Source organism: Amblyomma americanum, chromosome 9 (assembly GCF_052857255.1).
Source record: "Amblyomma americanum isolate KBUSLIRL-KWMA chromosome 9, ASM5285725v1, whole genome shotgun sequence".
NCBI classification, from domain to species: domain Eukaryota; kingdom Metazoa; phylum Arthropoda; class Arachnida; order Ixodida; family Ixodidae; genus Amblyomma; species Amblyomma americanum.
In genome coordinates, this window is record NC_135505.1 from 24866638 (window position 1) to 24938726 (window position 72089).

At 47.0% G+C, this 72089-nt stretch overlaps 1 protein-coding gene across 1 annotated transcript; it reads left to right on the top strand.

Moving 5' to 3' along the window:
• Positions 1-11838: 11838 nt before the first annotated feature.
• Positions 11839-45938, top strand: LOC144103247 (uncharacterized). The gene is made up of 4 exons (XM_077636021.1): positions 11839-11935; positions 16052-16197; positions 42813-42965; positions 45714-45938. Exons 2-4 carry the CDS (start codon positions 16054-16056, stop codon positions 45936-45938), a joined length of 522 nt encoding a protein of 173 aa, XP_077492147.1. The 5' UTR covers positions 11839-11935; positions 16052-16053.
• Positions 45939-72089: the final 26151 nt, after the last annotated feature.

Genomic DNA, 72089 nt, shown 5'->3' on the forward strand with positions numbered 1-72089 from the left:
CACCTGTTCAAGTTTTTCGCTGGCAAGACCTGGAGAATGTCGCCTAGTGCCATGTTACATCTGTACAGGGTGCTTTTTCTAGGATTTCTGCGATACAGTTTGCCAGCAATAAACAACACAGGCAAAACGAATCTACGCATAATACAGTCTTCAGGGTCAAGTGCTCCGGATCTGTCTAGGCCTGCCTCAGAGTGCTTCAACAGTGGCTACGCTAGCAATCGCTAGAGACCACCTTGTCAAGACCCACATTGAAATTGAAGTACTCAGGACCCATATAAGGCATCTAGCCAGGAATCTTCGTCACCATTTATCCTCTCTGCCAGCGGACAGGCCACACACATCTTTCAGCCAAACGATAACTGCATATGATGAATCATTGCCAGCTTGTTTCACTCCGGCTGCGAGACCTTCGATCCCTCCATGGTGCCTCGCTCAGCCAAAAATCAACCTCGCAATACCTGGTATCTCGAAAAAAGCTGATCTGTCATCACCAGCCCTTAGACAGCTCACGCTACTACATTTATACGAGAACTACCGTGACTCAACGCATATTTACACTGATGGATCTGTCCTTCCAAGCAGCTCCGCGGCGGCAATCGTCATTCCAGCGAAAGCTACAACAATCAAATTTAAGACGACCCACGCGACAACATCGACGGCAGCAGAGCTCGCAGCGCTCTTAATTGCCCTTCATCACATTGGTGATGAACCGCCACACAAATGGACAATATTCTGTGATTCGAAGGCGGCACTGCAGTCTCTACTGTCACCTCTGCGACGCGGACCGCACGAACAACTAATCTTCCATATTACAGAGACGTTACACCATATAAGTGATGTCGGCCATGAAATAACGTTCCAGTGGCTTCCAAGTCACTGCGGGATTATCGGCAATGAACGGGCGGATCACGCTGCCCGCTCAGCCCATACTGAGGAGCGCCACGTCCCAATTCCTCTTTCTAGAACTGACGCGGCACGGAAGCTCCGCCTACTTGCTCGGCAGTGCACCGAGTCGCAATGGAATGAGCCACATTTAAGAAATACGCGACTGTACTCACTTGATCCAACATTAAGTCTTCGAGCGCCATCACAGCTTCGCCGTAGAGACGCCACGCTTTTATATCGACTTTGGTTGGGTGTTGCATTTACTAAAGCCTATGCCTTCCGCATAGGGATGTCCGACACCCCAGCCTGTGACCACTGCGGCCATGAAGAATCAATTGGCCATATATTGTGCTCCTGCCCGCAGTACAGTCCACAGAGGGCATGCCTTAGCCACGAACTTCACCAACTGCTCGACCAACCGCTATCCGAAAAAAGAATTCTACAACATTGAAAGGACCTACCGTCGCAGAAGGCCGTGCAAGCGCTTTTTCGCTTCTTACAATCTACCGGCCTGTGTGAAAGACTAACTGGAACGACTTGTGTGTGTGTGTGTGTGTGTGTGTGTGTGTGTGTGTGTGTGTGTGTGTGTGTGTGTGTGTGTGTGTGTGTGTGTGTGTGTGTGTGTGTGTGTGTGTGTGTGTGTGTGTGTGTGTGTGTGTGTGTGTGTGTGTGTGTGTGTGTGTGTGTGTGTGTGTGTGTGTGTGTGTCTCCATGTGTGCACGTTCCTTTTTTTTGCGTTTTCCTCTCTGTCATCTTTCTAACCCAATCAATCAATCAATCAATCCATCATGTCTATTTAACATCATGACCCCCAATCCCCAGTGTAGGGTAGCAAACCGGAGACTCACATCTGGTTAACCTCCCTGCTTTTCCTTTTCATGCTCTCTCTCTCTCTCTCTAGTTACTGCCCACACAATGGTCAGGCATTTTTTTTCGGTGGTGGAATAGTGCACCTCAGATCATGACAAGGTGCGGCTCGCGTAGGCGATTACGCATTCGAGACCATCCTGCCTCTGCACAAGGACCTCACCAGGGCCGATGTTGCTGGCGTCTGTGTGCAGTTCAGTGTCGGCAGACTCGTCGAAGTGTCCAAAGATGGGCGTACTTTGGAGACGAGTGCGGAGGTCGTCAAAGGCCTGCTGTTTCTCCAGGCCCCAGAAGAACGGTTCGGAATCTTTCGTGAGTCGGGTGAGGGGCTCAGCGATCTGGGAGAAGTTCTGCACAAAACGCCGCTAATAGGCGCACAAACCCAGGAAGCAGCGCACACTGTGCTTATTGGTGGACACAGAAAAAGCAGCCACGGCAGCATTCTTATCGGAGTCTTCGCTAACCTCTTTAGCGCTCATGATGTGGCCCAGAAACTTCAACTCTTCAAAAGTAAAGTGACACTTTTTGGGCTTCAGGGAAAGACAGCCCGACCGAATTGCTTTGAACACAGCGCGCAGGCGTCTCTGGTGCTCTTCGAACGTGTCAGAGAAGATGACAACGTCATCCAAGTACACGAAACAAGACTGCCATTTGATATCGGCATCATCATCTGGAAGGTTGCAGGAGCCGAGCACAGGCCGAAAGAGAGCACCCGGAATTCATACAGACCATCCGGTGTAATAAAGGTGGTCTTTTCCCGGTCACGTTCGTCCACCTCGACTTGCTAATAGTCACTCCGTAAATTTAGCGATGAAAAGTACTTGGCGTGGTGCAGCCGGTCCAGGGAGCCATCAATACGCGGCATAGGATAAACATCCTTTTTTGTGACTTTGTTTAAACGTCTGTAATAAACGCAGAACCGCAGGGATTCATCTTTGCTACTAGAACAACAGGCGACGCCCCACGGGCTCGTAGACGGCTGCATCACGTCGTCCTGGAGAATTTCTTGAACTTGGCGGCGAATGGCATCACGCTCCTTTGAAGAGATCCGGTAAGGCGGCTGACATAAAGGCCTCCGGTTGGCGTCAACTATAATTCGTTCCTTTGTGAGCGGTGTCTGCCTAACCTTGGAGGTCGAAGCAAAGCAGTCACAGAAAGACTGGATAACGCTTTCAGGCAGCGTTTCTGATTAGATGGGATGTTCGGGTTCAAGTCATTTTTTATGGGAGTGGTCGGTGCCTCCACTGATGCCGAGGCTCCGGACAAAGCGTGCTGTCCCGCGAATTCGCTTAGTTCTTCGAAATACGCAATTGCTGTTTTGCCTGGCAAATACTGAGGTTCACAGCTAAAATTGGTTACCAAGAGCTCGGTTTCGCCATTGTTCAGTTCAACAATTCTTCGAGCAATATAGACTTGCGGACCAAGGAGCAGCGACATGTTGATTTCAGTGATGCCACGAATTCGGTGCTGTTATCGCAATATACGGTAACAAACATGCTGGCTCTTGACGGGACCAATACATGGTCGTCATAGATGCGTAACTTAGCACTGCGTGGCTCGGCATCGCCGTCAACAGGGGGCTGAGTGGAAAATGACACGACCAGCTCCTGAATGTTGATGACGGCACCGTACTACCGAAGGAAATCCAAACCGAGGAACAGGTCTTTGGAGCACTCCGGTAGCACAGCAAAGCAACCAGGGAAAGTAGCACCACGGATCTGGATTCGTAAAGTGCAGACGCCAATTGGCATAACCACATGGCCGCCGGCGGTGCGGATCTGCGGTCCAGACCAAGGAGTCAGAACATTTCTGAGGGCCGTTGCTACCAGACTACTCATTACAGAAAAATCAGCGCCGGTATCCACAAGTGTGGTCACATCGCGATTATCAGCGGTTACTGGGATTTCGGCAGACACCGGTCGGTCACAGCAGGTCGTTGTCGTTGAGGTCGACGGGTGAGGTCGTCGGACGGATCGTAGCAGGGAATCGTCGATTTCGGCAGAAACCCGTCGGTCACAGCGTGTCGTCGCTGAGGTCGTGAGGTCAAGTAGTCGTCGGCCGGATCGTAGCTGTGGGTCGTCGGGTGGAGGCTCTTGACTTGGTCCAATAGCGGCGGCCCTACCCCCGGAGGACGCCATCTTCAGTTTTCCCGATGTCTGGACGTGCCTCTGAACTGGCCAGAAGACGACGGGCGGCTTGGCGAAGATAACCGCCTTTGGGATGGCGACCGGGACTGGCGTCGCCGCGAGGTCTATGGCTGTACGTTATCAGACAGATATTGCTCGATATCCCGCGGCCGTCCTCCGTAGCGTGGTCAGGGGAAAACCATCGCAAGGCTGTTCTGCGGTACGGGCAGTGAAGGAGGATGTGGCTGGGTTCCCCGCAGTGGTAGCAGAGTGGCCTATTGTTGGTAGTACGCCAAACGTGCGCTTTTCTGATGGTGGACCGGGACTCCTGCGGTTCGGCGGGTATAGCTGCAATTGGATACCGCACTGAAGGCACAGGAGTGACGGGGGAAAGAGCCTGCATCACTGGCCCAGGACGGCTTTGTAGTGCTTCACTGTATGTCATCACGTGGGGCGCCGGCTGCGGAGCTTACGCTGGCTGAACAACTCGCCGGACTTCATCTCGGACCACGTCCGGAATGGCTGCGACGCAGGCCTGTGGAGCTTCGAAGCGAAGTTTCTCGAGTTCTTCGCACCAGGCTTCTCACTAGCTTTCGAAGTTCTTCAGTGGGTAGCGACGTAAGCGTACAGTGGTGAGTGGCTACTACACTAGCCTGACGACCGTAGTGCGCGCTCCGTTCCTGCAGAGAACGCTCCATGCTTGCTTCCTCCTTGGTCCTTGGCAAAGTCGGCCACTGTTCTTGGCAGGTCACGTGCCAGTCCGGCAAACAATTTCTCTTTTACGCCGCGCATAAAGTGGCGTACCTTCTTGGCCTCAGGCATACCAGGGTCGGCGCGAATGAAAAGTTGCGTCATGTCCTCAATGAACATGGCGACGCTCTCGATCGGCTGCTGCGACCTTGATTGCAAGGCGAGTTCAGCCTTCTCATTTCTTTCACTGGTGTTGAAAGTGGCTAAGAGCCCTCGGCGAAAAACCTCCTAGTTATTGAAGGAAGCTTCGTGGTTCCCATACCACGTCTTGGCCGATTCCTGTAGTGCAAAGTAGCCATTCCGTTATATGCGCATGCCGTCCCACTCGTTGAAACCCGCCACACGGTCAAAGCTGGCCAACCAGTCTTCGACGTCCTCAAAGCTCTCACCGTGGAACGATGGGGGCGACCGATATGGGTGGAGGACGAATGTCGGGGCCGTCATGGTCCTTGTCAATGTTATGAGTTGGCCGAACTCGGGTTGTAGGCCTTGCAGGCGGCGGCTCGTCTTCTGGACTGGTGTTGAACCCACGCGTTGAGAACTGACGTCAAGGATGTCCTCGAGGTCAGCGTATATGGGCTGTTACCCAGCTGCTCCACCAAATATGTCACCGAGAAACGGTTGACATACGCAAAGCTGGTTTACTTGCGTTACTTATACGCGCAAGACGTTGTTGGGACGCGCAAGGCAGCAGGCAGCTCGGGAGATGAAGACGGCAAAGCATCTAGCCCCGAGATGGCTCACGGTACGGCGCCGTTAAAAGAGTTAGTAGTGTGGCAATATATACCTCAGGCTCAAAATCATCTAATTTGCCAATGCCCGGAATCACCGGGAGCAAAACAGACTGATCCCCTTGATCAAGTTTCCTGGGAGTCCTACATCCGCAGCCCAATTGCGGATGTACAGCAGATCGTCCTACGCATGGCGAGGAGGCTTACTCCAAGACCTTCTCTGCGGTCACGGCGCAGGAGGGCCGGCAAGGGGGAGACCCTCCCTCTGGCTGAGTTCCTGCCCCGAGTTCCATGTCGGTGTAAATAAAGTCTTCTCTCTCTCTCTCTTGGATTATATTGTAATTCCGGAAAACAGTCCGCGTCATAGAGAGGTAAGGAAGATTAGCAATATAGCGAACATTTTCTTAGAAAAAATTAAAATAGGTTTTTGTGGAAAGGAACTGACGCAGTAATCGAACACATATCTCGGTGGACATCCGAACTGCACCGTAAAGGAAAGATACAGGAGGAAGTGAAAGAAAAAAGCAAAAAAGAGGTGCCATAGTGGAGGTCTCCGGATAATAATTTCAACGACCTGGGGATATTTATCGAGCACGGATATTGCACAGGACTCGGGCGCCTTTTTGCGTTTTGCCTCCTTAGCAACGCGGCCACGGCGGTCGGGTTCGAACCGGGTTACTCCGACTCAGTAGACGAACACTTTAACCGCTGTGCCAGCGCACCGGGTACAATTTTTTCCACAGGATATATATTTTTGTTATGTTTTTCTTTGGTGGTCGCCCAAACAAAGCTACAGGAATTGAAAAAAGAACCGAAGAGAGCATCGATTTGAATTTCACCCCCGTAGGGAGAAGCCACAGGAATCGTAGTAGCACTCCTGCTATTGAAGAAAGCTGCATACATACATACATACATACATACATACATACATACATACATACATACATACATACATACATACATACATACATACATACATACATACATACATACATACATACATACATACATACATACATACATAAATACATACATACATACATACATACATACATACATACATACATACATACATACATACATACATACATACATACATACATACTTACATACATACATACATAAATTTAATTGGCAATTCCAAATTATGAGGGCTGAGAAGGTAACGCTAAAGATTTTTGCTTGTCTAATATTTGAGCTTTCTGACCTGTGTATTTAAGAAAGTGTGGTATTTGAGCTGGCTTGTTTCTTGGATGGGAAATTATTACCTTAGTCTATATCGCATTTATTCGGAGGCAATTAGAATAGGGCCTGTTTTGCAATCTGGTAAGTATTACTTTTCACTTCTATGTAAATTGTTTACATCAGAGACAGATAAAAGTATACCGCTATCGTCCGCGCATATAATAATTTTTTGAAGTATCATCAGAATGGACAATGTCTTCATGTAGGCGTATGTAGGGCCCAGTCCCTCAGGTACACCATTTTCTATTGGTAGAAAATAGGACTGATGGCTTCCTGTGTAGACCGGTTGTAACCGATTATTTCAGTATGACTTCATGAGGTTTAGAGATGTTCCACGAGCTTCATTCTGATGAAGTTTGTGAAATCAAATTTGATGGCTAAGGGAATCGAAAGCTTTACTGAAATTAATGAAGAGTCCTAGAGTAATAATACCTCTTACGATGTTTCACAGCATACATCCCTTAAGTCTTAACAAAGGTGCTTCGTCGTCATGTAGTAGAGCACAACGCAACCGGGAACACGAGACGGGAAGGCGACACAACGAGCACTGCGGCCGCTGTGTCGCCTTCTCGTCTCATGCTCCCTTCTGCGTTCTAAGCTGCCCTTTCGAAAACCAAATTGAGCACCAGAGAAGATTTGTGTTGCATTAAAAAACTTCGATACGCGAAGAAAAAATTGGTGGTGGTTTAGCTCTAGTTAAACCTGGAGTGACGCGATAGCTACAGCTGGCTGAGTGGAACTCGGTCACGTGACCAACCATGTGACGAACCACGTGATCAGCCACGACGCCGCGCTGCTGGCTGCACCACGTGACAGCGTGGCGGCGCAGCCTCAGAATAGCGCGCAGCCACAGGGAGGAGGCGGCGCCACAGGGTTACGCGCCGCCACGCTGAAGGCTCAAAATGCTACCGTAAAGTAGCTCTCGCTACAAAAACCGGAATTACACATATTTGACATGACATCTTTATCATCGTAATTAAGCATAACAGTCATCCTTGCATTCTTTAATTCTTCCTGGAAAACTCACGTTTTGATTGTGGGGATCTGCCCTGCAGTCCCTTGTGTAGACTTTCCCGCGATGCGCCGTGCAACAGCAGCCTCGCCTCGAGGAGGAGCACATTCCCTTGTTAGTTACCTTAACTAACGAGAGGGGGCGCCAGCGTCGCAGCGCGAGAGCCTGCTCGCACGCGGGAGAGGGCAGAAGGCTTTCGGCGGGGATCGTCGGCACGAACGGACGTAGCTCGCGGCTCCGCTCTTCGCCAGCGGGGCGAGGAAGCGGCGGGGAGACCCGCGCCCGTATCTCGTCGCGTCCGGCCTGGCAGTATATTCCTTGCTCTAGCGCGGGCAAACATTCGCTCGGAACATTGCTGGTGAGTCGGACGACCTCGATTCATTAGCGTACCTTGTTGCTAGCTGGCGTTATTGTTGCCGTATGAATAAATGCCTGTTTGTGTCAGCCAATGTGTCGTTCCTTTGTTCTCTCAGAGTAAAGCCCGCCGTGGTTGGCATGCGCTCGGTAGCGTACGCTATCAAGGGGTGGTGTCTGGCGGTTTTGAACTTTGTGTGTCAGCCGCGGTTAAATGGGAGCGAACGTATTTATCTCCCCAATCCAACCTCGCACGATCGCCAAATTAAGCGATCACCAAGTACGTGCTTCACTGGTTTTATGTGGATATTGTGAAAGACTGATGTGTTGCTATTATTTAAATTCATAAAGATTGTTTACACCTCTGTCTAATTGGTTATTGGTGGGCGCAGGGAAAAGACTTTAGAAGGGGGTACTAGATGAGGGAAATTCAGGCAGGAAATTCAGGAAAATAAATACAGTCGATAGTCCAGCGTTGTCCTGTGTTCTTTGTTCCTGTGTCTTCGTCTTTTGAAATCAAGGCGGAAAGCTGGGCTAGTTGGTGTTTCATCATGAATTAAAAGACTAGCGCATATAACAAAGACACAAAGAAGTAGACAGGGCGAGCGCTAAACATCAACTGAGTTGTTTACTGAACATAAAGGAACATATAAGCAATTCGGTGGTGCATGCGCACACTGGGTTAACAATACATAGACAATCTAATCAAGGTGTGGCAAACTGTTCTTTAGGTACATTTTTCTTTTTTGGTCAAGGTAAGTGAACTAGTGCTTACACAGTTATCACCTTCTCTGTCAATGTGATAGGCCTCACAAATCTCACGACCTAACTTTGTGCCTCCCCTACCAAGCACACACGTGGCACCAAACGCTGGCACGCACCCGCACCGCTTACAATGCATGGCCAAATGACCGCCCCCCGCCAATGAATCTACCAGCGTGCTGTGCTCTCGTAGCCGCTCGTTCAGGCACCGTTCAGGCACAGTAAAAACAGCGAAGATGCTGGGTCTGAACGTATTCTTTTCCACCAAAACCCACAAAGAAGGCATGCCTCTCAGAGAAATTGTATCCGAGAATGAAGCCTGGCAAGGCCTGGTATCAAAATACCTTCAAAAGCACCTTAGCCAACTAGATGTAGAAGACCCTTTTCGTGTGAGCAACTCAAAGGATGTGATTGATTGTTTGGGTGAGCAAGGTGGTGCTTCAGGAGCTAATTTCGCCTTTTCAGTAGATATTGAGGAGCTCTTTTATTCCATTCCCCAAATAGAGTTATTAGACGCAGTAAAAGAGCGAATTGAAAGCTGGGGGGCTGTGAAGTTCCAAAATAGCAGCGGGGTTTCTGTAAATGACTTTGTAGCGTTAGTTAAGTGTTACCTCTCATCCACCTTTATTTGTTTTAACGACAAGTTGTTCGTGCAGAAAGACGGTATTTGCATAGGCTCATGCATAGCTCCAATACTTAGCGAAATATTTTTAGGTCAATTTGACAAACGCGTTGCAGCGTGCATGAAAAGGGAAAAAGGTGTAGTGAAGTGTTTTAGATATGTGGATGATTTTATTGTGTTTGTGAATGTTGAGAATGAGAGTGACAAACCACAGGTTGTAAAAAGTGTTTTAGATATTTTCGGTGAATGTTCTGCCAAGCTGAGATTCACGCATGAAGTTCCGATCAACGGGTGTCTCCAATTCCTCGAGATTTGTTTGTTCTTTGGCGCGGGGCACATCTGCTGGTCGTACCAGCCACGCACAAAAAAGGAAATTTTAGTGTACAATTCGGCTCATTCGAAATTGGTAAAACGGGGCGTTGCAAAAAATTGCCTGCGTGGTTCTCTCGAGAAGTCTTGCCAGCATAAAATTGAGATCAGTTTGCAGACGCGAGTGCACCGGTTGCAGAACGCCGGTTTTCCTATGGATACCGTGACGGCTGTAGCGCAGTGCCTCCTGAAAGAAATCAGGGCAGGTGGCCGCCCTGGCGTGGCAGCGGAAACTAGCTGCAGGAGGCTGAGGCGTACCGCTATACCGTACGTGCACCAGATATCGCACCGGCTGAAGAAAGTTGGAGAGAGGTGCGGTGTGGACGTGATGTTCACTGCCCCCGAAAAGCTGGTGCGCATGTGCAAAGCGGTCAACGAAGAAAGGAAACCGGTCTGCACCACAAAACACGTATGCAAGTTTGTGCCTTGCACTACTGGCATCGTTTACCGCATACCCCTCTCCTGCGGTAGTTGCTACGTGGGGCAGTCTGGACGGTGCCTGAACGAGCGGCTACGAGAGCACAGCACGCTGGTAGATTCATTGGCGGGGGGCGGTCATTTGGCCAAGCATTGTAAGCGGTGCGGGTGCGTGCCGGCGTTTGGTGCCACGTGTGTGCTTGGTAGGGGAGGCACAAAGTTAGGTCGTGAGATTTGTGAGGCCTATCACATTGACAGAGAAGGTGATAACTGTGTAAGCACTAGTTCACTTACCTTGAACAAAAAAGAAAAAATGTACCTAAAGCACAGTCTGCCACACCTTGATTAGATTGTCTATGTATTGTTAACCCAGTGTGCGCATAACAACTCAGTTGATGTTTAGCGCTCGTCCTGTCTACTTCTTTGTCTGTGTCTTTGTTATATGCGCTAGTCTTTTAATTCGTCTTTTGCGCTGGTTTCCTTCTTCAAACATAGCGCATGAAGACAGGACAATGTTGTCTCTGCACTGTCCTGTCTTCATGCGCCGTATTTTTCAAAAGGCAGTTGTATCTTTCGTTAATATGTAGTTAAAAAATTGTTAAAATGCTCAACAAGTGTTTGGCCAGATAGTAGGCGGCTTATGTGCAGTAAGCGTTCGGGTGACGCATTTCTTTCTATTTACACGGCCTCTACATGTGTTAGCGCTCTCCGCACCTGCCACTTAGTAATGCTCTTTTCGCGGGCACTCAGCGTCTACTTGCCGCACACTAATGGCCTGCATTAATGCTTCATTCTTCATAAATAGCCTTGCTTCCTTCTCATTAATGGTTTTAACGACTTCGACACACTCACCTAATGACAGCTGGTGAAAGTTCGTGTTGGCACCGTCGCAGCGGCGGGCCGACTCACTCCGTGGTTTTTGAGATTATTGCACAAGAAGTCGATTTAATGCCTTAAATACGGTCTAAATCGCACCAAAGTGCTCTAAACACGAAAACTAAACCATCTTAAAGGCACCGTGCAGTGGAAGCTCGACGACCGCGATACCACTTGGAGCGTCACGAGGGTGCTCCCTTTAACAAATTCCTTTAAACAGTCCAGAGACTTCTGTCCATAAAGTCTATAGACTCTCTTTAGACAAAAACTAGAGAACTGTCTACAGGCAACACAAATCCTATTGACCATCTGTAGACAATCTATAAATTTATGGCCATACACTTTTAGTAGACTTTTCTCTATAGACAGTATATGGACTAAGAATAGACATAAGTATAGGAAGGCAATAAAGTCTATAAGAAGTCTACACTGTATGCAGACGACTTTTGTAAGGGCTGCTTGCGTCCAATTTGAGAGAAAGGGCCGGTCGAAATAATTTCATTGCTGATCAGCCCCACCATGTGTCGCGATGTGCGCCGAGACGGCGCCTTGCTCAGAGCAAACCCTATAAATTATTTACTGTAGGCGGGCAAAGGAAGTCCATCAGCTTTTTTTTTTTGCTTTTTGATGGTCGTAAGTTCCTAAACTTAGTGTTTTTCTGAACCCCTCAAAAGTTTGAAAGCAATGAACATTACTTGAGCAGTTAAGTAATTATGAACTTAGAGTACTCTTTGTTTCATTAAGTAACTTCGAATTCTACTTGTTCGTAGTGACTACTAGCGGCAGAAAAACAAGTGCAGCGCTCCCGGCTTTTGGAAAGAAGAAAAGCTGCAATCCGCAAATTTCCCGAAAAGGAAGCAGAAGAAGAGCAGTCTCCACCGCGTAGATTTATCCCACGACGTCATTGCTTGGCTAACCGGTGAGTTTATCAATTATTTGAACTTTTACGGTGACGGCAGCATCCAGCGGTCACGGCAGTATCCAGGGCAGCGTTTGAAATACGGGATATTCGCAGCTTTTGCGTTACATTCGCGACATCTGAGTCGCAAACAGTTGTATTCTGGTTTAAATTGATCCTGGCATTGTCCGTTTCGATCAGTATTGTGAGCTGTGCGCCTCTGTTTACGATTACCTGCTCAGAACATGCAGTGAAAACTTCTGGGAGATTTGGACCGGAATGGTTGATGTACTTCTACTGCTTCTGGTAGCGCAAAGGTGCTTTTCAAACCGAAGTTCTATTCGAGTGCAATATACAGTTCGCAAAAGGGGTCAAGGGGAGAGAGGTGTCGCGTTTCTTCATTCGTCCTTAAGGTCTTCTTTTGCTACGCGGTGTGATGAAAGCTACGGATATGTGCGAAAATTGAGCCAGGTGATTAAGTTTGTCCACTGAGAGGCAAAATAATAAGTATTTCATCACTCACCTCCACTGGAGCATCGGGGATATTCGTGACGTGTTTTTCAGCAATACAAGCAGGTCAGCACTTTGTGTTTCGTCTCCACCTTCATTAATGCCATAGCATTGGAATCGGCGTCAGACTGAAACATCGCCGATTTCCGAGACGAAATTCACTGATTGGTAGAGAGGTCAAATGAATTTATCGCGTCATTATAGCCTGCCCACCGTGCCAGCTGGAAATCTTATCACATGATTGCGAGCTACCTGATGAACGTAGCAGGTAAAATTAATGAGTGTATCTAGAAGGTTACTTGATCTCCTGCCATCATCACAGCCTGCTCACCGAGTCGTGAGCAACCTAGTGTCTAAACAGCAACCTAGATAGAGAATCGACGTCAAAAACGAGAAAAAAGAAATGTACGCAGATGTCGACACCTTCGCAGCATGGCGGATACTTGCTACTGCAGCTAGCAGCCTGAATGTGGCGGTTGATGAACAGACAATTGCAAAGAAACTGACGCAAACAGACAGGAAGGTTGCAACCGAAACTGCGACAAATCTGCATTCTAAGATTATCGCATTCCACTCTTTAGGTGATTGAAGCGTCCCTCCAATATTTCGCCCCGTTTTTTAGTTACTTTTCAAACCGAGGCTCTAGTCGAGTGCAACATAAAGCTCGCAGATGATCGCCTTATTTTTTAATATTCGTATGCATCGTCAGGCAAGAACTGCAGATTTATTTCTTACCGTCGTGGCATCCCGTTCAGCAGATATAAAACGCCAAGCTGAAGTAGAACAGAGTAAAATATAACCATATTTAAATTTTTTATGTGATACATATTGTCACACCCCTCTGTGCGAAATTCACGGTCCCCCCCTAGGTAAATTAAGACGCCCTTCCAAGATCGAGATATTGCGCAGTCTCGAAGTGAATCGACATCAAGGTGGCCCTAAGAGCCCCAACACAATATTTATCCCGGCCTAACCGTACGACAAACGTTGGATACGGGCAGAGTTCTACACTGCTTTGTTCTATGACCCGCTACAGACTAGAAAGTTGTAGACCCAGGCTTTACGGGAACCTGGCTATGCGAGTATTCGATTTCACGCGTTCTTCACAATTTTTTCCTTTGTGCGTCACAGTTCGTGATGAATTTAATGGCGCAAAGAGAGTTATGACCAAAGAGCGCTTTACCACAGCACATCTTCATCTACTGAGTGTGGGGTCAATGACCCATTCAAAAGTATTTCACCCCCGGTAAACCGAGCACAATTCGAGGAGGCAGCTTGTACCCACTGCATCAACAGTTACTCTTTCGCGACCATTGGGCATGCGATTTGGTTCAATTCGCAGTACCTGGACACGAACTTTTGGACGTGATGGTTGGTCGCACCGAAAAGGCTTCGTTTCATCGTCATTGTGTTATGCAAGTAGCCGTTCTTGCTCGACGGATAGAGTTAGCTGCCTAGCGTGTAAAGAAAATGCATAAATTTTCTTCCCTTCGTATACTTTAATGGCCCAATGTTTTAGAAGAATCCCCCAAGCTGGATTATATTTGTAATAAGGAAGTAATTTCTCATTGACATCAAGCACAGTGCAGCTATAGGAGTACAAAATAAAGCTGTACAGCATTCCTTTGTAGCCATTTGGCGGAGATTGCTTGGATGCCAATGGTAATTACTCCCTTATTACAAATCTGTTTCACCTTGAGGGATTGCTCTAAAACTTTGAACCAATAGTGCTCCCACCTCGAGTTATAAAAAATGAAGTCTTTGTGCAAGCTGTATACCTTTCCTACTCCACTACGTGGGATTCCCTAAAACATTTCCCTAAATCATGTTCCCGCTTCGAGTTAATGGTCAATTCGCTACCACCCTACCAAACGCTAGCCGCCCCCGTTATGTCAGTTGGTATAGCGACAGCTTTGTTGTTGCAGTGGTCTCGGTTTAGGAGCATGGACAACGGCAAATTTTTTTTAACGATGGAGTTTCTGTGGAAGCCGTGTAGCTTTCCTCTGTCGCCGTATGGCTGCATTTGGGTGGATGTCAATGAGCAATTATTTCCTTATTTCATGTACCCTAACTTTCTTTACTGTTCTGGGGTATTCGGTGGCATTGGGCTTGTCTGATGCTCTCCAGTGAATTTCTCCATGCCTTCTTCGCCCCACTTGACAATGAACGTTTTCGTTTTATAGATTCAGGCCATCCTAGCTAGCGACAAAGCAAAGCTTTGCAACAAATGATAAAACGATTAGATTTTGTTTAGGCCTAACGAACTCCAAAATTTTCCGTTTTGCCCCATGTGCAGCTTGCTGCTAAAATATTGCCGTCTTAATTTTTGGTCGGTGCGACTCACTAGTATCAAACATTCTTAAACTTTCCACTATCTAGCACCCTAATCTAATTGGGACAGCACATACGTTTCTCATGGCCGTGTGGGCTGTTTGAGCTGCATGGTTTAAAAAATGTGGCTGCGAAATTTTGCGTCTTTTTCCACCACTTTCTCTTTCACCAAGGCTCACTTCGAAACGTTTTTCTCTGGTTAGAAGAGGCCAATCTTTTCAGCCTTACAAATAGTTTCAGTGAAGATATGGCGGGTTATGCCACCAAAATCACAAGTGAACACGTTGATATATTTAAAAGCTAGCAGGGGGGGGGGGGGGGGGGCAGGGGTTGAAAAACAAAATGTGGCGTGTTGGCCAGTGTCACGTGTTGCCCCACTCTCCTCTCCCTATGCAAATTTAGGAAAGCAGGGCAAGCGGAAGCTTCCCAGAAACACTTGTCTAGTCAGCGATACACACCCTCCATCAGGTTAATTAATGACTGATGGGTGCATTTGTAAAAATTGCGCTTTGACGTTGCCGGTAAGGCCCCGACATCTATATCAGCTAACTCATTTTGGTGCCCGTAAGAACTGCTTTGAATACTAATTTCTTTCACGAACTCTTCCCGATTTGAATAACGTCAAAAACAATGAAGTGTTGCAGCCGTCTCTAATAACATTCGAACGAACAACGTATTTTCTAGTTTGTGTTGCCGCTTTTGCTGCTTTAATATTTGTTGTATATTTTTATTTTTATTGTTTCTAGCTTGCTGTTAAAATGATTGTATTTCTGATGCTGCCAGCAGAACTTCAACTTGTACTGTTATTTTATTCTTTACGCTTGCGCGCTCTGTTAAACAGTTTTGTTTTTTCCACGCCGCTAAAATTCCGACAGCAAAAGGTTGCAGTATCAATAAATAAAGACATTCATCGCGCTGTTTTGTGTTTCCTGCACACTAGCAATGGAGTGCCTCGGACGCAATGAAACACAAGTGCATATCATTAGTCAGTAGTAGACTAGATACACCCAACTTTCGGTGGTGTGCTTTTCCTATTGAATGATATGTAGAGTGTGTCTGCTTGCATCACGCAAACTTGGGCGCCCCTTAACATTTAATGTAGACAGCTGGACTAATTGGTTGCTTGCAATGCGTGGTACACATCTGTATCGCCTCATTCATGCTCTTACACCAGGATACTGGCACGGGCAGGTTGGTTCAACATACTAGAAATCAATCGCGCGACGATGGGACAATAAAGACCGACATCGACATGAAGGCAGACACAAGAGCTACTCCGTTCAATCTCTTCGACAGACATGAGCGAGCAGTCTGCTGACGGGTCCCGGGCATCACCCACGCACCGCGCCTCCAAGATATCTCCAAGCCGAAGAAGCAGAGAGCGGCGACCACGTGGACCAACCGCGACAGCCGGAGAGGAGTGCCCGCCCGCCAGTACTGAGGTGAATCATCTCGTAGCTTAAAATGAAAGGTCAGCATACGTGCGACTAGGCCCCTCAGGGTTACGAGAGACAGCCTGTCCAAAAGCCGCAGTAAGTGAAATTAAAGCCAGAAACTGGCTGACGTTATTGTGGGACACCAAAAAGTTATGGTAAATATTGTTGCAGTCCAGAAAGTCCTTTAAAAAGGTTAAGTATTATGTGCTACTTCCCAGACATTCACTGTCAAAACACCTCTGGTGTTCGCTCTTTTACCGAAGGACATAACGAACGCCATAATTCTAAAGGGAAACTGCACCACGTTTTGAGAATTCAGTGATAGTCAAGGATTTAAATCGTTAAATGATGTAGGTAAACTCTGTCATGTGTTTTTTTTTTCTCAATAGCGTTTGGAATGGTGAAATAATCAGAAATTAAATTTCATGCTTCTCCTCACAGCAATACAGGGGTGCGGAGAAGCTTGGTGTGGTGTCACGGACAGTAAAAATTGATTTTGAGGAACGGAAGTGACCCAGTAACTCTCTCACATATCTCGGCGGAAACCAGAACTGCGCCTTAAGGGAAGGAATAAAGGAAGGAGTGAAAGAAGAAAGGAAAACAGAGGTGCCTTAGTCGAGGACTCCGTAATAATTTCGACCACCTGGGGATCTTTAACGGGCACTGACGTCGCACAGCACGCGGGCGTCTTTTACGGTAAGGTTTCAAATTACGGCTGCCATCAACCACACCCTTCCCTTCGTCATGAGATGCTACCATACAACGTTCGGCAGGCTTATTCTTTGATGGCTTAAGTCTTCTTTTCTCGAAGTAAGCATTTATCCTTAAATGTACCGCTACCGCTCGTAACGTCATCATGCGCCCCTTACTTGCCGCTGTGCGCGGCGAAGACACTTTAAAGGCACCCTTACTTTAATCGGCTATTTCACCATTTGAAATGCTACGTCAAAAGGACTTCCCATGCGTTACCTGCAAGTTTGACGCTTTCGACCTCTTTAAGCTTGCCGAATTTTAAAGCCTCTCAACAAAGAATGTACTTGCCCAAAGAACACAGGACACAGCAAAGTAACACATACGACAAGAACAGAGCGCAACTTCCAACTAGTTTATTAAGAGCAGGCAACTTGAATATATACCGGTTTTGGCCAACAGAAAGATTGCAAAACCAACAGAAAGATAAGCCACGTGCGCAGTTCATACCAGCATGCCGCCACCAAGGGTACAACCAGATATCATTCTGTCCAACTGATATGATACTCCAAACATAACAAGCAAAACATAAAACCAAAAAAAAAGAAACTGAAGATTCTTGAGGTGAAAAATGAATGCGGGCAATATGACATAACTTAGCAAAGCAGTGTCAAAAATGCCATAACAAAAGCAGTCAAACATGAAAGTGATATCTGTCAACAGGTAAACTATCCTCGTTGCAAAAGCAGTGTCAATAAAGCGAGTGTGAAACGCCAAAAACATTAAGCCACAGAGATAACAGCACCGAGTTTCACCGACGTAAAGCAAACTAGAGGACATCGAATTTACACTTGTCCATCTAAGAATGTTATCTCTTTGTCGAGCAGAACAACTTAAGCAGTACTAACGCATTCGTCACTGGTGTTAGCAATATGAAAAGCCTCAATTATTTCTCTCCGAAGTTTAGTCTTAGCATGAGCCAGAATCGTGGTATTGGTAAAGATGGGCTTGCATCCATGATCCACAGTATGCTCTGGTAGGCGGCGTCTTTCATTGTTTTTTATTGTCCTTTCATGCTCCCGCAGTCTCTCGTTGACGCACTTTCCCGTTTGTCCGATATATACGCAACCACAGGTTAACAGAATTCGATACACGACATTGGTGGCGCATTAGACGTAATGATAATCGTGCTTCGTTTCACATGACTCTCGCTTCTTAGACAGGACAGTACAAATACTAGAAAGCTTACTGGGGGCGGAAAAAAGAACCTTTGCGTCACATATATGGCCTATCTTCTTCAAGTTGTGGGAAATTCTATGGATATATGGTATCACCTTCATGCTGTGTCTAGGGATTGGGGCGCTCGAAGACTTCTTGTTGCCTTCTTTTACCTTCTGTAGAAGACTGACTGTGACACTGCTGATGACGTCAGTGGGTACCCTGCTTTCTCGAGACGGGCAGTTTGGTTTCCAAAACTGCCTTCCATAAAGTGCGGGCAGCTTTTGTTGAGCGCTGCTTGAAGAAGTGTTCCTACAATCCCACGTTTTATCAATTTAGAATGGGCGCTTTCATAAGGAAGCAGACGTTTTCTCGTACGTGGGTTGTACTTGTAACACAGATCGCAGTCAGGTTGACCAAAGTTGATCTGCAGATCTAAAAACTGGATACAGTTGCCTTGAGGGAATTCCCAGGTGAACTTCAAGCCTCAAGACTCAGTGGTGAACAGCTTAACAATCTCTGGCACCAAACCTTCAAAACTTCCTTCTGACGGAGCGTTCAGTATGACCAGGTAATCGTCCACATACATCATAATTTTGAGTACGGCCGTCCCTGTCAGGTTTTTCTGGACACGGTTGTCCATGGCAGATAGGTATATGTCACAGAGCACCGGTGCGACTGCAGAGCCTATGCAAATGTCATCTTTCTGCTCATAAAATTTATCTTCGAAGGATATGGCTGTCGATTGCAGGTAGAATTCCAGCAAGGTGATGAAGTTGTCCGTACTGATTCCAGTGGAATTTTGAAAACTTATCTCATCTGTGCTGGAAATATTCTCCCGAACCGTTTCTAGAAGGTTTTCATGTGGAACAGAGTAATATATATCCTCGACGTCTATGGAAAACGCCGAGGTGGCAGAGTGAAGGCCTTTGTTGTGTCCTGTGTTCTTTGCGCAAGTACATTCTTTGTTAGAAATGAACCAACACGCCCAGACAAGAGTGTTAATTTTAAAGCTTGTGCAGTTAATTTTAACGGTACTCGTTTTTCTCAGGGATGTGATTTACCAAGATTAGAAGACTATATGTATTCTTGCGAAAATTCGTCATATTTATTCTTATATTTATTTCTTCACTGCAGCAAGAAATGCGCTGCATCTCCGGCTTGATAGCGTGCTCATATGTTCAGAGTTTCTGCTGGTTGGCGCAACCAACCTGGACTTTCATGAACTTAGCAGCGAACGGTTCACTCAGGGCATAGGAGTCTTGTCCTGTGTTCACCGTCTGTTGGCAGCAGAGTCCAAGTGAAGTTTTTTTTTTTGCTTTGCTCGTTCGAGTCGAGGTCGTCTTGGTTTCATCGGGCACGTTACTTCGTGGCAACTCGCCAGGCGCCTGTCCCCTGCAGTCGAGCTTCCGTGCACAGCACTCCGGCAGTACCACAGTCCTTGTTTGCTGAGCTACGCCAGCTAGCAATGGAGGATTGCTGTGCCTGCGTAGCGGATGCAGCTTACGGTGCAAGCACCACGCTGGCATAGGAGAAAGCTTATCTGGAGCCTTTGGCTCGGTTATCTCGACGCGTGCGGACTTCCACGCGCGGCATCAGATATTGTAGACGGAATGCAGCCCAGCGGAAACGAATCTCGTGAGCTCCCCCCGTCCTGTATCGGCGTCACCCAGCCCTGGCCGGTGTGAACATTCGCACGTAATTACACTGGTGAGACGGATATTCTTAAATCTATACTGTAGCCTTCCGAGGAACATCTTTGTCGGTAGCCGCTGTTGATGCTGTAGCATTAAAGGCCGCCTGTGTCAGCGCATTGTTGTATTCGTTTGTTTTCAAGAGCAGCGCCCGCCGTGGCCGGTAGTGCGCTGCGGCGCTAGCGATTATAAGGGGGAGGGTAGAGGGGGAGCTGACTGTCAGGCCAACACAAGCAGAGGATATACATATTGTACCAGAGTTTTTTTATACAGGGGTCGATGACAGGGGATGAAAGATGGGCACCCAGTGCGCTGTGCCCCGACCCAAGACATGCACTCTCATCTTTTTCTTCATTGCCGTGCCTACAAAGCTGCCGCAGCGTCATATTCGTCACTACACGATATATTCCTCCCAGCAATTTTAGAGCTCCACATCTGGTGCCCAACGTGGGCCCGCTCTTAGAACAATGTACGAGTCTCTTCGGTCTAAGAAGCAATCATTTCTTTGTCTGGGCATCGCAAGTGGTAGGCCTAGCGTGAACATTGGTCACAAGGCTCGGCGGCACACTTTTTTGAGTGCGAGGCGAATTTGGCTGTAGCGTGTTCAGACTCTTCGACGAGCGCAGTGCATTTTAAAGCATTTTGTGGCGGGATCATTCCGCACGACAGAAGCGTGGTCCAAATCGAGGAAGCGTAAGAACCAGCACCGCCGGAGTGGTCCAGCCCAAATAGAGTGAAAATGGAAGCCTTCTGGGTGGTCTGAGTTTTTCTGCGCATATTAGTTTTTGTCCACAACCCTTGGAGGCATGGCTCTGAGAGCTGGTGGGCCGCGGGTCACGGATCCTGTAATGAACTAGCTGGTATTGTAGTTGGGCACCAGACGCTCCAACACCATCCGTTACGGTGGGCGCCGACCGTTCGGAAGCTAATCAGTGCAGCGAGTGGAGTAGGACGATACCGGACAGCTGAAGACTCCTCGTGGCTGGATGTATATGCCCCTTCAGGGATTTTCGTCCGTCCTTGGCAACGTGGCTGTCAGGTCTAAGACTTTATGGAGCTTCCCGGTCTACATTAATTAACACACCACCAGGAGGACCACCAGGATCCATGGAAAGTGAGAGTAGCGCAAAACGGGACAAAGGGACAGAGAAAGACAGACACAACACAGGCGCTGTGTTGTGTCTGTCTTTCTCTGTCCCTTTGTCCCGTTTTGCGCTACTCTCACTTTCCATGGATCACCGTTACCGACTCGCCCAAGTTTCTACCCTTGTGGACCACCAGGAGTCTCGCTTGACACGTGGAAAGACTTTTTAAGCGACCTTGACGTTTGCACAGCCGCCCGGCACTTTACTAGCGGATTTGGCAGCCTTCCGCCTCATTCGTTGCCTATATAAAAGAGCATGGGAAGCTTTTTCCCCACTAATGCCGATTCAGTGGAGTCAACCAGGTCTCCTGATCTATGTACTTCATCTTTCTGCTGCCTGCTCTGAAGGAACTGCCTGTCAGGCGCATCCATTCGAGGCGGCAATGGTCAGAAACGCAAGCAGTCACCTCCGGCTGCCCCTATCTTGGCGTCAATGTGCAACCGTCGCGCCCTGCTCTTTCAACCAGACCTCACAACATAGGGCCTGCTGACACGCAGTTCGCGGTGATGCCAGTGAGGCCTATGGTGACTTTCACGCAAGCTTTTGGGTGTCTTGGACGTCGGCGTGAATCCGTCGCTGGCCGTCAAGGCAGTCGCAGTGGGCCTGAGTGCATGGGCACATCATAGACGTGGCTTCCACCGCAAGATCTGTCTCAAGTTCACGAAGAATACCTCCAGAGCCTCTTTAGCTTGTTCTCACAGCTGCCCGGAAGATTACAAGTGAGGGGATGTGGGGACTCATCAGGCTACGTCCCCTGTAGTCGAGCTTCCCCGTGCAACACCCCCGCTATGCCCCGTGCTTCTTTGCTTAGCTGCGCTGGCTAGCACTGTAGGCCGCCTGTACCTGAGCAGATAGAGCCGCTTACGGTGCAAACATCATGCTGGCACTGGATAAAGCTGATCTAGAGTCCCCCCGCAGGGGGGCGCCTGCAGCTTGCAGGCGTCGCGACGGTGAGTGGCGACACCGCGGGTTCCCGAGCATCCGCAGGGACATCCCCGCAAGGGGATGATGGTGAACTGTGCATCACCACGGACCCGAGCACCCGCGCCTCGCCGTGCGTGGCATCGCCGTGTCCGGGGAAAAGGGGATCCTGGTGGTTGAGCCGATGCCGAGCGTTTGGACCCTTAAGGCCCCTTGGAGGAGGCAACACACCACTTTGGCCCCAGCTTCCTGCAGACGGCACCTCCGGCCTGACCCGACCGGGGGGAATCGGCAGTCGCCTTTTCCTATCCTCATCTCCATCTTTCACTTTCCTATCTCTGTCTCACAACTCTTCTATATCCTACTCACTTCTTGGTTTTTCCTGTTTTCCTGGCGGCGAGGGTTAACCTTGTGTGACCAACTACCCTGAGTTGAGTCATATTTGGTTATAGTTAAGGTGTACAGCTGGCGTGGGCAGGACTTGCTTTCAAGTTCCTGTCCCGTCCCCTTGTTGGACTCCATGGTGGGTGGCTGGCACCATGACTGAAAAACTTCATTTTTTATGGCTCCCCCCCTTTCAAAACCCGATCGCTCTCTCAAGAGAGGGCGGAACGAAGCAGCTGATTTTTTCTCAAAAAAGAGACAAACATTTTCAAAGTTCCACGTAATCCACAGTGAAAGTGACAGAATACAGGCAAGAATAATATCCCCATTCCTTGTGTCAAAATGCTTAACCGATACCTTGGGCCCTGGCTACAAGGTCTCAAAAATGTCCAGCGGTGACTTACTTCTTGAGCTGCGCGACAGCATCCAGTGTTCAAAACTCTCCAACATTGCGTCTATAGGGGACATCTCTGTCTCTGTAACCCCCCACCGATCTCTAAACACAGTCCGAGGTGTAATCTCGGAATCAGACTTTATCCATATCACAGAAGCTGAAATGCTTGAAGGGCTTACCGACCAGAATGTAATCGATGTTCACCGAATCAAGATCCGCAGGGATAACAAAGAAATAGATACCAAACTCATGGTCCTCACATTTAATACCAGTACCTTGCCCGAAACGATCGAAGTTGGATACTTGAAAGTCAACGTCAGACATTATATACCCAATCCCCGCCGATGTTTCAACTGTCAAAAGTTTGGCCACGGCTCACAAAGTTGCCGCGGCCGCAAAACCTGCGCGAAATGCGCTTCGAAAGACCAGCATTCTGAAGAATGTGACGCAGCACTGCGCTGCGCAAACTGCGAAGGAGACCATGCAGCGTACTCCAGGGCATGTCCGTCCTGGAAAAAAGAAAAGGAAATAATTACCATAAAGACAAAAGAAAACATTTCATTCAAAGAAGCAAGGAAGCGTTTTGCGCTTATGAACACCTTCTCTTTCACAGCAAAACCCAACTTCGCTGATGTGGTGCGCGGGGGCGTAGCACCACACAGCTCTACGGCACCTGCCGAGGCTGCTTTCACAGAGCCAGTGGCAGGGCCATCCACGCCCCAGGCAGGGACAGCGAAGGCTGCTCTGCCACCCTCAAAGCAGGGAGCGCCGGTCCATGGGTCGGCATCCCGCAGGACCTCCCCCCGTCGGGAGAGGCCTGAAACTAACACAACCGCGGGCCCTCCGCGGTTCTCCAGCACCTCGGTTGAGGTGATGGATACAGCACCCACTCCGCCTCCACTACAGAGGCGGAACAGCTCTCTTGAGCGGAAAAAAGACAGGCCCCTCATAACGGGCCCACCTCATAAGTAAATCTCCTTTTATTTTCACTCAAAAACACAAGCATGGCTTTTTTAATTCAATGGAATTGCAGAGGACTTATGCGGAATTATAGTGACATAACACATATTTTAGGGTCAATGTTACCCATAGTTTTATGTCTTCAGGAGACCAATCGTGGTCCACAACATGTACATATCCTGAAACATTATCAAACATTTAGACGCGATCGCGAGCAGGCAAATCGACTTTCAGGAGGCGTCGCAATTGTCGTCCAAAGCGGCGTCCCTGCTCGAGAAATCAAGCTCAATACAAAACTTGAGGCGGTTGCAGTCAGCATCGTCAGTTATAAAACACTAACAATCTGTTCCGTATACATTCCTCCACATTTTACACTAACAGTCCATGATCTAGAAGAATTGATAGATGAACTTCCAGAGCCATATCTGGTAGTTGGGGATTTTAACGCTCACTCCCCTTTTTGGAGAAGCGAGCGCTGCGACTCTAGGGGACAAACAATAGAAGATTTTATCCTCTCAAATAACATCTGTCTTTTAAATACAGGAAAAGCAACTTATTGTTGCCCAAGCTCGGCAAAAATGAGCTTTCTCGATTTAGCTTTCGCATCACCATCGCTTTTTACCGATTTTAAATGGGATGTTTTAAATGACCCTCTGGGAAGTGATCACCTTCCTATTATCATCAGTCTCTCATCGTCTACTGCAGTCATCCCCACAAGACCACGGCGCTGGAAACTTCACCTCGCCGACTGGTCACTTTTTACAGCAAGTGCCACACTAGAAAAAGAATTTTGTGAAGATCTCAGCATAGACGAAATTAATGGAAAATTTACTACATGCATAATATCGGCCGCTACACTAGCCATACCACAAACAACAGGACTCGTACACAAAAAACATAAAGTATGGTGGACACAAGAATGCACATTGGCAAAAAAACAACAAAATAAAGCTTGGGGCTCTCTGCGTCGGTATCCCACAGCGGAGAACTTGATAGCCTTTAAGAGGGCCAAGGCCAGAGCGCGATTCGTTCGGAGAAACGCCGAGAAATCCTCGTGGCAGAAATATGTGTCCTCTATAAACAGCTCAATAACCTCAAAAAAATGTGGGAAAAAGTTCGAAGATTCAGTAGTGACCATACCCCTTTCACACTTCCTCTATTGACTACACCCGGGACACAAACATCATTAGAAGAACAGGCCAACATACTAGGTGAGCATTTTGCAGAAGTTTCCAGTTCGTCCAATTACACAAACACGTTCCAGAAGCACAAAGCAATAGCAGAAAAACAAAAACTTCCATTTGCAGCAGGTATGAACGAGGACTACAATCAACCCATCACACTCCAGGAATTGATTAAGGCATTATCTTCTGGTAAAAAGACAGCAACAGGCCCAGATAATGTGCATTACGCTATGCTTGCCCATCTCTCTGAGGCTGCCGTGCAGGCATTGTTGAACTTCTTTAACAAAATATGGATGACTGGCAGAATACCTGAGGAGTGGAAGAAAGCAATAATAGTACCTTTTCTGAAACCCGGAAAACAACCAACAAGTCCTAACAATTACAGACCGATAGCCCTCACCAGCTGCATCGCTAAATCTTTCGAAAGCATAGTAAACATTAGACTGACCTTCACACTTGAATCTCGTCGACTCTTAGATTTACATCAATGTGGATTTAAGAAAGCATGCTCGACCACTGATCACCTTGTCCGCCTAGAAAACACCATCCGAGAGGCGTTCATCCACAAACAGCACTGTATCGGTGTCTTCTTCGATTTGGAGAAGGCATATGATACCGCGTGGAAGTTCGGCATCCTCCATGACCTAGCAGATCTAGGGATCCGCGGCAGGATGCTGAACTGCTTGAACGACTTCCTGACTAACCGCACATTCAGAGTCTGTCTGGGAGCAACTCTATCAACGACATTCACCCAAGAGAATGGCGTACCCCAGGGATGCATTTTAAGTACGACACTCTTTATAGTAAAAATGAATTCTTTGGCCAAAGTAATACCTAAGTCCGTAATGTATTCAGTTTATGTAGATGACATACAGATAGAATACACTTCATCCAACATACTGTCCTGCGAGAGACAAATACAAATCACACTAAATAAACTGGCTGCTTGGGCAGAGAAAAATGGATTCAAGTTCTCCCCTGAGAAAACAATAGCTGTTTTATTCTCATTACGACGAGGCCTACAGGTCGATCCCAATCTGTGCTTGAATCAAACCACACTGCCAGTCAAACAGGAAAATAAATTTTTAGGCGTCACTTTTGACAAGAAACTTACATTTCTGTCACACATTAACAACCTGAAAAAGAAAGCATCCCAAGCCCTCAATGTATTAAAGGTACTCTCGCGAAAACGGTGGGGGCCCGATAGAGCATGCCTATTGCAAATATATCGCTCTTTGGTGCGCTCCAAGCTGGACTACGGGTGTGTGTATATGGTTCGGCAAGAACATCCTACTTGAAACGACTGGACCCTGTTCATAATCTTGGTTTGCGCCTATCAACTGGAGCTTATAGAACATCCCCGGTAAAGAGTCTTTACGTTGAAGCTAATGAGCCCACACTAGAGGATAGAAGAGTCACACTAACATGCACGTACATCCTAAAAACCCGTTCTCTCCCTAAACATCTCTGCTATCCCATTGTTACCAAGTGCCCATCTAGGAGATTATTCAATAATAAACCACATTTTATCAGGCCACTAATAATGCGCTTTGAAGATAAATGTGAAGCCTTAGCAGTGCTGGACGCCCTACCTAATATTGCACAAAGACATGAATATCTACCACCATGGTACAGCCTTCCTTCAGTGTGTGACTTCACATTGACACACGTAAACAAAGAGAAAATACCACACGAGCACATACTGCAAGAGTTCTTTGCATTACAAGAAAAATATGACACTTACACCGAATTTTACACTGATGGCTCAAAAACAGAAAGTCATGTCGGAAGTGCAGTAATTCAAGGAACAAAAGAAAAAATGATACGATTGCCACAGTATGCATCGGTATTTACTGCGGAATGTTATGCCATCTTTATAGCTGTAGAACAAATAGTAAAACAAAACATGAAAAATAGCATCATTTACACCGATTCACTGAGTATGCTAAAAGCGCTGCATTCTACAAACGCTGCTGAACCCATAATAGGAAAAATCATACATAACATAGTTAAAATTACAAAGCAAAAACATAACATCATATTCTGCTGGGTCCCTAGCCATGTTGGAATTTTAGGTAATGAGAGAGCAGATGCTTGCGCAGCACAAGCTAGAATTGGCCATATAAAACAAGTTAACATACCACAGAGGGATTTTTCTAAATTACTGCAAAGTAAACTCAGGAATAAGTGGCAGATTGCATGGGACGAACAAACAAACAACAAACTACATTCTATAAAGCCTTTTTTGGGAGAATGGAGATCATGTACACATCAGGAGCGTTTCATAGAAGTTATTTTGTGTCGACTACGCATTGGACACACACACCTTACTCACAACTTCTTACTGACAAAAAAAGGCAAAACTCTGTGCGAAATGTGTGGCGATGAACTCACGGTAAACCACATTTTAATTGTATGCAAAGAACTGGAACAACTGAGGAAAAAAGATTTCACAACATTGTACAATGAATACATCCCACTACACCCCATGTTACTTTTAGGAGATCAAGCACTGGTTGATTTTGCAGCATTTTTAAATTTCTCAGAGAAGCCAATGTTTTATACAAACTTTAGATATAAAAAGCGTAACCTTTAACAAAAGCTCTAATCGTGTGTTTGGCGCATCATAGCCTGAGTTGCTTTTGCGCCATTAAAATCAATATAACTAACTAACTGATCTAGAGTCCTTGGCTCGGATTACTCGAAGCGTGCGAACGCTTCCGCGCGGCACTCGTTAGAATGCAGCCTTGCTGGAAATTATCTCCTGAGCTCCCTCCAAACGGTATCGGTGCATTGGGGTCGCCCAGCCCCTGGCCCGCGCGAACATTCTCCCATGACTTGCTAACTCGTTCACAGAGATTAACTGGAAAGCATAATCAATGAGTTAGGTAGAGCAGGAGGGCAGGTCTAAAGATTAACATGGAGTAAATCAAAGTAGCATTCAAGAGTCTCTCAAGGGTACAGCAGCTCACAATTGGTAGCGAGGTGCTGGAAAGGTAAGGGAATACGTCTACTTAGGGCCGGGTCGTGACGCCTGATCCGTATCATCAAAGGGAAATAACTAGAAGAATAAGAATGGTGTGGAGCGCATATGGCAGGTTCCCTCAGATCATGAATGGCTTTTAACCGATATTCTTCAAAAGAAAAGTACACAACAGCTGTAGCTTACGGGTAATCACCTATGAGTCAGAAACGTGGAGGCTAACGAAAAGAACAACGCAGCGAGCCATGGAAAGAAAACTGATAGGTGTAATGTTAAGAGACCGGAAGCGGGCAGAGTGGGTGAGGGAGAAAACGCGTGTTAATGACATCCAAGTCAAAATCAAGAGGAAGAAACAGGCTTGGGCAGGGCATGTAATGCGAAGGTAAGATAACCGCTGGTCCTTAAGGGTAGCGGACTCGATTCCAAGAGAAGAGAAGTGTAGAAGGGGGCGTCAGGAGGCGGGCGGATGAGATTAAGAAGTTGGCGGGCATACAATGGCCGCAGCTGGCAGAGGACAGGGCTAACTGGAGAGACATGAAAGAGGCCTTTGCCTTGCAGTGGCCGTAGCCAGGCGGAATATGTTGATGATATATATAGTGTATTTTTCCGATCAGAGTCTGCTACTTAGTCTCTAGCCGGTGATAATTGTTTCTGTAGCAATTAACGCCGCTTGTGTGAGCACACTCATATTCTTTTGCTCTCAAGGGCACGACACACCGTGGTCGCCTTGCGCGCTGCGGCGCTGGCGATCACGGGGTGAGATGGCGGCATGAGTGTCAGACGCAGACGAGAGGAGAATGAACAGATATAACTCCCCCTTAGCACCGTCGTCGTGACTTGGCCTGTCGTTGTGGAATCCGCCGTCCTGCGTGAATACATGTGTTCGTAACTTTGTTTGTAAAGGAGCCCAACCTCTATAGGATGCTCTTCTAGGTCTTGCTTCAAACGGATTGGTGACTTATCCGGGCCACGTGTGCATATCTGCGTTGAAGTGATGCGAACTGTGCAGGTGATGGCAACAGCGGTGTCGACTCGATAGATGGGTGCCCCGCTTGGCGCATGTGTTTCGAGTGGCAGGGTCACTGATCAGGTCATGGTCGTGGTGCGTCGAAGAAGCCACGTAGGGTGGCGTGCATGCATGGGCATGACAGGCGATGTCGTCGTTCTCAAACAAAAATTACAAAATAAGCAATGGCCGATAGATCGAGGATTACAAGCTGTTACGCGTGATTTCGTCTGCCACATCGCAAAAATAGCAAGGTGAGCAATGGCCGATAGAACTCTGGCTCGCATTTTCTAAGCCTCAGCGCCTATCATAGTGCAAGCGGGAGTGAATAAACGGGGACTGTTCTGGTGCAGCAACTTTTCACTGACAAGGTTTGGAATGCTCCCATGAGGCGTACAAAGCAGTGCATCGTGGTCGGCACTTCTTGCGTCGTGGTCGTACTTGTCAGAGAGAGGTATATTACTGTAGTAGGATGGAAAGTTGGGCTGGTTAGGTTACGTTCATTTTACAGGAAAAATACAGTGCGAACAGAGACGACGAACGAAGAAGAGGTGCACAACACAAGCGCTCTCTCGCAACTAAAATTTTATTCAGGAGGAAAACACATATAAAAGCGACATAGAAAACGGCGATGTCAGCAATCACATGGGGCAGTCAACCCAAGGAACAAATCAAAAACTGAAAAAATAGCGCGGGGCGCCCGTTTTTTTTTTTTTGCATGGCCCATGGCAAATCAAGTATTGTCCAAGAACCGTATCTACGCATCAAATAATGTGATAGAAGGTTGTGATCCACGCGCTAGTTTTCTTCTTTATGAAAAACGCTTCCATAATCTCTCTGGTACGCTGGTCCTGGTGCCGGTACAGTACCTTGGTTTTCTCAAATATTGCCTTATAGTTTTTCTTATCTTCGCACTGAGCGCAATGTTTAGATACATCTGACGATGCTTGTTCGTGTTCTTTCAGGCGGATATTTAAGCAGCGCCCGGTTTGTGCAATATACACCTTTTGGCAAGTGAAAGGAATCTGGTACCAGATTCCGCTAGACAGAATACTAAATATATTCTGAGGGGGTAAAAAATGTGTCGCAGAAGGTAAACAGAAAGTGTGAAGCCAAAAGAAGACAAGCTGCCAATTGTGAACAATGTGCCCTTGCTAGACTGTAGAACATTACCTTGGTTTTCTGCATGCTAATTTTTAGACCCAGCGTTCTGCTCTACCTGTCTAACTCATTGATCATGATTTGTAGTGCACCTCTTGAGTGACTCAGCAAGGCAATGTCATCAGCGAATCGCAAATTTAGGTATTCTCCACATACTCTTGTTCCCAACTGTTCCCAATTTAGGCCTCGGAATACTTCCTCTAAACAGGCGGTGAACAGCATTGGCGAAATCTTGTCTCCTTGCCTGACGCCCTTCATTATTGGAATTTTATTGCTGACTTTATGGAGGACTATAGTAGCTGTGCAGTTGCTATATATGTCTTCCAGTATTTTGACATAAGGCTCTTCTACACCATAATTACGCAATGCCTGTATGACTGCTGAGGTTTCCACTGAGTCGAATGCTTCCCACGAAGTCGAAGGTTTCCACTGAGTCGAAGGCAAACGACTATTGACTACTGCTTAATATCTCAGGGGATGTATAGCGAGCTCGAAATATTGGAAATAGACGAAGAGGGAAGTACAGCAATGGAAGTGATCATGAGCGTATTAGTCTACATTTGGGAGCCCTGCTCAAAAGAGAAATGCAGAGACGTCGAAAAAAGAACGCTAATTTAAACGACGCACAAACAGCGCTAATAGCCACCAGCATAGAGGAGACAATCGAGAAACGCCCCAAGGAAAAGTAGGATTATGATCTGCTCATCAGCACAAAAATGATACAAGTAAAAAGAGTAAACCGCTGGAGAGGAAAGAGGAAGTCACGAAGCGGGTTGAATAAGGAAATTAGTGAGGCCATCGACCAACGACTAGTGGCTTCAAGAGAACAGAAAGATGCAAAGAGGTCGCAGTTATCTGTAAAGGAAAGAGGCCAAAAATGGGAATCTTATCTACAATAGAAACAAGTGCAGGTCTTCGTCCAGGCTCAAATAAAACAGTCCTCTGATCGCTGGCTGAAGTTCGCGATGCAACTAAAAGGGGGCCAAGAAAATTCTGGAACCATAAAAGCTGGCTGGGTAAAAAGAATGTTTGGAGGGAGACGACGCTCGTGAACGTCTTTTTATGTGCTCTTATAAGTCCCTCGTCCGTATTTTGGCGCTGCCTTCTAAACAGCTATGAACTACATTACATCAGTTATAGCGGAGTCATTTTGGCGCAATGATCGAGTAATCTCCCCAAATGAAGGTTTTCTGCCATTGCACAGCGCAATAGAAAACAGCTTGGAAGTGACCAGTCTTTGGCAAGAAAAAGGCGGAAGCAAATATTCCTAAATGTACATCCGCAGGAATAGATGAAAATCCAGTCAAGCTGATTCATGAACTTGGCCGAAGAAGCAAGGAAACGATAATAAAGTCATTGAAGACAGTCATAACAAATAAGCAAATTCCGTACAGCTGGAGACAGAGTAAAATGAATTTGATTTATAAAGAGAAAGGACATAAGATGAACACAATCCTTCAGACCTATTACGATAACATCTGTTTTAAAAAGGCTGGCAATATAGGCGCTGAAATTAAAAATGAAGTCATGAGTAGAAAGTAATAGGTTACTCAGAGAACTTAAGAACTGGCTCAAAAATAGTAGGCGCTTAGATGGTAGCATGCATAGAAATAGCTAAGGCAGAAAACAGACCTCTGTATTAAGGCTTTGTGGAAATAAGTGGTGCGTACGACAACGGCAACACAGAACTCCTGTGGAACATATTAAAAGGTGAAGGTATCGGTCATGAGGTAGTAGATTTTCTACAGGAAGTATGCCGAGAAAACTAAATTGAAATTACATGGGAAGGGATGAAGAGTACGACAGCTGTCGAGGTACACAGAGAATTAAGACAAGGTCGTCCTCTATAATCGCTCCTATTCATGATTTATATGATAATATGAATTAAGGCTACAAGGAATCAATCTAGGTCATAATCTGTCGTACAGATTAGGCAGAAAGGTCGTCGAGCAATGGCTACCGGTTACAATGTATACGACGATATTGTACTGTTAGCAGATAGCCAGGATGATTTGCAAACTTTCGTCGTCTTCAAACTTCATCGTCTCCACAGCAAATTGCTGTGGAGACGATGGAGATACTCTAGGCTTTAGTTTTAGCGCCACTAAATCATGTGTTATAATTTTCAATAATACAACTGATCGCTGGTTTCAATACAATGCAATGAAATACTCAGAGGGGCATATACACAAGGGAAAGCACGAACAGTGCATTATGGCAAAAGAGCGAAGAGATGCAGGGAGAATGATATATAAGGCATTACGGGGGTGCAACAAATATGAAGTACTGAAAGGTATTTGGAAAGTAATAGTGGTGTCGCGGTTTACTTTCGGGAATGCGGTTCTGGGCTTAAAGGCAGAAGTTCAGTCGCGATTAGAAGTATATCAGAGAACTGTTGGAAGATTACCACTGGGTGCTCGGAGCAAAATACCATATGAAGAACTCCTGAGGAAACTGGACGATAACAGGTGGGAAACTAAGGTATTTAAATACCTATACAAAAAGATGTTCAACCAAAATGGCGCAAAAGAATTAGGAAGCTAACCAGTAAGTGTATGCCAGATACGAGGCCGGAGAAAGAGCATTAAACGACAGGTTAAAAACGCGGATTGTAAAAATTGGATAGATTCAATGGAAAAGAAACATAGCATTGAACTATATCGATACTGAAAAAGGCAGATCAGGAAGGAAGCATTCTATGGTAACTCAAGAGGCAGTGCCCTACTCTTTGAAGCTAGGTCAGGGTGTCTTAGAACGTGCAGCGACAAAAAGAAATTCAATGAAGAAGACATATGTGCTGTGTCTGGTGAATCTGTAGATACAATTGAACAACTGGTACTCAGATGTGATGGTATCCATGTGGATGCCGATGCAGGCACATGCAGTCTTCCTGGGACCCTAAGGTTTAGAGATAACAATGGTCATATAAATAAATCTGCGAGCTAGCAAATAGCGACTATATATTGTTGGTTCAAAAGCAGAGAGGTGACATAAGGCTAGAGGTGCAGGAAAATATATTTGAAATAAATGGTTAATCTTAATAACAATTTACAACACAGTTAAACAAATATAAATAAAAAAGCTTATCATGGTGGAAACTGCCACCACCTTGTTTAAAAGGGGACGCTCCTACTCTCCATCCATCCGTCCGTCCGTCCGTCCATCCATCCATCCATCCAGCCACCCATCCACCCATGGCAGTCTCGACCTCTTACAACCATGCCGCTAAGCGTGGCTGGGGACGGAACCAGGGCAAGCAATACCCTTGTCCTACATGTCTTCTTCAAGTCTCAGAGGAACCAGGTGGCTTCAACCAGGAAATCGATTGTAGCTGGTCGCCTGGGGCAGCATTTTTGAACTCCACGTGAGTTGGAAACACCTGTAGTAGATTTTTCGGCCCCTAAATTTGTGTTCGCTGTTGTTTTCTTTTCATCACTAACGGCTTTCGACACCCGATAAACCAGGTGCGCCCCGGTAGATTAGGTCTAGGTATAGATCGGATATTTTAGCTAGCAAGTCGTTGGCTGTCGGCACTATGCGCTCAGCTTCTTCGTTATATTCAAGATATCGACCCTCTTCGACGCACTGAAGATATCGAGGTTGGGAAGTACTCGAGCAATTTTTGTGTTTATACTGATGTCCCTCATCTGTCTGCACGACATCCGGACCCCGGAAGCAAGCCAATGAACTCCGCGCATAAATTACTTCTGCCGCAGACGTAGACCTGTGGCAGACGATACTTCGTGAAATCAAAGTAGTAACCTAAATTTAGATCGTAGATAAATCCTTTGGGCTGAGACAAGTTGATTCCCAGGCACAGCCTTCTTCTATCTTGCGTAGTAGTTATTATTAGTGGCTCGGAGCAGACGGCCCGAGTCTCGGCTCGCTCCAGACACTCATCCACAAGATGTTCAATATTGCCAGGTACCTTTTTTATTGTGCATGCGGAAGGCCGCGGCAGGCAGCTTTATTGCTTCGTTAGAGACGCGAGATGCGACCAATTTTATCTGGAGTCATCGCAGCCACACGCGATTCCATGCACATTGTTCGAAAACATTTTAGTTGCTCTTGCCGCTTTGCCTCCAAGGTTCTTAGCGAAAATATTTTAATTATTTCTGTCAGGGATCCCCGAAGCACACACGAACCGAAAGAATGGTCTAGGCGACAGGCGTACCCACACAGACGCACATTTAATACACCCTACGTGACACACACACAAGCACACAAAGCTAACAAACAAAACTAACACAAAGCACAACCTTGAAGGTATTGGTGAGCGCTACCAAAATAAGGAAAGGGACGAACACACAGGACCAATAACTTCAAGGATGCATTTCAAACTACCCCCAGTTGTAGATCTTTTGACAAAACACAAGGACTACCAATACACACGACCCAGGAATACTACTACAAGAGTCTACTACTAACGTTCTGCTGGTAACGTTCGGCATTCGTGCTCACTGTTTGGTGCTTATGCAGTGTTGCATGGGTCCAGTAGCCGGCGTCGAGGTGGCGATTGAAGTCCTCAGGCTGGCGTCGCTGCCAGCGTCGTTGGTGGTATCGTACGAACTCCCGATCCAAGTTCCCGTGGAGGAGATGCTGTAGATGTTGGCGTTGGGCGCAATAACCGGATGGGTGCAACTGCCCTGGAGGCACCCCTGGCCGTAGCAGGTGGTTGCGTCATTCGTTAACTCTCCGGAACGGGCTCAGGAACGGCAGGACGTCTACGGTGCGACGGCGTAGTACGTGAGATCACCGGAGCTGTAGCCGGCGTTGCTCTTTTCAGCCGAAGTGTTCCTGACCCGCCGGAACCTCCGCTTTTCTGTTCTTCACCCCGCGCCTCCCTCTCCCTCACTCTTTTAAAACCTTGGCGTTGGTGCACGTCACCTTTGTCTTCTTCCTATTCTTCGTCTCTTCTCCATCAATCATCTCTTCCCACCTCACCGAATACTTCATCTTCGTTATTCCTCGCTTAACACACGTCATTCTTATGGCCATCCTCGTCGTCTTCTTCAAGCCTCTTTCGTTGACACTTCTATTTCTTACTCTTTATTATATGTGACACTTACAGATTTCTGATGTTTTGGAATATATGAGTTGAAATGAATGCGGCCGAGAGCGTCGGTGATACTGTCCCCAGGTGACCGCCGAGCGCGTTTGCTCTCATTGCCGCCGCCGAACTGTTCAGTTCTTTGGGCGCTTGTCAGCCCCAATAAAGGCTTTCTTTTGGGAAGCCTTTTACTGCCTTCCTAACGGCTGGACCACCGTCATCACTACGTGGCAATATGCAGGTGGGAATATTCTGGTGCAAAACAGTCGGACTGAAGATACGGCTAAGCAACGGCACACTATCGTACACACTCGGTCCCCCTCATTCGAGTATGGTGGTATGCGAGTCAGCACTCTCTTCATGACTTACTTCGAGAGAAGGTGACTATGCAAAAACATACTCCAGCTTTTGCTTGGTGTTTGTGAACATCTTCCAGCCGACTTGCAGTATGTGGCGGTGGTTCGATTACGACCTCACGGATGAAGAGTTCCAAGTTGTAAAATTCCAGGCGCCTACCACGTTGCTAGTGACATTGCGTGTCAGCAGCACCCAACCACTTCTGAAATACTTATTTCATGTTCTCCAGGTACTGCGTCCATTAGACCCGCATTCATTGTACGCGAGACGGCAGAATTCTGAAACCCATCCCGACAGTGAGTGCTACACGAAAGTGACCTGTCTCGACCTAAATGTTTAGGCCGCGAGAATAGGAGCGATATACGAGCCATCTGACGGCCAGAGAGTTGTTTTTCGTCTCACTGAAGCGTCCACCTGCAGGGATGAGGGTTTAGAAGCATAGCTGCTAGTGCGACGACTCACCGAAGGCCGGTCCTCAAGCAAGAGTCCTAGACCATGATAACTGGCTTCCATCAATACTTCTTTCGAATGATGCGGGTAATACTTTGGCAACCATGTTTGGGAGCTCATCGACGACTTGACGTTAGAATAAGCTTCCTTCTGACTAGGTCCCCAAAGCCAGGTGTTCATGTTGAAGAGGGAGTGGATGGTGCAGCCGAGTGAGACAGACTTGGAATGACGCGGGCTGCATGGTTGGTCATCCCAAGCAATCGCCGTACCATGCTGATGTCAACAGGCGGCGCAGGTCCTTGATGTCTTTGACCAAGTCTGGATCGGGCGAAATTCCACGCCAGACACAACTCGTGAGCTCTTGACAGAAGTCACGCGGAACACGCATAACCCTTTACTGAGAGTGACCGCAGCGTGATAGAAGCGAGTAGAGGCATCGGCCAGGCATTGACCGTGATCACGGAGGTCTCTACCAAATGTTACATTGCAGTTAATCATATCTGCGACTTGAATCATTGTGTACGGTGCGCTTCATTACTTGTTGACACTGGTGTTAACAGTGTCAGCGTTTAGGAACAACTTGATTTTTTTTTATCTTTACGCGATTTATGTTTTAGGCGTCGAAGACATCTACCGATGGTTACAGGAACAAATAGTGTAGGCATCTGTAAGCACACTTTGTGAAATGATTCTACTACGTTTGTGAAACGGTGCTTACAGGAAACAGTACATTTCCCATCGCCGCTGCTCTCCGCTTTCAAGACCATGGTCTTCGTTACTTATTTTCAAAAGGTCGTCATGTGCAGCTGCCACTTACATCAACTTCAATACCATTGCAGACTTAACGCAATAACCGGGAAGAAATGTGCATTCGTGGTTGTGAAGTGCCGAGCGTTACCTACACATCGTTGTGTCATTTTTTGAAGCGAAAGCTTTACTGGCCGCAGGGTGAGCAGTTTCGCGTGATTCCTGGAGAGCCGTGCTGCGCAGGCGCGAGGAGCAGTGACGACACACAGCGAATTTCTCTCTCTCGCTCCCTAGTCAGAACTGCGCATGCGCCACTAGTAGCACCGAGCCACAGGTGTTCCGCCGCTGCGCAGTGCCCCGCCATTCCTCAAAATGCAACCTTAAATTTTCAGTTTTCTCTTTCTTCTTTCCCTCCTTCCTTTATCACTTCCTTTACGGCGCGGTTCGGATGTCCACCGAGATATGTGAGACGGTTATTGTGCTTTGCGTAGGGAACCTCGATGCGAGCGCCGGGTGGAGACAACTTAAGCGACGCCGCCATATTGAATCACAAGCGGCCTCTTCCATGTACCGCGAAATGCTCGACTGGTAGCCTGGTAGCCCAGTGTAGCTCTCGCTGCAAAAGAACGTTCAAGTTAAATCACTTTGAAGCGCGCCGAGAGCATGAACGGCGCTGTTACAAACGCTAGCGCCGCTGATCTCGTGTGATTCAATATGGTGGAGCCGCTGAAGTTTTCTCCACCCCGGCGGCACTGGCATCGAGGCACCCTAGCTTTGCGCGCTCTTCCGCGCCATCTGGCATGACGTCACACCACGTTCCTCGTCGTTGCGATATGCAGCGCAAGTAACTGGAATATTCAAAAGAATAGCGCTCAAAGGGAGAGGACTCAAAGAAAGGAGCCTAATAAAATTGGTGCAAGCATACATAATAAGTCGACTCAGCTACGCTACATCATACCTTAACATCCGGGCCCCAGAAAGAGATAAGTTGGACTCAATAATTAAGAGGTGCTACAAACGAGCGTTAGGAATACCCGTAAGCACCTCAACGGAAAGACTCCTATTGAAAATATACCTGCGCTCAAAAGACACGGACTGAAAGATAAAGACACACACACACAGCGCAGTCCGTGTCTTTTGAGCGCAGGTATATTTTCAATATGGTAAACCAACTCGCCCAACAAGCCACTCTGGAAAGACTCCTAGCTATGATGATACACAACACGTGGAAGGAAACGGCCGAGGCGGTCAGAACAGCTCAGCAGGAAAGACTTAGCCAGACATATACAGGCAGAGCCATTTTAGGCATGGTAGGATTGCAGGCAGACAGAGGCATGCAACAAAAACAAGACATCCCGAAGGAGGTAAGGGAGCATCTCAGAATAGACCCACTTCCGAGAAACATGCACTCTACCTTCAACAGTGAGAGGAGGGAAAAGAGAGCCGAAGCCCTCATGAGACGCTTCAACGATATGAATAAAGAGACTGTAGCTTACACGGATGCGGCGAGCGGTAGACTGGGAGCAGCTGTAGCCTCAATGGTGGATGGCAAGGGTACAGCAATATCAGCAGCTACGATACGCAGCCGAAATTCGGAAGTAGCAGAAGAGGTAGCAATAGCGCTTGCTTGCGTGGGAACAGAGGCAAACTATATAATAAGTGACAGTAAAACAGCCATCTACAATTATGGAAGAGGTGGAGGCGCATCAGAAGCGGTGCAGATTCAAACGGGGAAAAAGATGAATAGAAAAATTAGCCTAATATGGGCACCAGCTCATACGTCAGTACCAGGCAATGAAGCGGCGCACCTTCTAGCTCGAGATCTCTACCTCTGAGCTGAAGCGGAACCGCCAGATTGCAAGGAACTAGACTAGAGACTACAAACATACACAGAAATCATAGAGAATTACAGACTGCAGAGAACTGTCCCTCCTCCGGACAAGGAGCTCGGGAACAGAGAGGCAGTAACCTGGAGAAGGCTACAGGCCGGAAATTTCATAAACCCGGTATAGGCGTCACACGTCCTACAAGACGAGGACATAGAAGATAAATGTAAAAAAATGTGGAGAGAAGTGGGACCCTCGACCATATAATTTGGCAGTGTGTACACTCCCCAGGTGTGAGGGAAGGAATAGATAGTAGAGAAGCCAGGGAAACCCTTCTGCAAAGCGCGGACCCCGCGACCCAGAAGAAAGCCATCCATCTGGCGGCAGAGGCCGCGAAGAGCCAACAACTCTATTCCTGCATCTAGTCGCGGAGGCCCTGGCCTCTGCCCCTAGGCCTGCGCGCCAGGGGTAGGGAGTAGAGGGCCTCCATTTTTGATGGAAATAAAAGTTTTTGGAACTGGAACTGGAACTCGTCGTTGCGCTCGCAGCCGCTCGCTTCGCCAGCTGCGCCACTTGCCTGATAACATGTCGGAGGACTGAAAAGGAGAGCTCGCGTGCGCCGCAAAAAACAGTTGTGTCGTCTTTAATGCGACAACAACATAGCTAGGCAACCAGACTAACCTGGACTTGCAATCAAGAATAACCAAGGCTAACCATGCTATGCCTTAGCTTTCGCTACGTATATCCTGGCATAGTCGAGCTATGGAGCGCGGATTGTTTTGCGAGTTGGTGCATTGCAAACACGTACAAGCGCACAAAAAACAGACACGAAGTAGACTTAGACACCACCAAAGCGCTCATGGTATCTGTCTCTTTCTTCGTGTCTGTGTTTTTTGTGCGCTTGTACGCGTTTGTAGTCGAGCTAAGCCACGGCCAATTTTCTCTCTCGCTCACTCCCTGGTCACTCCTGCGCATGCGCCACTAGTAGCACCGAGCCACATGTGTTCCGCCGCTGTGCAGCGCCGCGTCTTTTCTTAAAATACAACTTTCAATTTTCAGTTTTCTCTTTCCTCTATCCCTGCCTCTTTTATCCTTTCCTCTACGGCGCGGTTCAGGTGTCGACCGATATATGTCAGACGGTTACTGTGCCATTTCCTTTCCTCAAAACCACACAAAACAAGTGAGCCGATGGCGTTGATAGAGTTCATTGGCGTTGACAGCTTTGCAAAGACCGTTCATTTTCACCAAAAGAAAGGCGCACATCGGCTCTTTGGGTCAGTGGAGACCTCAATCTCGCTTTCGGTTTGTATATCCTGGATTAGCTGGGTCGATCCACAATAATTTGTGTTCTGGCGCCCGGCCGTTTGGCTACCTTCCATAAACGAACGAAAAGGGAGCGCCTTCGTGGCGGTGCAAACTGCTGCGTCTTGGCACATGAAAAAAAAAATCAGGAAGGCTCGAAGCGCGTTTAGCAAGTTATTGTGTACCTGCTAATCCAAAAATGCTTCCTTTAAGACGAAAAAAATAGTATTATTCATTTTTCAACAGAACTGCATCCCGTAGAAATTAAGGATAGGACAACTCGAAAGCCATGAACCTCTGTAAATAAGTATTCATCACAGGAATTTTTAAGCAAGTATGACCGACTGGCGCGATCGCGTTGCATTAGAATAAAACAGTACGTAGTACAACAGAGTACTTCTAGAGTTGTTAAAAATATTTCAGCGCAAGAAAACGCAACAGCTGCACATGTGGGCAACAAATTAATTTTAGGTGCATGGTTCCCTCCGAGTGCACCGTAGCACAAGAGATTCAAATGACAGGGGCTGGTAGGTGGAGCACACTACGCATGCAGAGCATGATTTCAAGTAAATTATTCAAAGCTGAACCTTGCAGCCAAGCTACATGTTCGAGCAGAACCAGCCTATGCAGGTTTAAAAAACTGCCTATCGACTTCGCTTTTGCAGCAAGTACATGTTCATCCTACCGACTTCATGCTGCCGGAGGGCTAATAGACTTATTAAACAGGCTTCTCACTCACAAAGTAAATAACCTGTGAGGCGTTGTGAAAATAAGGGCAGAGACGAAACAGGTCAGCAAGCTTCCACATGATATCCAGCGTGACTGTAGGCGTTCAGTAAACAGTAATGTATATTAAATATCAAGCTGGGGTGTACGCTAAGCTATAGTATGAACTTGAATACATTAACACTTTTTAATCATTGACTGTTTTACTAATATTATAGAATAGGGCCCTTAATTGTTTCTCATAAATAGTTTGTCTCTAGGTGAATGATACACATTTTCAACTTTAATGCAGAAAAAGCTACAAAGTTCATTCCCTTTCCAAGATTGGATACTCCCTTTCGTACTACAGCTATCTGTTCTCTGTTTCCGCAGGCATCGGAATGTGGTTTTAGAGAGCACAGCGTAGCATAAAAGTGCCTCTGCATTTCACTCTTTAAAGAAACACAGTCAGGAAACGCAGTGGTAGCGCAGTGGCATCAACCATGCCAAAATGGCGGGCCTCGCAGTTCCAGGTTTCTTCAACATCAGTTTTAATTTTGAGGCAGCTATTTATTATTGTAACATACTGTTGTGAAGATATTGACGGCAATGCTCACAGCTTTCGATGCGTAGCGAAATCATGCGTTCGCACCGAGCAGATAAGGCTACGATATAAAACCAAGAGTGGATTTTTGACAATAAATAGCAGATAACTACAAGGTTCCCATGGAGGAATCTGGGTATATATTTAGTGTTATAGAGCAATCTTACGATGTGCGAAATAGTAGCATTCGTAAACTTCCCGCTGAAAAATTCGCTTGTGTAGAATTTCTCGGCATGTTATTGCGCGCGTAAGAAATGGGAACCCGCATTTCGCATAGTTTCTTCTGGGGGTATGCACGCACAGTACATGTAGGCAAAAATGTAGGCACCGGATGGGGACGACCGATGATGTTATTGTTCCTGAAACGAATAAACTTCCTCAACTGCCTGCCTTCGCCCAGTTTTGCCCCTGTCAAGTGCTAAAAATGAAGTGCACCTATAAATACTCTGATAATTTGCTACAATTGCATTCTAGCGCAGCTAAACGGCTAACATAAGTACAGTCACCTAAGTGCGCACTCAGGTAGGAGTTCGTTCACAGAACGCATTTCGAGAGCCGAGCACGTAGCCTCGAAGGCACTTTATTTTTGGGCATTGATTATAGTATGTAACAAAATACACATACAAGTTTATTTTACCTTTTAAATATATTTTTTTTGCTTTTATGTAATGGTCTTATGAGAAAGAACAGTAAAGCAGCGCATCACTAATCTCGCTGTCATCCGCCGTGTTTTTCGTCGTCCGTATTCTGGATGTGCTGAGAACTAATCTTGTATTGCTACGCCTTCCGCACAACAAAAATTAAATGTTATCATTGCCGAAAATTAAGCTATGTTCATGTGCAGCTATAAATGAGCCTAATTCTGAACGTTATGCTTAAAAATCGCAATTTCTAAAATTTTTGTTTCCGACAGCCTCCATTTTCGTAGCTGCGATCGCGCTCTTTCGCGTTAAGCATCGCTTAGCATGAGGGGCACTCGAAGGGGTTAAGTGCACTTCCGGAAGTGCGCCTTATTTTGTGCCCCTGAAAGGAGTATGACTCGCTACTTGAAGTGCTTGTGTGAAGAATTCTTTCTATTGCGAGAGCAGTAAAAGCCTCATCAGGAAAAAATGCGTCGTTGGTCGTAAAACTCGCCCATTGGCTGGAGCGAAGTGATGGTGCCAGAGTGGATAAATCTTATTGGTTGGGGGGTAGTGATGTCAAATGACCGGAAGCGAAGTCGCTTCCGCTAAAGGCGTCAGCGTCTTCTAGCGCTGCCTCGTTGCCAATAGATAAGGTACCTAGCTCTCCGTCTCAATTTTTTTTCACGTAATGTACAGCCCTCGTCAAAAGTATACCGCCCAAGGGGTTTGCTTCTAAGCTTTTTAGCGTGGCTGCCTAGGTCATCAAGCATTACAAACCTTCGGAGTATTCAGGACGCCATGTCATTCCTCTTTCGAGAGATTACGCTCCCTGACGATGCACAACAGGGCATGCTGTAGAGCTCACAAGCAAAGCGCCTGGGCTGTACACTTTTAAACGGGGGGGGGGGGGGGGTATGTACATACACACGGTGTGTGTGCTGCTTTACACCCTCCCGATGTGTGTAAAGCAGTGTGGAAAGTCCAACAATATCACCACTTGTGTATTGAAATACCGTGGTAGCTTGACCAAACAAATCGCGAGAGTGGACAAAAACCACTGTAGAATAGGAAAACAACGCCGTTCATAGTAATATAAGAAGGAGACAAGTGTACGATGTGCATTTTCTTCTTGAGTCAAATGCACGGAAAATTTTTCCTCATGAAGCTCTCTGTCTCGCTGCCTCTTCACCACTCGTGTTTTTTTCCCCTCTGTTCAGCCAGAGCAAGCATCTCCGCAAGAAGCTCAGGAACCTGTGCAAGCTTCGTCATCATTTCCTGTGACTTCGCTTGAAGCCACAGTGAACCGACCGGAGGCCAGCACTGCAAGTCCAGACTCCGAAAGACATGACGCCAGGGAGAAAATAACAAAGGTATATTTCTACAGCACAGCCGTGTATGAAAGAACGTAAGCAATAAGCAAGTCACTCACTTATCAAGCAAAGGAGTGACAGCAAACAGAAGCAAGAAAGAATTGGTGCTGCTTAGGGTTATATTACCACAAAGCTTTGTAATATACGTTTCATCTCGCACAAAACAACCAGCACGCTGCTTTGCAACGAAAAATGTGATGAGATTTATCTGGAATGTCTGTCTGTGCAAGCAACCCAACGGCGCAGGTAATCGGCCCAATTGTGGAAATGGATTGTTTCACTCCAGTCCTTTGTAAGACCGGCCTTTGAAAATACATTTCCAATATTGGGCCCATTAGCTGTGCTGCTGGAGAACTACAGTTGGGAGTTGTTCCAAGTTATCGTAGAAGTTTTCCACACCTCATCTCGATGTTTCTTCGTTCGCTCTAAATTGAGCGCAGCCGAGAGCGGCGTTGACTCTTTTTTTTAAACAACCTCCAAGCACATTTGTTGCCATCGCCACCGCCGAGCTGCTGAGTGCTTCGTGGGCGTAAGTCAGCCAAAGAAAGTGTTTCATTTGGAAGCCTCTTCCTGTATAGTGCATACCTGACTGTTGACTCCCGCCAGCAGTGCTTCGCAATATTAATCTTGCTGCTGATCTGAGGCAAAAAATGTGGATTAAAAATAAAATGACAATATGTTAATAAGCTTGCTAAATTGCTTCGCGATCCATTTATTTGGCTGCCTCAGCCGCTTCTTGCGAATATACGCAGCTGCATAATAGGCCCGCTGGTGATATAGTCGAGCTTTTCTATTTTTAGACTAATCCTGCTTTATTCAACGGTCATGGCGGGAGCAGTCCTAGCGTGTGCACTTCCCAATTGTCATTCCATCCAAATATCGTTTGCTTGCTTTTACTAACGTACATTCACTGCTCTCATCGTGTATCGCAACGCTTCGTGCAGCGTGTATTGTAATGCCTCTCCCATGTCTCTCCGATTAATCCTTTCTTATGCCAGCTGCGACCAACGTATGCCCGTAAATTTCTTAATCTCATCCGCCCACCTAACTTTCTGCCATCCTCTTGCTACACTTGTCCACTCTTTGAATCTACTCTGTTATCTTTAAGGACCAGCGGTTACCTTGACTTCGCATTACATGCCCTGCCCAAGCCCATTTCTTTCTCTCGATTTCGACTATATTGGATGCCCTTAACCCGCGTTTGTTCCCTCACCCATTATGCCCGCTTCCGGTCTCTAAATGTTGCTCCTATCGTTTTTCTTTACGTAGCTAGTTCCGTTGTCCTTAATTTGAGCTGAACCCTTTTCATTGGCCTCGACGTATCTGCCCGTAGGTTAGTAACGGTAAGATACAGCTGTTGTACACTTTTCTGGGAGGGATAATGGTAAACTGCCATTAATGATCTGAGAGAACGTGCCATTGGCGCTCCACACCACTCTATTTCTTCTAGTTATTTCCCTCTCATGATCCAGATGAGCGGCCACTACCTGCCCTAAGCATACATCTTCTCTTACCACTTCCAGCACTCCCTACCAGTTGTGAACTGCTGTTTCCTTGCGAGACTGTTGAAAACTACTTTGGTGGACGACAGAGAGTAAGCTGACGGGTCTATAATTTTTCAACACCTTGTAGGCGACAGAGAGTAAGCTGATGGGTCAATAATTTTTCAAGTCTTTGCCGTCTTCTTTCTTATCACCTAAGGTTATGTTAGCGTGCTTACAAGCTTCTGGTACGCTCGAGGTCATAAGGCATTGCGTATGCAGGGTGCCTATGGGTGCCATCTTTAAAGAGATATGCTGCTGTTACCTGATCCTCACCAGCTGCTTTCCCCCTTTGCATTGCGCCTAAGTCTTTCTTTATTTTCTACTTCCCCTCTGTCGCGATGTCTCATTGCTTTGCCGTACCGCCTCTCTCATTAACTTTCTGATTACTTTGGCTACTGTATAGATTTGCGTATAACTCTTTGTTAACTTTAAGCCTTCTTTGTGGCTTAGCGCATACATCTGGTTTTTACCGATGCCTAGTTTTCTTTTCACTGATTTTAGGCTACCTCCTTTCTGTAGAGCATGCTCGATTCTTTCCATATTAAACTTCCTTATGTTGGCTACCTTGCTCTTAATTATTAATTTCGACAGCCCTGCTAGTTCTATTCTGTCCGTAGGGTTAGCCGCTTCCATGCTTTGACGTTTCATAATCAGATTTTTCATCCCTTGAGATCGCTTGCCGGGATCCTGTGGAACCATCCTACCGTCTACTTCTACAGCGCACCCTGTAATGATAGAACTGGGATTATCGTTAACTGTGTGAACATTCAATCGGTGCATGATATCGTAATTTCAAGGGCCCTCTTACTGCATTAGAAATACATTTCGCGGTCTCATTAAAGTCTGTGATGCTCAAACGAGCTGAAAACGAATTCTGCCCTAGGTGGTCGAAATCATTCCGGAGCAGTCCACTACGGCACCCCTTTCTTCCTTTCTTCTTTCACTCCCTCCTTTATCCCTTCTTTTACGTTGCGGTTCAGGTGTCCAACGATATATGAGACAGATACTGCACCATTTAATTTCCCAAAAAAATCAATTATTATTATTATTATTATTCTTTTAAAGCCGACCCAATATGTCGTTCAGCTCACTGCGCATCCTTGTTCGTTCACGACCGATTTGCGTGAACCTCTCCACAATGGCAAGGCGGAGACCACAAGCTATCCTTCACCTCCCCGATTGATCTCTCTGCCTGTTTCCTCAGGAGCCAGTGGTGTCATCTGTAGAATCCACCCCAGCTGTGGCAGCCCAAGCAGCAGCGTTCGCAGTGTCGCCCTCGACGGAGAAGTGCCCTGCTCTGGACCTCCCTAAAAGGTGCCTTGCCACAGGCTTTCGAGCCATTTTTGCACTCTCGGACTCAAGAGCGAACGGGGAAGGGATAGGAGACCGCAGCAGGTTGCTTGATACGAGAAGACCGGACAGCGGCTGATCTTCGCCGGCTCTTATTTCGCGTGACACTCCACGCATAGGAATGGTCAGCGCCAAGTCTGCTGCTCCCAGCTCGCGTGTCGGATCTGAAACGACAGTTGTCATTTCCGTCCACTCGTACGGTGGTAGACAAGAATATTTTTTTGTAGCCCATGGTCTATTTCTGTCAGTACTAGTATGAAAACAGGGGCTAGCTCTTCAGGCTGGTTCTCCAGAACGAAGCCGGCTTTGCTCTACGATCGCGACTTTCGTTTCGCGCTTTTCGTTTACTCCAGGATTTCGCCGCAAGTATCTTTCCTTACGCTCCGTGTTTTGTGTATGCACACCTTTAATGTTTCCTTACACTGTTGTGGTCGTGTGTTCATGTGTGTATGTATGTCTGTGTGTGCGTGACTGCTCTACTTGTGTTGTTGTTTTAGAGCACAACTCTTAGGCCCACTCTTACAAAAATTTCTTTAGGCATTCCATAGTGGTCCATAGAATTTATGTATGAAGTCTGTAATTTTTTTATAGACAAAATCCTTTAAACTAGGCTATAGACAATCTATAAATTCATGGCCAGACACATTTAGTAGACCTTTGTTCATTGACTATCTATAGACAAATGTCTATTGAAAGTCTAATGGGTAAAGGTGTATGGACAGTCTACAGACGATCCACAGACTTATGGCCATACACTTCCTGTAGATTTCTGTCTATAGGCAGTGTATAGACAAACGTCTACTGGTGCAGTACGCATAGTTCTATAAACTGTATATAGATATTCCATAAATCTATGGCCTGGCATTGTTATAGGCCATTTTCTTTAGTCAGTCTATATAAGTCTGTCTACTAAACCTTCAGAAGAAAATTTCCTGTTAGACTGTGTATGGACAACCTACAACAATTGAAAAAGGCCACCAGAATGGTTTTCGCAAATGGTATGACGATCAAAATACTTACAAGTTAACTTTATTTCCAAGCTATTCACGTTGGAAATATGCAATACATGCACAATAAGAATGCACCACATTATACAAACAATTGTTGATAGTAACGGTTGTTGACCTGTAAAGAGGGAAGTAAATTATATAAGGGTTTTTATGGAGGAAAAACGCTAAGGCGCCCGTGTGCTGTGCGATGTCATTGCACGTAAAGATCCCCAGGTGGTCGAAATTATTCCGGAGCCCTCCACTACGGCACCTCTTCTTACTTTCTTCTTTCACTCCCTCCTTTATTCCTTCCCTTACGGCGCGGTTCAGGTGTCCAACGATATATGACACAGATACTGCGCCATTTCCTTTCTCCCAATACCAATTATATTATATATAATTGAAAAAAATTCTAGTCTATATCTACAAACGAGCTTTAAAATGCAAGGCATATCTTGGCTATCCTATTCTAGAAAGGTAATCTTGAGCGTTTTCGTTTGGTTTTGTGGGGTTGAATGACCCAAGGTCATTCAGGCTGTGAGGGACGCTGTAGTGAAGGGCTGCGGATTATTTCGACCACCTGGACTCTTTCAGCGTGCAGTGACATCACATAGTACACGAGCCTCTAGCATTTCACCCCCATCGAAATGCAACCTCCGAGGCCAGGATCGAACCTGCGTCTTTCAGGTCGCCAGACCAACAATATAACCACTGAGCCATCGCGCCTGCTTCATCATTTCAGTAAATACATGTGATGAATTCTAAATGGTTTTCATAACACATTGTAAATAAGAGGAATAATCTCTTGAGCGCTCTCTCTGCACTGAATACCTACTGAAAAAAAAATTACGGAAGACACTTTATCGAGACTAAAGTGTGAAACGGCTGAAACCTCACGCCATTGCAAATGGCGATTTGTTGCGTTGGAAACACCACGGAGGCGCACAACTCTTACGCATTGCCTCTCTTGCGTTGGCCCGTCGCGTCCATGGACTCTGTGGTGTCGGACGCGCCTCGCCGCCCTGATGCATGCGACGTATACGCTTGGCCTCTCTTGAGCGCCGCTTGCGTTCAGCGGCTGCCTCACGTCGCGTGTTGGGAGGCACTGGTTTGGCGAGAGGAGACATCCTTCCCACACAATACCACAAAGTAAACTGCCGCCACCCCGCCGCCACACCGTACCCTAGCAGAATGTCGCCACGCGCGCTTCGCAACAGTGACGTCCTCCCACACAGCGCCCAATCGGGAGGCAACCTCAAGCGCCTGACGACAAGGACGTCAGGGCGCACCGTCGTACACACGGCCGCCACGCAGGCCGATGTGATGAGTGAGTCATCCCACGCGGCGCCGAACCGCCCCTACACCCGCACTTGACGCCAGTGACGTCACGCACGCGAGCCAATCAGGAGGCGCACACCTGCGCCTAGCGACAGTGATGTCACGACACAGAGGAGACCAATCAGAAGGCCGGAAATCTGTGACAGTTTCTGCTAGCCGCATGTTACCTTGACAAAGAGCCATTAAAGGCTTCCGCCTTAATACTGCTATCTGTACGACATCCCTTTTACATTGGAACAGAGGACTTCGAAGAACTCTGCAAATGTCAGCATTGCCTCGCTACGAGCTGCAGAGAATGTCACCCCCATAAAATGCACATTCAGTGCGCCTTACAGAGGGCTCCAAACAGGCGAATATTGCAGCATTTATTATTATACCCGCTGTTAAACAAGCGCCTCAAAATACCATGCGTGAAGCCTGATATGTAGGTCAATACTCAAACGGGCACAAGTTCAGTACAGCTTTGCGCCCATAACATGAGGCATAAATTGGGAATAGCATTGTCATTCACCAGCGCGCACTCTTAGAAACAGCGCTTCCATGCCGAACGCATTATTCAGAAATATAGTGGCTGCAGCCCATTTCAAAAGCAGGCATGAGTTTGAGACAACATTCGCATTACTGTCAATACAGTCTCAAATTCACTTAGGTCTTCCTTCCACTGCACTCCGAACAGTTCAGTAAAAAGGTGTTTCTTGCATTCAGCTACTCTAACCTAAGGATGCTACGAATATCAACGAAAGCGCTCCAGGTAGGAGTTGTTTCAATGAAACAATCAACATCTGCAACCGCAGTCGCAACCACAACAACACAGCGCCAGCTGAATTGCATTCGTTTGCGCAAATAAGCGCCCAGTTACACTGGCGTTTCCGTAACGTAGCAGTGTAATATCATAAAAGCGTACTCTCTCTCTCGCACACATGCTGTCGGAGAAATTTATTCACGCGTCAAGATCGCGAAGGCCAATGGCAGCTGCCAGCGGTTCGTATAACAGTGATGGACGAATCCATATGTGTGCAACGAAAGGGGAGACGGGATGCAGCGCGCAGGTTTTTCGCGCTGTTTCTACACGCTGGCCGTTCACGCCAGCAACGACTTTTATTGAGTAACTACACTATAGAATTCTTCCCGCGCCGCTTGACTGCAACTTTCATAGCTACGCCGTGCTCCAGTGTCATCAACATAATCATCAACAGTCTGAGTAGCCCACTGCACGGCAAAAGCTTCTCCGATCAATCTACAACTGACCGTCTTTTGCCAGCTGAAGCCTCAGTGTTCAGCAAATTTCTTAATCGCATCTGCCCACCTAACTTTCTACCGCCCTCTATTACTTTTGCCTACTCTTGGAATTTTCTCCGTTACCCTTAAAGACCAGCAGTTATCTTGCCTTTGAATCACTTGCCCTTCCCACGCCATTTATTCGACTTGATTTCGACTAGGATGTCATTAACCCGTCTTTGTTCCCTCATTGACTCTGCCCGCTTTCGGTCTCTTAAAGTTACACCTATCACTTTCCTTTCCATACCTCGCTCCTTTGTATTTAACTTAAGCTGAACCCTTTCTGTTAGCCTCCACGTTTCTACCCCATAGATGAGTAAGCGTAAGATACATCTTTGGTATACTTATCTCTTGAGGGATATTGGCAAACTGCAATTAATGATCTGAGAGAACCTGCCATATGCGCTCCACCCTATTCTTACCCTTCTACTTATTTCCCTCTCATCATCCGCATCAGCGGTCATTACCTGCCCTAGCTTTACCACTTCCAGCACCTCTCTACCAATTGTATACTGCTGTTCACTTGCGAGCATTTTTGAACATTACTTTGGTTTTCTGCGTGTAACTTTTAAGATCTACCGTTCTGCTGTGCGTGTTTAGCTCCTTGATTGTGTTTTGCATCTCATCTCCTGTGTGGCCTTACCTAGTCAGTGTCATCAGCGAATCGCAAATTACTTTAGTCTTCATTAACTCTTATTCCCAACTGTTCCTCATCCATGCTTCGGAACGTCTTCCGTAAACAGTCGTGAATAGCATTGGAGAGACCGTATCTCCCGGCGTCACATGGTTTCCTATCGGAATTTTATTGCTGACTTTATGGAGGACTATGGTGGCTGTGCAGTCGCTATAGATACCTTCCAGTATTTTCATATGACTCTTCTATACCCTGATTCTGCTTTGCACGCATGACTGCTGCGGTTTCTACTGAGTCAAATGCTTTCTCGATATGAATTAAGGCTTCATATATTGGTTGGTAGTGTTATATGACAAATTATATTTATAGTTATATTCTGCGCGTTTGTCTATAGCCTGATTGATAGTGCGAATATGATCTATTGTCGAGTGTCCTTTACGAAAGTCTGTCTGACCATATGGTTGATTGAAGTCTAAGGTTGTCCTCACTCTAATAAATTCAAATTCAATTTATTTACGTCGGAAGAAACAACAGAGGAGACTCGAACAAAGAGTGTTGAAAGTTCACTTAGATTTCGTTCAAGCCTGCTTTTTTCGTGGCATACAGTAATGAGAGACTATTGTTTCAATAAAACATGCACACTTGCATTTTACAGTACAAAGCGAACAGTGTACACAAGAGCAGAACAGGGCTGTACAAAGCAGTGAAACAGCGAGAAGTAACTCTTAGAATGCCTCACGCAGAATTTATAGAATTCTATATTAAGTACAACAAATGTAAGGTAAAAACTAAAAACTATGTCTTAATCACAACGCAAAGTACTATCGGGGACAAAAGGTGTATACTCCACGCAGCGGGAGCCGGAGCAACGGATAACTGCATCGTAACGCCATCGAAAGCACGAAACATTGAAACGAGTCAAGAAACATGTATGCAGATTATAAATGGCTCCTATTGGCTGTCTCGGTCCCAGATGCTGCCTGTAGATCGCGTTACGATGAAGGTTTTCGTTCAACAACGGAGAGGAAGGGAGGAGGAGTAGGTATGCTGATACATCAAGGAACAAATTGGCAAAGAGTAAAGTCAACTTGCAAAGAACATGTCTGGGTATCGGGTACAATTGCCGGTAAAAGGACATGGCTAGGAGTAGTTTATTTAGGGACAGGGGACAAATGCAGGCAAGAGAACACGGATCTAGTTAAGTGTCTCAATGACGGTATAAAGCAGTTTGGAGAATGTGGCGATATTATTCTGTTGGGGGACATGAATGACCACATCGAGGATCTCGATGGATACACAGATTATAACGGGAAGTTGATGCTAGACTTCTGTGAGCGACACAACCTAGTTATTGTAGAGAAACTAAGTGTGAGGGACAAATCACATGGAAATCCCGTAACAGGCAAACGACCATTGTCTACTGCTTAATCTTGCTGGGGATGTATAGCAAGCTCGCAATGATGGAAATAGACGAAGAGGGGAAGTACAGCCTCGGTTGTGATCATAGACGTATTAGTCTACAGTTTGGAGCCCTGCTCAAATGAGAAATGAAGGGGAGTCAAAAAGAGTGCGGAAAATTAAATGACGAACAAATAGCGCAAATAGCGGCGTGCATAGAGGAAGGAATAGGGACACATCCCATGGAAAAGTAGGATTATAATAAGTTAGAACTCCTCATTAGTACAAAAATAAAACAAGTAAAAGGAGTAAACCGCTGGAGAGGAAAGAGGTAGCCACGAAGTTGGTGGAATAAGGAAATTAGGGACGCCATCGAACAACGACGGTTGGCATCAAGGAAACACAGAGAAGCAAAGAGGGCGCAGTTATATGAAGTTGAAATAGGCCGAAAATGGGAATCTTATCGACAAAAGAAACAGCAAGTGCAGGTCCTCGTCCAGGCTAAAATAAAGTATTCCTCTGATCGCTGGCTGGCTGAAGTTCGCGATGCAACTGAAGGGGGGCCAAGAAAATTCTGGAACCATATAAGCTGGCTGGGCAAAGCGAATCACAGAAAGCAGGAACAGATTCACGATGCGGAAGGAAAATGTTTAGAGGGAGATGACGCTGTGAACTACATTTCATCAGTTATAGCTGAGTCATTTAAGAAAGACGATAGAGTAATCACCCCAAATGAGGGAGCAACACAAGAACGCAGAATAGAAAACAGCGCCGAACTGACGAATCATAACTGGAAAAAGGAGGAAGCAAATATTCAAAGATGTACGTCAGCAGGGATCGACGAAATTCCAATCGAGCTAATTTATGAACTTGGCCAAAGAGCCAAGGAAACGCTGATAAAAGTATTGGAGGCAGTTATAACGAATCAGCAAATTCCGCACAGCTGGAAACAGAGCAAAATGAATTTGATTTATAAAGGAAAAGGCAATAAGACGAGCATAAAATCCTTCCGACCGATTACGATAACATCAGTTACATACAAGCTGGCGATGCAGGCGGTGAAAATAAAAATGCAGTCATGTGTAGAAAGCAATACAATACTCGGAGAACTTCAGAACAGGTTCAGAAGTGGTAGGCGCTTAGATGGTTGCCTGTTCGTGCTTACCCAGTGCATAGAAATAGCTAAGGCGGAAAACAGACCTCTGCATTTAGCCTTCCTGGACATAAGCGGTGCATACGACAACGTGAACAGGGAACCCCTGTGGAACATATTAAAAGGTGAAGGTGTCAGTCATGAGGTAGTTAATTTCCTACAGGAAATATATCGAGAAAATGAAGTTGAAATACCATAGGAAGGAATTAAGAGTGCAACAACTATCCAGATACACAAAGGATTCAGGCAAGGTTGTCCTCTATCACCACTGCGGTTCATGTTTTATATGATAAGTATGGAAAGAAGGCTACAAGGAAGCAATCTAGGTTATGATCTGTCACACACATTAGGCGGAAAGGTGGTTGAGCAACGACTGCCAGGTTTAATGTATGCGGGCGATATTGTACTGTTAGCAGATAGCCAGAAAGATTTGCAAACCTTGGTGAATTGCTGTTGAGACGAAGGAGACAGTCTAGGTTTCAGTTTTAGCGCAACTAAGTCAGGCGTGATGGTTTTCAACGGTACAACTTATCAGGAGCTTACAATACAAGGCCATGAAATACCCCGAGTGGCCGAATACAAATATCTCGGGGTATGGGTAAACAACGGGTATATGTACACGGAAAAGCACGAACAGTCTCTCACAGCAAAAGGGCGAAGAGATGCCGGGATAATGAAACATAGGGCATTGTGGGGGTACAACAGGTATGAAGTCGTGAAAGGTATTTGGAAAGGAATAATGGTGCCGGGGCTTACTTTCGGGAATGCGGTTCTATGCTTAAGGGCTGAAATTCAGTCGCGATTAGAAGTAAATCAGAGAACTGTCGGAAGATTAGCACTAGGTGCCCACGGGAAAACCAGAAACGAAGCAGTACAGGGGGATATGGGCTGGACAACGTTCGAAGCACGAGAAGCTCGGAGTAAAGTACTATACGAAGAACGCCTGTGGAAATTGGACGATAACAGGTGGGCAGCTAAGGTATTTAAATACCTGTACAGAAAGAGCGTTGACACACAGTGTAGGAAACGAACTAGAAAGCAGGCCAGTAAGTTTGCCAGAGAAGAGGAAGGAGAAAGAAAGAGCATTAAACGACAAGTTAAAAAAGTCGAAGGTAAAAATTGGATACATTAAATGAAAAAGAAGCAGAGTGTAGAACTATATCGATGCTGGAAAAGGCAGATCAGGAAGGAAACGTTTTATGATAACTCAAGAGGCAGTGCCCTCCTCTTTGTATGAAGTAGCCACCTTTGGGGGCTTGCGGGTCTACCCCTGCGATATGATGAATAGATTTTTATCAGAATACGTGCAAGCGATTTTGATTAGTAAGGTTGGTTTTCCCCCAAAGAAGAAAGCAATAGTTCAGGTGCGAAAAAATCAAGGAATTATAAGTGTGCAAGTTCATCTGCTTCTGGTAAGTATGAGCGGAATATTTTTCTCAGAATATAATTAACATGAGTGTCTCAAGACATGTTTTTGTGTAGGTATACTCCAAGTATTTTAACTGTGTCGACTTTTTCAATTTGTTCAGATCCTAATCTGATATTTAAGGTGTGAGGTATCACAGATTCCCTTGGAGTGAAGATGACAGTTTTCATTTTGTTAGTGATAATTTCCATGGAGTTCGCTGCGCTGCATTGAAGAGACCTTGAAACACTTCGTTAATGACTTAAGCTTACGGTCGCGAAACAAAAGGGTAGTCTCTTCAGCATAGGATATGTAGTGCACAGTAGAGCTAATGGTAGTAAAGTCATTCACGTAAAATGTTAAATTATAGTGGCCCAAGAATGCTTCCTTGAGGTACGCCGGTTTTAACAGATCTCTGTGATAACAAGCTGTCTCTTACTGACATGGTTTGCATTCTATTTTGTAGGTTCAGAGTAATGAGTGCTGGAAGTGTTTCATATATTTCAAGTTTGTTTAACAATGTGAGGTGATTAAGCCGCTAAAAAGCTTTAGTGCAATATATGTACTCATGTACATACCAACTACAGTTTCTCTTTCTTAAAATGCGTTTAGTATTATTTCTTTTTGCGTGAGTAGTGCTAGCTCTACTATATTTTCATTTGCAATGGCCGAATTCTGGCGGCGTTAACAAGCTGTGCCTTCTAACGAGTTTGGTGACGTGGGTACGAATTATTTCTTCAGTACCTTTCAAAACGATTAGTAGAAGCGAAATCTGGTGGTATTTTGATAAGTTGTTCTGATCTCCGCCCTTAAAAATTGTTATTACTTTAGAAGTTTGCATTTTTGCTGTGAAATCACGAGTGGAGAGAGCTAGATTGTAAATATGCGCAAGATGTAGACAAATAAGTCGAGAGAGCATTTACCAGGCTTTTGTTAAAGACCATTTATGTCACAGGTTGAGCAATTACGAAGAGAGCGAAACTCGTCAAATATTTCACTTTCACAAGTGAGAGCGAAAAAAGGTACTGTTCGAATATCGAGCAATATTTCCGATTGCTTATGCATATTGGGTACTAATTATCAGGATTACAAGATGGTAGTTAAATGCTTGAGCTTGTTCCTGTCCACTAATTAGTCATTTATAATTAGTGCAAGTTTACTGTGATTGGAAGACTTGCGAATAAATAGCTCGTTCAGCATCTTTCACATGACTCCAGATTTTATGTTATCACCTGTTTAAAAAGGGGGTAAATATACTGCCGTTTTTCACTCCGTAGTGTGGTATTTGTTTTGTTTAGATTTTTAATGCTATGATTTTGAATGAACGATTACTTTAATGAATACATTTTAGGCAAACTTTTCAACTCGTTGACGTCTCCTTTCCTATGATTCGAGATGATTTTAGCGTTGTTGCAACATTCTAGTACGCTCAAGGTAACTAGGCATTACGTATACATGGTAGCTACTTTTTCTAGCACAATCTTCCCTCCGTCCCTCATCAGATCTGCTGTTATATGATCCTCACTAGCTGCTTTCCCTTTTCGCATTGCTCCTTAAGGCTTTCTTTATTCCTGTTTCGTCATTGGCGTGACGTCCAATTGCTGTGCGCTACTGTCTCGCTCATGTCTATAGCATTACAAAATATCTAAATTGCATCTAAAAGCCGCGCATCTAAATTGCAACAGGAAAAGGCCAGTATACAGCTCGCGAGGGGTGGTTTACCATAACGGGTTTCGCACCGACTGCCTTTCCGCGCGTTAGAAAAGACATAGCTGCATCGACACAAGCGTCATTAGTCGAGAGCCCGATTGTTCCCGCCGCTTGCCGCTTACAAACGAGGATAGGAAGTTTGTCGCTGAGCAGGTAATGTGCCTGTACACACAGCTCTGCTTAGAATGCTTTAGGACGCCAAATTAATCAAACATTATCGCGCAGACTTACCATGAGTGGACTATGAAGCTGGATTTTGTTGAAAACGTAACCCGCGAGAGAAAACGCCGACTTAACAAGCGATATTGACACATTTGCGCACACAGTTGCTTGCAGCGCCTATTATTTTCCGCCGTCCAGAGGCAAAAATGGATACAACGTGAAACAAACCCATTTCACGGTCGTATCTTTTCCATTCGCACTTTTGCCCTGTGCAGCTTGATCTTGTATCCAAGACCACAGAGAACAACTGGTTTATAAACTTAAATTCTCAACTCGCGCTTTAAAAACCGCATTATTTTCGCGAAAACAAAACCGAAAGCTTACTGCTTCTGGTGGGAGACCTCGCGCGGTATCCCGCGGCGTCTCCCACCGATTAGTATGTGGCACACTTTTTGAATAATAATTATAAAGTTCATGATGATGGGTATTTATGGCGCAAGGGCATCTATGGCCAAAGAACGCCATGACACAAGGTAATTTCGACTTCACAAGGTGGGTCAAAGACCCATTTCCCAAGCATTTCACCCTAAATTAGCCGAACATCAGTCTAGGGGAAAGCTTGTACCCATTGTATCACCGGTTGGTACCCGGCGGCACTGGGCATCGAACCCCGCACCTTCCACATGCGAGCCGGATGCTCAACCACTTGGCCACCGCACTGCGGTGTTAAAATAATTATAAAGTTGCACAACATAAAGTCTTTTGCACTCTTTCTTTGTGTTTAGAAAACTGGTATGGGGGACATCAGCGTGTCATCGGCTGCGAAGCCGCAGGTGTATGGGGAGGAACGAAAGATACTGGCTTTGTGATTGTTGCGTCGCAGCGCTTTTCACGTAAATGCAAACGGCAAAGGTATGAATTGCAGATGCTAATCTCGCAGAGCACCATGCTTTTTAAGACTCTTCCAACGAGCACATCCGTGAATACTCCCACCCGTCCTTCCTCGTTTATTTTCAGGAATTTTTAAAGTATTAGAACTATTAAATTAGAGACAACTTTCTAATTTAAGCGCAGTTGGCAGTATAGCAATATAGAATAAGAATACGATCGTAATATAGAATACAACTGTCTCGAGCGATCCCTTTAAGGAAGAGCGCGCTCGTTTGATGCAGTATAATTTGCGGGCACCGTTACTTCGGGAATGGCTGCCTTTCCTCGCTTTACAGGTTAACATAAATTTTTTTTTATTTTTGTTTACAATCTACGTCATGGTATCACGGAAAGGGGCTTTTCAAGGCTTCTAAATATATTGAGGAGAGCTGCAAGGTCCTCATCCAATATTTTTTTTTTACTTCCCGAAATAGCGAAGGGGTTAAAGTACTCTAGCCATAGTTTCAGTCACCCGCTGCAGAGTTCCCCTCAGCATGCAGTGCAAAAACAAATTGAAATGCTTAAAATTAGTCGAAATGCAGTTTATAGATTGCCTGCAGACAAAAAAAAAAATTGGGATGGGTATAGACTTTGGTCTATAGATAACAGAGCTCAACCTCAAGAGGTTTCGATCTCATGAGGTCGACCTCAACCTCACGTCATGAGGTAATGTTGAGGTGAGGTCAGCGACGCTTTGGAATTTTGTGAGTGAGGTCAGCAAATCAAACCTCAACCCCACGCTTGAATTCGAAGTTGAGTCACGTAGTCATTCAGTGAGGTCAAAATTTTGAAGTCGATACTGTTTGCAGTTCCGACGAGCGCCGCTTCCGAAACGGAGCTGGAGCGCACCACCGCAGTATTCATGCAATGACTCAGTGTGCTCGGTTTCCCCTGTCACGACATCCGGATGCCGCAGTCCGCTCATAGCTTTCGGTACTACGCCGTAATGTCCGTTCAGTCATGGCCTACAGGAGGACGCACCCCACACTGGTCTTCCTGCAAGGAATGCTGCTGTCGCAGCTCGACATTCTCCCTGCCCCTTCCCCCGCTGGCGCAGCAGCCGTAGCTGCCTGCCAGTCGGCTCGATCTCCTGGGTGCGCGCCAAACACATAGCTCACTTTTACTTGCGGTAGCTTTTTCTGATCCCGCAAACGAATAAGTTCAGCTCAACAAGTACCCAAGAAACTAGTCGCAGTGCAGATGGCCCGAAGGAAGACTGCTTCATTTACATGCTCGTTGCCGGCGCTGTCGTCGAGTAAGGGGGATCCTGCTGTGAATTATAAGAAACTGTAGCAGTCGGCACAGGCAAGCGAATGTGATTCAAGCGGTTCCTAACAAGGACACATGTTGACTTGATGAAAAAGTACGAAGCGAGAAAAACCTGCATAATACCGTCGAAGTTCTTGATTGGTGGATACTCCCCTTTCATATCCCACACTACTTCTGTATATTCCCGCTCTGTAATGCAAGCAGATGCACCTATAATTTCAGTTTTATATCTTTCCGAATAACCTCTGTTTCGTCTCCAGTTTATTGTTCCATCTCGGAAATTCACATATTATGCCGAAACACCGCAGCGCGCGGCGAACATACGATAGAGTGTTATGACGGTAAAAAAAATGGAAAAGTATAATTCATCTATAATTATGTGGTAGCTTATTCCTTTTCATTTTTTTAATGTGAATAGAACTAATTACATGCTGACGCTCTACTGGTGAGTCGCTGTTTCCAACCTTGTAATATGACGTTTAATGCGGCACACTGTTGTTCGCTTTTGTTTTTAGAGTGCGATTTTTGTTTGTAGGTTCGTAATCATTCTGTTTGTTTGTTTTTATTTTCTTTCTCATATATGGTATCAGTTAGGCTGGCGGCCTGCCTTGCAGACGACCAGGCATTACCCACACCGTTATCTTTCCTTTAACTATTTTCCAGAGAGGCATCGCTCACCTTAAACGGCTTCTCGGAATGCTCGAGTGGTGCTCGCGGGTAAAAAACTTCGAGGATGCCGGCGTACCATTGTTTAGCTCAGTTTTGAAGGCAAACAAGCGACAAACTCAAAGAAGCTTGTCTCAGACTGGTTGACGAAATGGTGCCCAGAATTCTGTTCAGGCGTATGAGAATTTAGGCGGCGTTTTCTTTTCTTTGTCCCGGGAAGGGGGAGGGGGTGGGTGGGGGGGGGGCTCGGAAAAATATTTCGCTACGGCGAAACTTGACTACAGAGCCGTGCTGCTCTTGACACAGAGAGTCGTTCGCGCAGCCCACCGTAGACCAGTTGTTTTGACCCGTGTGATTTCAATAGTCGCCACAGTGTTCTAATATATAACCTAGCCCGTCCTTGCCGAGTCATCGGAGAATTCCCAGGATTCCGAAACCATTACCGATGCCACCTGGGAAGTGGCGGAAACGGGGAATATCCTTGACCTTGCAAGATCATCAATATCATCATCCTTAATTATTAGGTGTACGTATTGCTGTTTTCGCTCTCATATATCGTCTGCGGTTGCTGGGCAATGTGCAATATTTCCAATATTCTGAGAACATTTAATATGGTAGCGGCATATCAGTCTTCCCCGGGCTCGTAAAGATACATTATCATCATCAAAATCGGCAACATCTCGAGGGTCAACGGCATGAGTCGTTGCATGATCGTTGCAGTATACCATGCAAGAGAACTCGCGCGTTTACCTGCTGGACATTCCGAATGTCATTAATGTGGACAGGTTGTGGCCACTCATTGGGCGCGTATGTGGGATCCATATGTACTTTAAATAGGGGTGAGAGGGCGGTGGCTGTTGACCTGGTATGACGTGACATTACATCGTTGTCGCGTGACTAAGTGGGAAGTCACATCACACCGTCTTCACGTGACTAGGTTTGACGTGACATTGAATCGTTGTCACGTTACCTGGTATGACGTCACTCTCATACGATGGCATCAGTAATACTAATTAGTCATAGTGTTACCTAATTAAAATAATTATTACTAATTATGTATGAGAATTAGTGTATATTAATTAGTGTTGTAACGACGACTTGTCAACGCGGTAGCAGCAGTGCTATCGCTGAGCGCGCGCTGTTGGCTGGATACGGTCGAAATTTGGCTATAGCTCACAGAATGGTCAAGCATTCTTTTTCTGTGACGGGAGTAATTCGTCTCGACCTACAATTAAATTTGAAGAAATGCCACTTCTGAGCTCGCCAACTGACCACACCCGGTCATGTCGTATCCAAAGCGAGCATCCTTCCGGATTCGGCAAAGCTTCGCGCGGTTGCCGACTTTCCAAAGCCGTCTACTCTAAACGATGTGCTGAGTTTCATTGGCCTCTGTTCCTACTTTCGCCGCTTCATACGAAATTTCGCTACCATCATTTCGCCATTAAGCCGCCATGGTGGCTGAGTGGTTATGCCACTCGGCTGCTGACCCGAAAGACGCGGGTTCGATCCCGGCCGCGGTGGTCTAATTTAGATGGAGGCGAAATTCTAGAGGCTCTTGTGGTGTGTGATGTGAGTGCACGTTAAAGAACCCCAGGTGGTCGAAATTTCCGGAGTCCTTCAGTACGGCGTCCCTCATAGCCTGAGTCGCTGTGGGACGTTAAACCACCATAAACCAAACCATTTCGCCTTGGACGCGGCTTCAAGCCCAGAGCTCTTTGTCGTCGTGGTCTTCTGAGTGTGATGAAGCTTTTGTTACCTTACGTCGGATCCTTACTTCACCACAATCCTTCGCCATTACGACCCTAACACCCCGACAGAGATACACACAGATGATGGCGTGGGCACTGGTGCTGTGCTCACCCAGCGAATACCTAGACTTCAAGAATACGTTGTCGCCTATGCGAGCCGCACGCTGTCCAAGGCTGAGATTAATTACTCCGTCAAAGAAAAAGGATGCTTCGCCATTCTGTGGGCGATAACCAAATGTCGGCCATACCTCTACTGTCACCCATTCGACGTAGTCACCTATCATCACGTTTTGTGCTGGCTTTCGTCGTTGAAGGATCCATCGCGTCGCCTTGGCCCTTCGGCTTTGCGCCTTCGGGAGTACGACATTCGAGTCGTCTACCGCTCCGGACGCAAGCACTAACGCTGACGCCCTCTCCCGGTCTCCGCTGCCTTCCGACACTGCGACCATCTCCAGCATTGACTCCGTGCTGTCCTCGTTGCGCCCACCAAACATGCATGTGGAACAGCGTAAGGACCCCTGGATTACATCTCTCGTGCTCCATCTGCCTGGGCGCCCTACGGCGGCCACCCCTCGCTTCCTTCGGCGTCAAGCTCGCCACTTCACTCTGCATGACGGTATCCTCCATCGTCGTAATTACAGGCCCGACGGTCGAAAATGGCTCCTCGTCATTCCTCGCCAACTACGAGCTGAAGTCTGTGCCTCTTTCAATGCCGACCCCCCACTGCTTATTCTGGTGTCTTGAAAACCTACACTCGACTTCGGCGCCGGTACTACTGGCGTGGAATGTACATACAGCTTTTTACGCATGCACATTCACTCATGCCTTCACTGCCAACGCCGCAAGTCCCCACCACACCGCCTTTCTTGCCCGTCGCAGCCATTACTTTGCCCTGCCCGTCCCTCTGATCGCGTCGGCATCGACCTTTACGGGCCCCTGCCCTCTTCCCCTTCTGGTAACCGTTGGGTATAGTCGCCATAGCCCATCTCACGTGCTATGCTGAAATGGCGGCTCTTCATGCGACTACACCGCGAGACGTGGCTTTCTTCATTCTCCGCCAGCTGATTCTTCGCCACGGCGCCCCTTGTGAGCTTCTGAGCGACCGCGGCCGTTTGTCTTTTTATCAGAGGACTTCCACGCTCTCCTCGCAGAATGCCGCATCGTTCACAGAACCTGCACAGCGTAGCAACCTTAGGTCAACTACCTCACCGAACGGTTTAACCGGACACCCGGTGACATGCTCACGATGTAGATCAGTCCCGACATATCTAACTGGGACCTCGTCCTTCCGTTCGTCACCTACGCATATAATACCGGCGTCCAGTCCACTACCGGATATTCTTAGTTATTTCTTCTTGCGGACGCAAACCTACAAGTATGCTTCATGAAATTTTTCTCTACCATCCTGATGCATCCGACTGCGTGCCTGGTTTTGAAATTGCACAGTATGCCGAGGAATGCCGCCAGCTCGCCCGTTCCCTCACGTCCGACGATCCGAATCGACGAAAAGAGCGCCCAGATTCTGGTGGTCAAACCCACGTACCCCTTCCCACGGCCACCTTGTTTGGCTCTGGATCCCTGCTTGCTCTCTTGGCCTGTCGTCCAAATTCCTCGCCAATTATCACGGACCTTCCCGTGTTCTGCCTCAATCTTCCCCTGGAAACTATGTCGTCGAACCATTGACACCCTCCTCTGACCTTCGCCGTCGAGGCCGTAAAACGGCGCATATCAGTCGTCTGAAGCCATACCATGACCCCGTGATCTGCACACTACGCGTTGAGTCGCCAGGATGACTCCTTTCATCCCCGGGGGTCATTGTAAAGACGAAGATGTGACAACGAGGTAGCGGCAGTGCTATTGCTGAGCGGGAGTTGCTGGCTGGTTCTAGAGCAACCGCCGACACCCAGAATAACAGAGTTCAGTGGGGTTTTGTTTCAGGGCGATTAAACCCCTTTTCAGTATTAATTGGTTTGGTTTATGGGGGTTTAACGTCCCAAAGCGACTCAGGCTATGAGAGACGCCGTAGTGAAGGGCTCCGGAAATTTCGACCACCTGCGGTTTTTTAACGTGCACTGACATCTCACAGCACACGGGCCTCTAGGATTTTGCCTCCATTGAAATTCGACCGCCGCGGCCGGGATCGAACGCGCGTCTTTCGGGCCAGCAGCCGAGCGCCATAACCACTCAGCCACCGCGGCGGCTTTTTCAGTATTAATTAATAATGTGGTGTCATATCTTCGTCGCATGACTCGTCGGCTCATGACTTCACATGGTGCGTTTCTTGCGAACACTTTTTTGCGGATATATCCTTCAAACTGAGCCATCTAGCCGCCGTGGTGGCTGAGTGGTTATGGCGCTCGGCTGCTGGCCCGAAAGACGCGGGTTCGATCCCGACCGCGGCGGCCGAATTTCGATGGGGGCGAAATTCTAGAGGCCCGTGTACTGTGCGATGTCAGTGCACGTTAAGGAACCCCAGGGGGTCGGAATTCCAGGAGCCTTTCACTATGGCGTCTCTCATAGCCTGAGTCGCTTTGGTACGTTAAACCCCCACAAACCATAAACCATAAACAGCCATCTGTTGCTTTATCATTGATGAAAGAAGACACTCGCATCTACACTGGCATAAATACAACGCGCCTCTGTTGGAATACTACAGTCGCAGCTTCAGTGTTTTCAGAGGCAGCATACAGAGGACAGAAAAGAGCGTTTGCTGGATGGCAAAATTTTATGCCAGATAGAGCTAGAAAATTGAAATATACTGATATGCGTCTGCGTAGCCGTCAAATTAGAAAGTGCATCGGCAACCAGTTTTTTGAATTCGGTAATTATTCAAAAGTCTAAGAAGAGCATAGTGAATACCTCCAGCCCCCTCCCAATAGATGGTGTAGAAGGTCTGTGTTTGTAAATGACCGGTTCGTGCGTGAATGAGAGAAAGCCTTCGAAAACGAACAAGTATACGCGAAGCAGGTTGCTGAATATTAACAGTGATAAGCTTACAAATAGTTAGTGAAGAAAACCTAATGAAAAAAGTACCCTACCGCGTAGTGGTAGTAACCATGTAAAGGACACCCTTGTCCGCAGGCCATAAACTCTTGAAGGGTTTATTCCATATTAGAAGATTCTCCGTGTCACCGATCTCCCAGGAGAACACCCGAACCGAAAGAATGGACTAGGCGACAAGTGTACCCACACAAACGAACATTTAATACACCCTACGTTACACACACACTAGAACACAAAACTAAGACAAAACACAAAGACTATAAATACACACGACCCGGCAACATTGCTACCAGCGTCTACTGCTAGCGTTCAACTGTTAGTGGTCGGCGTTCATGCTAACGGTTTGCTCGGTGCGGCTGCGGCGTTGTATGGATCCAGTATCCGGAGTTGAGGTGGCGTTTGACGTGCTTGGGCTGGCGTCGCTGGCTGCGTCGTGCACGCTCCAGGTCCAAGCGCCCGTGGAGGTGTTGCCGGTGTTGTTGACGTTAGAGGCACCACCCGGATGGGTGGCAACAGCGCTGGAGACAACCCTGGCCGTAGCAGGTGGTAGCGTCCTCCGTTAATTCCCCGTAACGGGCTCAGGCACGGCAGGAAGTCCACGATGCGTAGCCGTAGAACGCGAGCTCACCGGAGCAGTAGTCCGCGTCGCTCTCTTCCAGCCGATGTGTCCCTGACCCGCCGGAGCCTCCGCTTCTCTTCTGTTCCCCCCGTGCCTCGATCCCCCTCGCCCTTTTATAGCCTCAGCGTTAGTCCACGAAAGCTTTGTCATCGTCTTCATCATCTCTCTCGACCTCACCGAAAGCTTCTCCCCAATTATCTCTCTCCACATCACCGAATGCTTCTCCCCCAGTCATCCATCTCCACCTCACCGAACGCTCCTTCTTCATCTTCTTTATTCTTCGGTTAATCCACATCGTCTTCATCACACCTCTTTCCTTTAAAATTTAATTTAGGCTCCTTAATATATGTGACAAGGGCCCCCTCTCTCAAGAGTTTTTTTATGAAAAAAACGGCCGTGGCTTAGAATGGTTAAGCCTGGTGATTGCGAAGCAGGGCCAGCCTTGGTGAGGGATTTCTCCTGTCTTTTCTTCGAACGCTCTTGTCTCTGCTGGGGTGTTTCTTCTGCACGCTGTTTTCTTCGCTTTTCGTTTTCCTTCTCTCGAAACGCATGTTCCTTCTCGAACCGCTGCTGCCGCTGTTCCGGGGTTTCTTGGACACGCCTCCGCCGTTTAGTCGCGTTCCAGCGTTCTGAACTAGTAGAAGGAGACTCACTGTCGGGCAAACTCATTATTTTTTTCCTTTGCTTCTGCTGTTTCCACAGAGGAGGTTGCACGTTGTCGTCGAGCTGTATACTAGGCACGCCGCTTAGAAAGTCGTTCTTCTCGTTCTTTCGTCTCCGTAGCTCGCTGATGCTTCCTCTTTGCATTCTGCCGAGCGGCCTTGTTCGTAGGCACCATCGTAACATCTGGCTGTATGACTGCCTTGGCGAGAGGAGCGGAGCTGTTTTATACAGCTGGTGTGACGTCACTCTGACCGTAGCGCCCCTGGTGAGAGGAGCGGGAGTTAGGCCGCCGTTGGTGGCTACCGCCTCGCCTCGCGACGGCGTGAGATGGGGCCCCGTTTTTACACTGCTGGTGTGACGTCACTCTAGGTCACGTGGTGTGACATCACGCAGCGAGGTCACGCTAAAGGTCAATGGTGCCTACCACCGTCTCGCCACGGAACGGGCTGAAGTGCGACCTAAAGTAATATTGCTTCGCAATAAAACTGCTCACGTCATCATCATCTTCAGGCCATCCACCGACTATCTCTTGTGGCGATTCTGGACCCAGCACACAACACACCGGAGATGTCCAGCACACACCAAGAGCACACCACTAATGAGCACACCAAACGGCGTTTTCAGAACACTAACACACCCCTGCGGTTGTCCGTACAGAGTCCTTAATAAACATGTTGGTGTCCGCAACACACTCCCTTGTTTAATAACATAACACCAACAACAGCAGCAAAAACCACAAGATAAATCCCAGAGATACATTAACACAGCGCCAGCAGCAACAACAAGATAAATCCGAGAGATACACTAACACAGCAACAGTACCAAGATACATCCCAGAGATATCTAGAGCAGTTCGCTCTATCTGTAGAGAGCTCTAATTTGTAACACATGTCCTCCGTTTTGCCTGACCCATCCGAAAGCGTCTCCCCCTTGATTTGGACTAGAGGCTGTGATCGTAAGTCTTCATTCACATAACCTCCTGCATTTTTCTTCCCACTGCACGTGGGCACCTCGGCAGCATCACCTGTCTCCTCAGCCACTACCACACATGCTACATTGGTGGCGTACCGTACTGGACCCCTTCCTTCGTACTTCTTCAACATATTTACATAGAGAACCCCCTTAGTGTCATCTATCAATAATTCATAATTCATATCCTTTTTTTTCCGCGTCACAAGGTACGGGCCCTTCCATTGCATCAGTAGCTGAATATGATCCGTGGGTAGCAGTACAAGAACCATGTCGCCCGGATTCAGATTTCTGTGAATGGCTTTCTTTTCATAATATCTCTTGTGGCGTTCACGCACCTTTTCCAGGCTTTGATGTGCAAGCCTGCATGTTTCCTTCAACCTGTCCCGCAACTCAAGCACGTATTTGTATCTTGTCTTGTGATCTGATGCTATCTCTTTATTAGCTCCCAGCTCCTTGAGTATTGCATGTGGACTTCTAACGGTTCTGCCACATAACATCTCGAAAGGCGAGAAACCAAGACACGTTTGTGGCACTTTGCGGTACAGGAACAAAAGAACTGGGAGATATCTATCCCAATCAGTAGGTCTCTCCTGGCACATTTTATTGATCATATTTTTGAGGGTGCCGTTGAACCGCTCTACACATGGGATGGAAAGGCGTCGTCAGTAACGGTCTTACTGACAAAAGGCGGTTAACCTCCTTCATTAGTTCCGATGTGAAGTTCGACCCCCGGTCACTCAAAACTTCTCTCGGGAACACATAACGCGAAAACATTTCCACGAAACCCTCCGCCACTGGGACACTGTCAATAGTTGTGAGTGGAATAGCGTAAGGATAACGAGTGGCCACGTCAACCAGAGTAAGCACATATCTATTGCCTTTGGCGGAAACTAGAGAGATAGTCCCCACAATGTCAATAGTCACTCTTTGAAACGGTAGGTCGATGGCTGGCATCTTGCCCAAAGGTACGGGACCAACTCTTCTCTTCGGAAATGCGCACTGACACACGTCACATGAGCAAAAAAAGCGTTTAACGTCACCCTGGACACTTGGGTAGAACTCCTAGGCGAACCTAGACACCGTTTTTTGAACACCCTGGTGTCCGGCCATAATAGCGTCATGTCCTAAGCGCAGCACGGTCTCTCGCATATCTTTCGGTAACACCAGCTGTTGGACCCGCCTTCCTGAACTAAATATGCACTCCCTGTGCAGAAGACTATTCATCAATTGATATTCCAGTGACGTACGACTCTTCTTCCTTTTCACTTTTTCCCCGATTCTTTCGAAGCAAGCCTTGAAGTTCGGGTCTTCTTTTTGCCTAATTCCAATTTCGCCCGGTGTTACGCTCAGGCACATCGTAACCGGAGTAGAGCGCGGACGCTGCGTTGCTCAGGCTGTCGCTTGAGCTCTTCTCTCCACTGCCGACGAGAAACTGACTGCACCCGTCTGAGCTTTCGCGGACCTTTCCTCTTTTGGATGTTCTTCAACGTCGAGCATCCTCCACTCGAGATCGGGGTTTTCGACACTACTTGCACCCGTAATGTTCCCCAAGACGAGATCGTAGATCGGTTGGTCTACGCATTACGCCACTACCTGCCCAGTGTAATATGGCGTGGACACTAGAATCCTGGATTCAGGAAGGCACCTCACTGTGCTATCTATAAGAGTGACGGCAGACGCTTCCCCTGTAAGATCCTCGTCCTTCAGCAGGGTTCTCCGAACAAAAAGTCTGTTGGCTCCGCTGTCTCTGAGCACCAATATAGGACGGTCCTCTATTTTCCCAACCACCACCGGTATTGCTGCTTTGGACTTGGGTGTTCCACTCACCGCCTCATTTTCCAGCGGCGTTCGAGCTCCTTTCCGCTGTGGAACTTCAGGTGGCATGACAAGTTCTACCCTAGAGTCGACAACGCATGCAGCTCGGTCCTGCGTTCTGTATCGGCACTCATCCAGAGTATGACCCCTCCTCATGCAACCTTGGCACACAACCTGTGCTTTTTTGGGCAGCGCTACTAGTCCAGCAGTCAACTGCACGGTGTCCCACCTTGCCGCAGAGAAAACACCTTACTGGCGCCTTAGATGCACAGCCATATGCGCTTGGTTTTGCCGCATCTGTCTCTATGATCTTTTGGGTTTCCTTCTTTTTTTTGTACTCAAAATTCATAGCTCTTGAGCCTCAAGGAATTCGTCGGCAGTGTCTGCGAACTCTTCCAATGAACACAACTTCCTTCCAGGAATAGCGCTAGCTTTGACCTGCAGCACGCTAAAAATTGCTCTGTGTCTAGCTTGTCACGCACCCCTTCAATACTCTTTTCGGTCTTTGACATATCAAGCCACCTATCAAAATAGTTGGTCAGCCTGCAGGAAAACTGCTTTGCTGTTTCCGAATCCTCAGGTTTCGCGGTGCGAAATCTCTCACAAAAACCTTCTGCCATAAACCTGAATCATTGGAGGAGCGCCTTTTTGACTTTCTCCTAGTCCATGGAATCCGCAGCAGGCATCCTTCCAAACACATTCAGCGCCTCTCCGTCTAAACACATGCTCAATGCCGTGGCCCATTCACTGCGCTCCCAGCCTTGCCCCAAAGCTGTCCGCTCGAATCGTTACAGATATGAGTCCAGATCATCTCTTTTGTCATTGAAAGGCGCTATCAGCTTCCTTGGACAAACTCTGGCCAGTCTAGGAGATTCTGTACCCGCTATGGAGTGCTGATCATTGTCCGCGACCTCCTCGTATCCTCCCGTGACATGCGCCAGTTTCTACAAAATAAACTCCTCCCATTCTATCCTTCTTTACTCCTGTTCTGCCTCGCGAGCTCTTTTCTCGCTCTTCCACCTCGCGAGCTCTTCTCTCTGCCTCGCGAGCTCTTTTCGCTTCTGGCTCTTCTGCCTCGCGAGATCTTTTTGCCTCTCGATCTTCTGCTTCACAAACGTCTGCGCGCGCTTGCGCCCTTTCCTCTCTCTGCCTATCTGCCTCCTCTCTCTGCCTCTTTGCCTCCTCTTTCTGCCTCTCTTCCTCCCCGTCATAGAGGCGCATCGCCTCTTTCTTGCTTAACCCTAGATTGAGCGCCAGTTCTAACGCTTTTGCCAAATCCATACTTTCTGCCTTTGCGAACGATCTATCTGAGGCAAAGCAACAAGAAAAAGAGGAAATTAATGCTGGCACAGGCTCGCCACTTATCTTTCTCACGGATCTCCCAAGAGAGCACTCGGACCGAAAGAATGTACTAGGCGACAAGTTTACCCACACAAACGCACATTTATTACACCCTCGTGACACACACTCTAGAACACAGAACAAAAATAACACAAAATACACTATAAATACACACGACCCGGCAACATTGCTACCAGCGTCTACTACTAGCGTTCTGCTGTTAGTGGTCGGCGTTCGTGTTCACGATGGGTTCGGTGTGGCTGCGGCGTTGTATGGATCCAGTATCCGGCGTCGATGAGGCGTTTGACGTGCTTGGGCTGGCGTCGCTGTCGGCGTCGCTGGCTGCGTCGTATAAGCTCTAGATCCAGGCGCCAGTGGAGGTGATGCCGGTGTTTTTTGCGTTGGAGGCACCACCCAGATGGGTGGCAACAGCGCTGGAGACACCCCTGGCCGTAGCAGGTGGTAGCGTCCTCCGTTGACTCCCCGGAACGGGCTCAGGCACGGCAGGCAGTCCACGATGCGAAGCCGTAGAACGCGAGCTCACCGGAGCAGTAGCCGGTGTCGCTCTCTTCCATCTAATGTGTCCTTGACCCGCCGCAGCCTTTGGTTCTCTGCTGTTCCCCCGTGCCTCGCTCCCCCTCGCCCTTTTATAGCTTCGGCGTTAGTCTACGTAAGCCTTGTCGTCGTCTTCTTCTGCTTCTCTGCTCCACTAATCATCTCTCACGACCTCACCGAATGCTTCTCCACCAATCATCTGTCTCCACTCACCGAGTGATTCTCCACCAATCATCCCTCTCCACCTCACCGAATGCTTCTGCATCTTCTTTATTCCTCGGTTAATCCACGTCGTCTTCTTCACACCGCTTTCCTTTAAACTTTAATTTAGGCTCCTTAATATATGTGACACTCCCATTACATGCACATCAATAATGTATGTAAACACCTTAGTAGATAATTTAGAGACCGCTTAGCGCCGCTATTGTTCTAAACATTCATCACAATTGTACCATCATTATTTTGACTTTCCTGTCTCACATGATTTTTGAACTGTTTTTAAAAGAAGAACTGCTTATCACTTTTTTTGTTTTCTGAGGTCGAGAAGTGAGGTCATTATTGGCCTCAAAGAAAGTGAGATGAGAGCGTCTTAGGAGATGTCAACCTCAACTGACGAGGTTGAGGTGAGGTCGAGATTTTTAGGTCAAATTCTCACCTCTGATAAATAGTCTATAGACAGTCTATAGACAAAGAAAAACTAAGGCAGTTTTAGGCTTTAGTCTATTGATAGTCTAGAGACCCCAATACACGAAAAAAATTAAGCACATAGACTTAGTCTGTAGATAGTCTATAGACTTTCTATAAACAAAAGAAACTTAAGGCAGTTATTGACAGTACTTTATGCCTAGTGCACACACCGTCTATATACAAACGGAAATAAAGTGTAAGAGACTTCGGCTAGAGTATATATAGACTCTCTGTAGAAAAAAATGCCGATTTTTAGAGACCAGTCTATAGGTAGTCTACAGACCGTCTACAGACAAAAGGAATTTAAAGCTGTTATAGATATTACTGTTGTAATGGGAACAACCAGCAGCAGTTCAAGCAGCGCAGCGAACAGGCAGACAAAGTGCAGCCGTCATTCTGAGTGACGCCTGTAAGTGTGTAAGTCGTGGGGTTTTTCGACCAATTCCTGCTGACCTGCGCTCCGTATAAGCGCCTTTAAAATTGTTGGAGATGTCCCGATTCCCGTCCCGGTCCTCATCATGGAACTTCAGAGCCGAACGTTACTCGCCTTGGCCTCCATGCCAGACAGTACGAGCCAACCTTCGACGCCCATCCTACCACCGTCCTCTGTTCCAGGGTACAACTCCTGCGTGACCCTATTCTATGCAGTGGCACCGACGAGCAGGGCGTCGACGATTGGCTGGCCTCCTATGAGCGCGTCAGCAGTTACAGTCGGTGGGACGAATCTGTTAAACTGAGCAACGTCCTCTTCCACACCACTGACAGTGCCAACCTATGGTTTCGCAACCATGAAGCCGACCTTCTCACCTGGTCCTCCTTTAAGACGAGCGTCGCCGACGTTTTCGGCCGTCGCGCCGTGCGGAAACTCCGCGCCGAACAACGTCTCAGCTACCAGCAGGAACCTTCACTATATATTGGCTTTCAAGCGTGTAAACCCATCCATGGCTGAGGCTAACAAGCTTAACCAGACCCTTAAAAGGATCGCCGATAACGCTTTCCATATGCCCCGGGCGAAGACCCCCTACTCCGTCGCTACCGTAATCCAGCTGTGCCAAAGCTACGACGATTTACAAAGGCAACGCGCTTCTACGCGGCAATCCTGGGCGTCCACCAAGGGTCTTGCTGGCTTGACCCTTAGTGCATCGTCTTTTGAGCAGTCCCGGTTCATGCAGCAGGTCAAAGACTTTGTCCGCGAAGAAATCGCTCGCCAGCTTTCTCTGCTGCAAGGCATTCAAGACCCCGTCTGTCCAACTCCCGACCTAGCACAGTCCTTCGCGCCAAATATCCGCCGTGTTTTTCAGAAGCAGGTCACTGCAGTCCTGATGATGAGGATTGTGATTTTTTTATTACGCAAGGGCATCTGAAGCCAAAGAGCGCCAAGGCACAAGGTATTTTTCTTTTTCTCAAGGTGGGGTCAACGACCCACTTCCCAAGCATTTCACCCCAAATGAGCCGAGCACCAAACCAGGGGAAAGCTTGTACCCATTGTATCACCGGTGGGTACCCGGCATCACTGGGTAGAACCCCGTCCCTCCCGTATGCAAGGTGGATGCTTAACTGCAGTCCTGCTATTCAGCCCCCCACCGCCCTTTCTCCAGTGGCAGCACCACTCACTTATGCTGCGGCAGTCACCAGTACCCGGCGCTCGCGCACCCCTGCCGTGGGTATCAGTGGGGTACTGTGACCTTCTGTCTGCGGTTAAGGCTGTAAGAAATGAAGGGCGATGGTTGAATCCATTGGCACCGAAGCTGAGAGTTATGGTAGAAAATCTTAGGGAACAGGCACAGGCGTGTGTGCTTTCGGCGGGTAGCTATTGTCATAAGGTTTAAAGATGTTTTCATTTGAGTGACGCTAGCTGAAAGCCAAAATGAAACGACCAGCACAATTCTGCACAG

Bases quoted from the DNA above. Each gene is read 5' to 3' on its own strand.
- LOC144103247 (XM_077636021.1), top strand. From the start codon at position 16,054: ATGAGCGAGCAGTCTGCTGACGGGTCCCGGGCATCACCCACGCACCGC. The intron at 16,198-42,812 runs GTGAATCATCTC...CCCTCTGTTCAG, and splicing joins GCCCGCCCGCCAGTACTGAG to CCAGAGCAAGCATCTCCGCA. The intron at 42,966-45,713 runs GTATATTTCTAC...CTGTTTCCTCAG, and splicing joins CCAGGGAGAAAATAACAAAG to GAGCCAGTGGTGTCATCTGT.